This window comes from Myotis yumanensis, unplaced genomic scaffold, assembly GCF_028538775.1.
Source record: "Myotis yumanensis isolate MYYU_CA2020_CCGP unplaced genomic scaffold, mMyoYum1.0.hap1 SCAF_16, whole genome shotgun sequence".
NCBI lineage: Eukaryota > Metazoa > Chordata > Mammalia > Chiroptera > Vespertilionidae > Myotis > Myotis yumanensis.
In genome coordinates this window covers 5648217-5720305 of record NW_027223767.1, presented here as the reverse complement: position 1 = coordinate 5720305, position 72089 = coordinate 5648217, and the positions used below count along the sequence as shown (strand labels likewise).

Genomic DNA, 72089 nt, shown 5'->3' with positions numbered 1-72089 from the left:
TGGCAATACCCATTTGGCTGAGAGCCAAAAGGCATGATTCACTGTATCCTTCGTGCTGTCTAATCTCTAGATAAAGCTCACAGCCTGGATCACGTGGCCAAAGAATCACCCTCTGACGGCAGCACAGCCACATCACAAGTCCATATGCACAGGGAGTGAATAAACTGCTTTCTAAGGTTAAACTTGCAAACTGAGTTGTACAGAGAAAAAGGTGTGACTATTGCGTGGTACGTGATTAATAACACTGTATCTCATCACAAGAAAAAATTTATAATTATGAAATGTGTGGCAAGAGAGCAGTTGAGAAGATATAGGAAAAAATAGGAATGCCATCATGAATGGTAATTTCGAATGCAACTAGTAAAAATTCACCATGTTAATTTTAACTGTACTTTAATACAGAAAACAGGATTGTTGAAAGTATCAAAACCGTGATGATTAGCATCACCATCTTTGGTGACATCTGAGCTGACCCTGAGGAAGGAAGACAGCATGGCAGCTGGACCACGGCATGAGGTTTCAGCGGAAGTTTGCTTCAGCACAAGGATGTGAGACGGCCGTGTGCAGCCAGAGCTGCCATTTGTGTTGTTTGAAATGACAGCCTCAGAATATCTGGAAAACGACAGCACAGGGGTAGTAGCTCTCTGTGAATCTGCCCTGTGGGCTCTGGTTTACCAGGGTGGTCCCTTGGGGCCCTGTTGGGGAAGGGTTCTGCAATGGGGCTCAGTAGGAAACATGCCAAAACATGCAAAAAACATATGCACACATATAACTAAACCATGACTTCATTGGGTTTGGTGGCTGGCACTTCTCATGCACTAGCTCATGGATGTCTCACAATGTGCACCATGGATATTGCTGTTTTATTGACAAAAACTTGGCACAAGATCACGCCGACAACCAGCACTGGCTGCGAGTAATGTTCTTGGGTATTGCCAAAGTGTTTCGCTGGTCAGAGCTCTCTGGCTGGAAGACAATACATTTGAATATAGTAGGTCATGGTTACAGCACTTCGTAGCCAGGAGACCGCTGGCATTTTTTAAACCTCTCCAAAACTCCGTTTCCTAATTCACATAGTAAAGGTAATATTAGTTCCATATTTTAGGGTTGTTATGATAGGGACATGCATGGAAAGTGCTTAGCACTGTGTCTGACAGAGATAATGGTGCCCAATAAATTGTTGGTATTATTATAGCCAGTATTGACCTCCAGGGCACACCATGGTGGTGACTCAATGCTGTGTTCCTAGCCCTGCCCAAGCGGTTAGTATCCAAAGTCCCCTATGGGAAAATAATGTAGATTCATCCAAAAGGAGAGGAGCTCTTATCAGATAAACTTTGGTCATATTAAATAGAACTGCCCATCAAGCACCACATCTTTATGGAAAACAATCAAGCTGTACCAAACAGTGCAAAAATCCTTTGCAAATACCCTAGAAATTATACCTTATACCAGCTGTGGGCAAACTACGGCCCGCGGAGCCGAAAGAGCGAGGGTTCTCTTGCTCTCCCCTCCGCTCCTTCACCAGCAGCAGTGTTAACATGGCAACGTCAAGAAACACAGCCACAGCTCCTTCTTCTGAGTGGGTGGATTTATATCCGCCCATTCAGTAGAAGGAACAACCTCTCAATCTTCCAGAGGCTCCTTGTAATGGCCTCAGACGGGTCTCCCAACATCATCCTGGGAATGCGTAGACACGTTATCGTGGTGATGTAGGGAGATACGCCCCTGGAGAGCACAGTATCAGAGCCTTTGCCATCTTCAATATAAGGTATGTTATTGTGCTATGATTCCTCCATTTTTTGAAGTTTCAAATTATAATAATTAGTGTTTACATTCTTCTTGTTAAAATGTTTGAAATGAATAAAACTATTGAAATTAAAAAAAAAAGACCGTACCCTTTTATGTAATGATGTTTACGTTGAATTTATATTAGTTCACACAAACACTCCATCCATGCTTTTGTTCCGGCCCTCCGGTCCAGTTTAAGAACCCATTGTGGCCCTCGAGTCAAAAAGTTTGCCCACCCCTGCCTTATACATATAATTTGAATGGGTTTTCACTGCAGAAATGATCATATTCCACAATAGAAAACAGAAATGCAGATAAACCAAGAGAATCTAAAAGCCATCCACACTGCCCCTGAGGTAGCCACTGTCCATGCGTGTGATGTATCCTTTCAGACGCTGCGCATGCCTACCCAGATGTGTATTTATTTTCCACAAAAATGTGAACCGATGGTGTTTCAGTCTACATTATTTCATGTGGTGTACTCCATACTTTCGTGTGCATTTATCATGCCTGCTTTTGGGAGCCCTTGGGGGCCTTCCAGCAGCTGTCCTGAACACTTGTCAGATTTCTCCTCACTCAAAGAGGTTAGCATCATTTCGACCTTTACAAATGGGAAAATTAATGTCCTGAGAGCTTCAGTAAACATGCCAAAGTCCACAGAACCAGCAGCGGAGCCAGAATCACTGGCAGCTAGGCCGCTCTCTAAACCTAGTGTCACATGTATGTCCAGCATTGGCAGTGGCTCCGCGTAGCCACTGGGACGGAACCCTTTTTTATGGGACCAACCCCCCATTACTGTGCATTTAGAATGTTGTCGGGTTTTTCACTGTTATAAACACGGTGGCACCACATATCTTGATGCATTCTTTGTCTGGTTATTTTCTTAGGGAAAAAAAATGCTAGATTAAAAACGTTGCTCATTTTAAGGCTATTGGTCGGCCTCCAAAAATACTTTACATGAACAATCAATGAGAGCGCTCATTTCCCTCTCAACATCTTATATTCCTTTAATCAACAAATATTCATTCCAATGCCAGGCGTTGGTTAAGCATAGTGCATTTATGTTGATCAGATTTTTAGTATCATAATAGGTGGAAAAGTCTATGTTTGTTTGCTATTGACTCTCACAATACTCCAGGAGAAAGGCAGACAGGAAATTCTATGGAAAGGACAGGGACCCCCAGCGAGTTCCAAGAGCCCATCCAAGGTCATGCAGCTGGTGAGGGACAGAGCTGGGATCAGGGCCAGGCCCGTCAGGCCCCCAAAGCAGCGCTCTTGCCTTTCTGCCGCCCGGCCAGCACCAGCCACCAAGGATCATCTGAGGGCTTTTGTGCAATTTCCTGTCCCTTCCCCACAAGCTGCATGTTGTGAGCAAAGACCATTTAAGGGAAATGCACAGACGAGCTGACTGAGGAGAAAGTTGGAAATGGGGTGATACTTCCCAAGTGTCAGGCTGACTTGAGTGTCAGGGAGATCTCGATGCTGTCTGAGGAGACCCAGTCGCAGACCCAGGTCAAGGTAACGGTGGTATAGTGCAGCTGTAAATAACTGGAAGAGGCTCTGGGAACCATCTGGACCACATCCTTTATCCTAACACCATCAAAGCAGAGACCTGCAAGAATGGCTGCCTGGTCTCAGGTCAGGGTGCTGAGTGAGGCAGCATGGGGGCTCGAACCCTGGGCTCCTTACCTGGTAGGCTTGTTCTCTGTACAGAAATCTTTTCTGAACAATTCCAGATGGTTCTTGGTCCTTCTCCTTAATATCCAGAACCCTCTTCACATCTCACCAGCCCACCAGGGCCAAAGGAAAAGTGTGGTCTCTGACAGGTACCTGAAATTTTTATCTCCATCTCTCACCCTTCATAATCCTGCTCATAAGATTGAAAATTCGTATATGAAAAAATTACCAACAACAACAACAAAAAAATAAAGAACTGGCAAAGAAATAGGTGCAAGTCATAGGCAAATATGTGTGCAAAAATAAATTAATATACAGATCATACAAATCAGCAACAACAAAAGACAAACAATCCCATAGACAAATGGTCAGTGGGGATGAACAGGCACTTCAGAGACAAAGAAACACAAATGGTCAATTCATTTCAAAGATGTTAAATCTCAGTTATAATTAAAGTCAAGCAAGGATAAGAGCATTATTCAAAGATTAACTAATAAAAACTAATAAAATAATGATAGATATAGCATTTCAAATAAAATTAGCAAATGTATAAAAAACATGTCTCAATCTTGGACTTCTCCTTACATCCTTTCTCTGTCATTCCAGTAATATGGAAGAAAATGCTCCATTATTTGCTATATTTATTGAAAAATTTAATCTCCCTAGTTGTAATTCTAGTCAAATGAATAGAATACTAGTATATATTTAATTTTTCCCTGAGAAATAAAATTAAATCTAGTTTTCTCATAGGAAAAAAAAATTTTCCCCAAAACAGTTTGCTTCACCACAGATGAGGAGAAAATATTTACAAAACATTTATCTAACAAATGAATTATATCAAGATGTATAAAAGGGTCTCGCTGGTGTGGCTCAGTTGGTTGAATATCATCCCATGCACTAGGAGGCTACTGGTTCGATACCTGGTCAGGACACATGTCTGGGTTGCAGGCTTGATCGCCAGTAGGGAATGTGCAGGAGGCAGCTGATCAATGTTTCTATCTCCTTCTCTCTCTGAAATCAATAAAGACATATTTAAAATATATATATATATATAAAGGACTCATACAACCTAATAATAAGACAACCCCCTCCCAATAAAACTGGAAAAATATTTGGACAAAATTGACAAAAGAAGGTATACAGATAGCAAATAAACACATGAAAAGATGTTCAACATCACTAGCCATTATGGAAATGCTAAAATTAAAACCATGACTATCCTCTGTCCATTTTTAATTGGGTTGTTTGGTGTTAGGTTGCCTCAAATAGGGGTAGTGTGACAAAAACTGCTGGTTGACCTTATGAACAACCATGTTCCCTTCCCTCCTTGGTAAATAGAATCCCAACTTTTTAAAAAATATATTTTATTAATTTTTTACAGAGAGGAAGGGATATAGAGTTAAAAACATCGATGAGAGAGAAACATCGATCAGCTGCCTTCTGCACACATTTTACTAGGGATGTGTCCGCAACCAAAGTACATGCCCTTGACAGGAATTGAACCTGGGAACTTTCAGTCTGAAGGCCAACGCTTTATCCACTGAGCCAAACTGGTTAGGGCTAGAACCCCAACTTTTAATTGAGAACATGGTTGAATGAAAAAAAAATGGCAGCCAGCCTTATAGTTAGGTCCTGCCAGGAAACTAGGCTCTGGCCACTGAGCCATGAGCAGGAATGCCATGTGACATTTCCTGGAAGGAAAACTGCTTAAAAGAGTTGCCTGAGGGGTGGGGCATGTCTTTCTCTTGGAATGCAGATTCTTGCTGATGCTCCATTAGCCATGAGGACTAGACAATGAGGGAGCAACATGCTGAAGACACCACTCAGCAGAGGTTCAGCCTAAGGAAGATGCTGGCCCTTCATTTCCACTGCCCATCCTGACCTCTGCCCCTCCCAGCCTTATGCTGACCCATATTGATCTCCATGACCCTTAACTCTCATGCCTTTGGTGCCCACACCATCTTAATCTCTAACCCCCAGTAACTCTTATTCTTGGATGAGAATACATGGCAGACAACGTGTTGTCTCCATCATATGAGCCCCTCTGATGCAGGGGAGGAGGTACTTACTTCTTTACTGAGAGATGGTCCAACATACACTGACCATCATCTTTTGAATAACAGAGAAGGTCCTTATTAGTTTGAACACCTGCCCATGGGAAGAAGTTACCTAGCCTAGGCCCATACTTCAAATACCCAATCTCTTCAGTCTCTTCCAACATGCCCAGTAGCGAGATGAATTAGTGGTACTATCTGGGGAAGAAAAGAGAATTTGGGGGCAAGTTGAGTTCTTCTTAGCAAAGAATAGAAGGAACACATTTTCATAGTAACGTCAGTTGGACAATTCATATCTTGCTTCATGAGGATGTGGCCAGGGGTCTAGGTGTAGAATGTCTAAGGCTGCTTTCAGCCTCTTTTTCCATCCACTTAAGGAAAATTCCAGTCAAAGGAGCCTGATCTGCAACCAGGGGCACCCTTCAAACTCAGCAAACTGCTTTGATTACCCAGAGTCAAGCTGAATAACAGTTTACAGGAAGGACTGCCATGGCTAAAACCCTGTAACAACTCCCACAAAATTGCCAAAGCAACAGCTGCCAAGGATGTTGCCCAGCTGCTGTGTCCCCAAGCTCCAGGGAGAAGGGGTGAGTTGGGCTTTGTGCTTTTTACTCTAATGTCCCCAAGGTTGTAAGATGCGCTCACAGCATCCTGGAGTGTTGAGTCTGGAGTTGACTTCATCATGGTGTGGCCAGGCCCTATACTTTATAGAGGAGGAAGCTACAGCCCACACAGGTGATGGGACTCTGAGCTAAGAACTATGCCCTGCCAAGTAATGCTGCCATGGCCAGAATGGGTAGTCAACATCTAGAAAGTGTCTATCCAGCCATGTACTGTGGAAGGAGGCAGGGAAAGACACATCTGACAAATGCAAGTGCCTCAAACTCTACACTGGTACAGCCCATGGAACAACCCCCCGGCCAATGCCAGGCAACCTCTAAGACTAAGTCCCATTGCTCCGAGTTCAGATTAACAAAACATTCTTTGCCAATAAATCCCAATAACAGCACCTAGATATTAGAACAAATGTACCTTGGAGAAAAATATGAATACCCAGGAATAAGTTTCCCATGATAACCTTGTATTCATTGGCACATTAGCACTTGTGAGTTTGGTAATATCACTTCCCCCAGGGTGTAATAATCCATTTCCATTTTTCTGCAAAGGCGACACCACAGGCCCTCCCTGGAGGAGCCAATTAGGTCTTCTCACTCTACTACTTCTTGATGACAACAAGCAGCAGCTCGCTTCTCTCACCTGAGGAAGGTTAGGTGATCACATTCAGTGCTGTCTCAAATTTTCTGAAGTATGAGTGGGTATTTTTGTCTCATGGACAAAATGAAGGTTGATCACATACAAGGAGTCTAATAAATAGAATCCATTTTTATACAGTAGGTAGTTTGTCTCCAGATGCCCCCAACTCCCCATTCTGGGCCCTGCCTTTTTCCAGTGCCCTCTCCTTTACTTCTTCTTGTTCTCAAGGTTCCAATATGTTTGCTTCATCTCACTTTCCTAATAAAGCGCCTCTCAGGAAGAATTTCCTGAAAAACATTTTGGGGCCATATCTGAGAACCTTACTGCTCCTCTCCATTCCTTCTTCCCCCACCATTATGCAAGCCCACCCTTCTCCTGCCCGGATACTATAACATCCCTGCAATTGGCTTCACAGCCTTTGCTGCTTTCTGATTCATCTTACTAAGAGTCTGTTCTTACCAGATCACTTTCTCGCCTCAAAACACTCAGTGGCTCCCGGTTACACACAGAAAAGTATCCAGTCTTCCTTGTCCATCATTCAAAATCTTACACAACCTGGATCCAGTGAGTTTTTCTAATTCTATCTCATCCTTCTCTCTTTCAGTGGCCTTAACTCACAGTTTTTTCCAGATTTTGCTAACATGCCTGGCAATTTATTATCTTCATGCCATTACTCTGCCTCAATATTTCTTCCCCAACCCCTATTTCCATTCATCTCAATCTTGCCCATGTTTATCAGTTAGAATTAGTTTGGAACAACAGAGGTCAAAAACATCAGCTTAAACAAGGTCAGAGTTCATTTCTCCTCATACAAAGTTTAGAGACCCAGCTCCTTCCAGCTCATTGCTCCATCATTCAAAGGGTCTGAGGTAGAGCCTGGAGCTCCACCCTTCATATTCATATCCCATGAGTCAGAGGAAAGAACAAAGACAAAAAGAGAAAAGGGTGCATGTCAGATGTCTTTCGGGGACTATTTCTGGAAACTGCCACATAACAGTATGGCTTACCTCTCTTTGAACTTAATCACATCCAGCCATAAAGAAAGCTGGGAAATGTCTTCATTGTGAGTGATAATATTCCCAATTAAGAATTGGGACCATGGACATGGAAAATAGGGTAGTGAAGACCTGGGGCATGGGGGAGGGGTTAGTAAAAAAGAGGTAAAGAGGGGTTGGGAAATGGGAGATATTTGTAATACTAAAATGATAAAAGTCTATTTAAAAAATAAAAATAGAACTACCATATAATCCAGCAATTCCACTTATGGGTGTTTACCCAAAGAAAATGAAAACACTAAGATATATTCAACCCCATGTTAACTGCAGCATTGTTTACATAGCCAAGACATGAAAACAACCTAAGTATCCACCAACAGATGAATGGATAAAGAAAATGTGGTATATATACACAATGGAATATTATTTAGCCACAAAAAGACAGAAATCCTGCCACTTGTGACAACATGAATGGACCTTGAGGACATTGAGAGATAAGTCAGACAAGGACAAATACCATGTAAATCTACAACCACCCCTCTCCCCCCAGCAAAAAAAAACACACCCAAAAAACAAAAAACAAACCCGCGCTTGTCAGATTGCCAGGGAGGGGGATGGAAGTGGGCAAAATAAGTGGAGGGGGTGTCAATAAATACTTCTACTTATAAAACAAGCAAGCTCAGGAGATGTGATGTACAGCATGGTGACTATAGTTAATACTGTACTGCCTATTTGAAGTGGCTAAGAGAGTAAATTTTAAAATTTTGCAATATATACTAATGTTGAATCATGTTGTACACCTGAAACCAATATAATGTAAATTATACCTCAATAAAAAAATCATGTGTGTGGAGAAAAAAAATAATTGGGAGTTTGATTATTATAGAGAGTGGGGAGAACTGATATGGAAGGACAAATATTGGAGGATAGCCATTGATCAGAGCTTCTTTCTAGTCAAGTCCCACCTCCTCCACAGCTATCTGTCCACTCCCTGAACCACTGGGAACCGTAGTTGATCTGACCTTCTCTCCTAACTCATAGTACTTCCTACCTCTCATGGTCACTTGTGTTCTTTTATTATAACCCCTGTTGAACTCAGTCATCCCTGGTGCAGTATTCTGTATTGAATTCATTTGAATTTCTCCCGTCTTCACCACCACCAGTAGACAGCCCCCCTGGTTCCTGGCCAACCCCCTTATCCTGAACCACTGTCTGAGCATTCCTAACAGCACAGCCCCCATTTTACTTTCAGATATTTCTTGAACCCTGATACATGCACGCATGTTCTACTGGAATAGATTTGAGTGACACCACACAGCATCGCCCTCCTTTGAATGATTGCAAAGAGCCTTATCCCACCTGGCCCTTTGTGCCTTGGGATGGACGCCCTCTCAGGATCCCCTTCAGCCTCTCATGAAAATATACTTGCCAAGGACTTGCCTCTTCCACAGACGTCTGGATTCCAGCTCAGACTCGTAAGCAGTTATGTAATCATAAGCTGTTACATAAATAATCATAGACTGTTATATAAACAATACCAAAAGCCTCTAGTTCTGTGTAAATACACAGTGTTATAAACATTTGATGGGTGGCTGATTAGTATTTACAAGCTCTCTGGATCATTTAGTCAGATTTCAAGGCAGACCAGTTTTTGAAATGCAAATGTATAACCATAGAATCTCAATTAGATGTACACGTAATGCCAGTGGAGGGGATCGATTGTAGATAAATAGAAACTTTGCCACATGAGGGGAAGTGGGAGCTATTGGTGATGTGCAGTCAGAGAGATATTTTCTGTCTTTTTTTTAAATCCTCACCTGAGCGTATTTGTCCGTTGATTTTCTTAGAAAGAGTGGAGAGAAAGGAGGAGAGGGACGAAGAGAGAAACATTGGTGTAAGAGACACATCGATTAGTTGCCTCCATTCTCACCTCAATTGTGGCTGGGGATTGAGCCTGCAACTGAGGTATGTGCCCTTGACCAGGAATCGAACCTGACACCCTTTGGTCCGAGGGTTGATGCTCTAACCACTGACCTAATCCAGCCAGAGCAATCTTATTTGCTTTTAAACAAAAATGATTTCCAATGGTATTAAGTGCTTCCTGGGTAGTATTTCTCAGCCACACAACTTGAGGGAAGAATCCCCATTTTCCAGAAGAGGAAGCAGGCTCAGAGGACATAACTGATTGTCCCTGGGGCACCAGCAGAGTTTAGATGTAAACTCAGATCTGACTGCAGGGCCAGTGGGGCTTCTGCTGCTGCAAGGCTTTTCAGATGTTTGATGAAGTCTCCTGCAGAACAGGGAAGAGCCCTGGGGATGTGTTCAAGTAGGCGAAGCAGGGGTCTGTGGGCAACAGCACAGAGGGGCCAGTGGGCTGGGCAGCATGAGAGTGGCTGGAGGGAATGGTGTAGCTCACTGAGTGGGGAACTTCCTGTCGGGCAGGTTTGAGTAAAAGCCCGGAGACCAGATGTGAGGAGGCCGCAGAGAGGGTTGCCTCTGGTTGGAGGTTGGAGCAGAGGATTTCTAAGTTGCTGCTGACTCCAAGACTGCAGCTGGAATGAGGGCTCTTCAGAGGGTGCAGGGGAGAGCAGGCTGCTCGTGAAGAATGTGGGCGGGAGATCGGGCTTAAAACATCAGAAGAAGGTTGCACAACAATGGGAATATGCTTAATGCCACTGAACTATACAAATGGTTAAAATGCTAAATTTTACATTGAGTATATTTAAATTTTTCTTAACTTAGCAGAAGAAAAAAGTAACAGATCCATGTCTAGATCAAACAAAATGCTCAAACACAGGAGATTTCCAACATTATTAAGAACGTTTTATTTCACCCTTTAGACTTCTGGCAAAAGACACATCTCTGCTATAAGGACACATCTTGGAATTTGAATAAAGAAGTTTGACATAAAATTAGTGAGTATCATTCTGTGCCCAATCATGAAGCCAGCTGTGTGATGTCAAACCACTGAGTCCCTTGTAGGTCAAAGACTAACCCAACAGAGCTGAGGGAAAGACCAATGTTATAATGATTGAAAGCAACAGCTGGTTTTACTGAGCACTTTCTACCTATGACACATGTGCTTACATTATTATGAGGTGCACAGGGCAGTATTAGAAAGGAGAGCGCTGGGCCCAGGAGGAAGGGATCATAGGAGAGGGCAGGACAGAGAGGACTGGGGAAGCTCAGGCCGATGGTCGATGAACAGAGCTCACTGCCTTCCTGGATGTCTCTGGGGGAGCAGTCCACCCAGGGCTCTGTGTGTGGCCAAAGACTGATACCAGAGAAATCCCTTCAGATCGTGTGTTTTTCTGTTTGAAGTCAAGTCATTTTTTTGGCGAGGACTCCTTCAAACAATTCAATGAACTGGGACTTTGCTTTCATAAACCTAGTCTTATCTACCAAAATGTTTGCATTTTTGAAGAGTAACAGTGTCCTAGGAAAGCAAATGAACAGGCTTACAGGAATGAACCGCATTTGCCTTGGCCATGAAAGGGTTTTGGTTTGTGATGTTTCCCCCTTTCATCTCATCCCCACCGTTGCCCCTGCTCTCCCACCCCAAGGGTGTAGTCAAAGGCTGTTTCCTGGGCTCCCTGCATCACCTTCACCAGACCCCAACCTAGACATTCAACTTGCAGAAAAGTCTTCCTGAAACCCTGTTCCATCCTTTCATGTCCTTGCCTACGAACTCAGTGAGTATTTGTCTTCCTGAATCTGAGTCCAGGTTGGCATCATCATGTCCTCAGAGACACTTCACCAGCCTTCTCATTCCTGTCTCCCTGATACTGTCCCCATTAGCTCCCGCCAAGCCTGTCTCCTTAAGGACTGGCCCCTCTTGCCTCTGTGATTTGTCATGAGTCATCCTCCCCTCATAAACCTTCTCCCTCCTCATCAAGTCAGGGCCATTACCGCGGTCTGTAGGCAGCACTCCAAAATGGCCATTTGATTATTGGTTCATTGTGCCAGTTTATACATCTTCAGAGGAAAAAGTCTGACTTTCTTCTCAGAATGTTGGCCATGGAGTCACCTGGCTGTTCAGGGCAGGAGAGGAATGGAGAGGGGTCTCACTTCTTTTTGAACAGCTTTCAGGGACACTGTCTCTTGGGCCTTCACTTCCGGTGGCCCGCGGCACTGCCGTTCCTGAGCCTTTGGGGTTCTTGGGGTATGAATGGTACTGCTTTTTATCTTCCCTCACTCGGGGTTAGTAATGAGCTTCCCACACCAGCTAGACCAGTTATTATTTGTTCATGATCTTTACACTTTGCTGCACCTGAGTCCTGCCTCACTTTCTATACCCTTATAGTCTTCTGCTTTTCTTTCAGTCCCTCTCTGTGATGTTGAGGGAGTTTCAGGAACATGTATCCGCCTGCCTTCTTTAACCAGAAGTCCCATGTGGCCACTTGTCCTTGTTGCTAAGTTCTTTCTGCCCCAAATGCATCTGGCCACCCAGCAACATTGCAGCCCCTGGTGTCTGTGCCTGCTGCTGGAAAGCACTACTCTAGACAGAAGCAAAATGGTTCTAACTGATGCCCTGAGTAACATTTGTTCACTTGGGATGTGGAGTTGGTCACTTCTCCATGAATCCCTGAGTCTCCTCTGGCATCTGACTCCAGGGGGTTGTGCTGGCCACAGTCCCATGGAGGCATAGTGCATCTCACCTTTGGCCAATTGGCAAGTTGTGGAGTTGGTCGGGTTGCATCCTCTGTCACGTCATGGGCTTCCCATTGGGTCGGAAGACCCCATTGGGAGCTTAAAACAGTATCTAAGGCAAATGCAGCCCTCACCTGCATGTCCTCATTTCTTCAGAGGGAAACAGAAGAATCCTCAGGCTGTAGCAAACACACAAGTTCATGCCCTGGACTTACCCTGATCGATAATACCCTGGTCCAGGAGATATTTCTGATCAGATGGCCTGCCAAGCTCCCCTTCTTCACATGCTCCAACCATCCTACATGCTCACACCCCACGTACCCAGGAGAGATAAGGAAGAGCCGACCCAGGCTGATGGGCTACCCTACCCTCCTGCGTGTATTGTTGGAGTCGTTTATACTGGTGGAGAGTTTGGGCCTCAATTCAAATAACCAGAACCTCAGAGCCCAAACCTTAATGAGGTACATCAGAGGGAGGACAACATCTCAGAAGTCAAACTTGTTAAAGCAGAACAGGGTGACTGGTCTCACACAGGAATACATGACCTGCTCACAAAGTGATAAACGTTGACTAGCCCCTCTCTGTGCGAGCCCTGCGTTAGGCTGGGTTCCAAGGCCAGCAGGATCCTAGGACCTGTGGGAGATGCAACCAGGCAGGCAGGTGCCCTCCATGTGGGGAGTGTGTCAGGGTGGTAGAGTAGTGTGTGATCTCAGGCCAGGAGTCAAAGATGACTCCCACGAGAGGTGGCCTTGGATGGGAACGAGGAGTGGGATTTAGGAAGCAGAGAAGCAGGGAGAGGCTCATGTGAGTGCAAGACTCTGTGTGGCTCCGAAGCAGCATTCTGTGTGGCCCCAGAGTGTGTGGGGGATCCGCGGGAGGTGAGAGGGGCCTGGGGCTGTACATGCTTGCAGGTCACATATGGAGTTTGGACTTAGCCCAAAGAGCACGGAGTGCCAATGGACAGCTCCAAGTGGGGCAGTGACTCACATGTTGGAACATGTCTGGTTGCTGACTGCAAAACGAATTGCAGGGGAGGGTCTGCCTGTGGCAGGAAGCCCAGACCCAGTGGTGGTCCAGGAGATGCTGGCGGTTTCCGCAGGGTCGTGCAGAGGAGGTAGAATCCCTGGGATTTGGACATGGATTCATTTAGGGGGTGAGGTTCAGGGAAGATCTGGGTGGAGTCATGTTTCTGGCTTGGGCATCTGTATGGTGACATTTACTAAGACAGGGAACCCTGGGGACAGTTCAGCAGGGTTTGCTGTATCTTTCTTACTTAAAAAAAAGCAACAATAAGGACTGAAAATGTCCCTTCTCACAAACTCCACAAACACTACAAGTGAGAGGAAGGGGCCAGGTACACCCTGAGCTCATCAGCCCTTTCTCAGCACCTCTCACTGCCAGTTCACTGCACAGCTTCACATCTTAACCCTGTCATTGGACTTCACGTGTAACTAAGAGCCAAAAAAAGCCACCCATTTCCTTGGGCTGACTTCCGTAGCACCCTCAGGCTAACCCAGCTGTACTTGGTGACCTCAGCTGCCACATGCTGGCCCCTCCCCCTCCACCCCGCACTTACACACAGTGTGTCCCAGGCACCCTAGCAGCCTGCACACCCATGCTGCCCCTTCGCTTCTGATGCATAAGTGCCTGCTGGCTCCTCCCCCTGGAGCTCAGCCTCCAGCCCACCCTCTCCTGAACCCTGAGGCTCACTCACAGCCCTCCATCCCAGGCCTTCTCAGACCCCTTTCTAGCTGGAGGCAGAGCAGATGACTGTTCCTCTGTTTCATCACACACACACACACACACACACACACACACACACACAACATTCGGAGAAGCAAAAACATATCACCCATCCTCCCATTGGTCACAGATGACCACCTGGCTATCTTGGCTCTTAAGGCCCAGATTTGCTCACCAGTGGGAGTGACTCCTTTAAAGTGCTGAGCTGGATTTAGCACTGAGGACAAAGGGCTGAGTCAGACCCAGGGGAAGCAGGCACTCACTGGACCCACCATAGACTGAAGTTGGCTGTGATCAGAGCCGCCATGGGCTGAGCTGTGTCTCCCAAAATCCATGTGTTGAAGGCCCAACCCCAGCACTTCAGAATATGTCTGTGTTTGGGGACAAGGTCTTTAAGGAGGTGATTAAGTTACAGTGAGGCCATTGGTATGGGCTCTAATCCCATCTGACTGGTGTCCCTATAAGAAGCGGAGATTAGCACACATACATGCAGAGGGAAAGCCACACGATGACAGAAGGCAGCCATCTACAAGCCAGAGAGAGAGGCCTCATGAGAGACCAATCCTGCTGACACTGTGTCCTTGGACTTCCAGCCTCCAGAATTGTGAGATAATACATTTCTGTTGTTAAGACACCCTCACCCCCAACCACAGTCTGTGGCACTCTTACGGCAACTGAGCATGCTCACACAAGTGCCATCATAGAGACAAGGAATTGCACTACAGAAATGCAGGGGAAACGTGATGGATCCTGAGACGAGGGAGGCAGCCTCAGGTTACTGGTGTGGGTTCTAGAGTGGACTGGCTGGGCTCAAACACCAACATCTGCCATCCCCCGTGTAACACTCCTGCCAGGCATGGGTGAAGGAGGATGAAATAAGGAAAAGCAAGCACAGCACGGGTCACAGACAAGCCCACAGTGGGGTAGCTTGTGCCGCATCAGCTATTATGGAGGGAGAGCCATCCTATAAACTGATGTTGAAGCACAAAGTGGTGTAAACATAACTGGAGAACAGGGCCTTCCCAGTACAGGGGACTGGGGACAGGGGAGTCACCTGCAGGACTGGGAGAGTGTGTGTGTGTGTTTTGGGGGGAGGGGGAGCCTGGGCTGGGGATGGGCAAGAGCAAGGGGAGCACTGGAATACCAGACTACTCTTTGTGCCAAGAAAGAGAGAAGCATTTAAGGCTTGTAAGGCAAGGGAGTAACAAGCCAGAAAGGGAGTGCGGGCCAGCTGATGGAAGGACTCGCACAGGGGAAGGGGACACAGGGAGGCCAGTTGCAGACTTATGTGAAGCTAAAGAACGCCAGTGAGTAATTTTGTCTCTTCTCTTTGCTGGTCTTAAATATTTATTTCAAAATTTGCATGCATAAACAATGCAGGAGCCCAGAGGCAGTCCTCCCTCCAGCTCTTAAAAGATTTCTGTAAAGTATTCCTGGAAGAGACCGTTAATGCCTCTGCTCCCTTGCCCTGAAATGGATTTCTGAGAAGGTCCTGCATTTGCACACTGGCTGCAAGGAGCTCTTCTCGGGCTCATAGTGCCTCCTGGGCAGGGCTGTACTGAGCCTCAGGAGCTCAGGTTTCCAAAGAGAGAAGAGTCCTTAGGGAATTCGACTGGGAGATGGCTAATGAATAAGTAAAGCCTGCCCACAGGCCTGTCCATTTACCAATACTCTGCTGTTTAACTTTTCATCAGAGCGGTGTGGCTGTGAGCCCTGTCTTTCTGGCTATGCCAAGCCAAGCCATCATCTCTTTCTCATTTATCCACATTATTTGGGCAGCAGAGAAGTTGGAAGTTGTAGGGGATTTGGATATTATCCAGTTCAACTCTCCTGTTCCCCTGATGAGGAAACTGGGAGCCAAAAAAAGTGTTCTGGCTCATCGGTGTGGTATACAGCACTGCACTGAGATGCCACGGTGCCCAGGGCCCCAGGGTCCAGCCCACCAGAGAGGAAGTGCTGCTCAAAAGAAATATAATGCAAACTATAGATGCAACTTTCAACTTTCAGGTAGCCACTTAAAAACATAAAATGAAAGAGGTGAAATTAACCTTACTAGTATATTTCATCCAGTGTGTGAAATATACAGATTCCCTTTGGACACACTTTTATTCCAGGAGCTAAACACATGTTATGTGAGATCTTGGGCTTGGAAGGGAAGAGGACAGGGAATGGGGTTCAGACTCTGAATAGCAGCCTTTCCAAGAAAAGCAATCAGTGTGCAAGTCCAGTAAACCACACATTTTGCAGAAAATCTGCACTTCTCCCAGGAGCATAGAGAAAACTCTCCATAATGAAAGAGTAGGCCGTGATAGGCATTGTCCCAGCCCACAGCACACAGAGGACTTTGTACCCAGCCACCCATCTCCATGGTGCTTTTAGCTGACAAAGGACGCCTGTAGGTGCTGGTATTCCAGCTATCTCCTGAGGTGGCTGGAAGTGGGTGGCAGTGGGGACTCCTGGGAAAAATGCAGGATAGAAGTGCCTCAGAGACAGAGGGACTGCCTGGTGCTGGAGCCCACGTGAGGTGGCCCGATGACTAACTCAGAATTCCCAACCCCTTGGGCCCAGGGCACTCCACCAACTTCAGAGGTCATTCTGGACTGAACCGAGTCCCAGAGTTCCTCTCCTTTCCAACAGCCTGGAATTCTGCTGCAAGTCCTTAAAAGCTACTGCTAGCCAGCTTGGCCTCCACCTTGTCCCAAGGTGGCAACGTGCCGGTCAGGACCAAGTCCTTCTCCTTTGGTCCTCTAGATAAGTCCTGGTGTTGAGGCCACTAAACAGGTGGATCAATTAAAGCTACTGATAAGTGACAGGTCCCCAATGTAACAAAATCCTAAGAGTATGTTCCCTGCTACCAGCTGGCCCGAGCCGGCTCACCTGAGTGCTGATCAAGGCGGATGCTCAGATAACAAGTAGTCACAGCGCTTGATTCCACTGAATTTGTTTCTGAATGTACACTGTCCAACACAGCTAGCCACTGAGCCCCTGAAATGTGGCTAGTCCAAATTGAGTTGCTCTTCAGATGCAAAATACTCACAAGATATCAAAGACTTGGTATGAGAAAAAGGATATAAAATACCTCATTGAAAATGTTTGCATTGATTTCATGTTTAAATGATAACATTTTGTATATCTGGGGTTAAATGCAATGTATTATTACAATTCATTTCAAGCATTTCTTTTTGCTTTCAGTGTACCACGTTAAAGTTTAAAATTACACATGTGGCCCGCATCATATCCCTGTTGGTCAGCGGTGTTATGGGAAGTGTTTGGTTCAAGAGGCCCCTCTCTGCGATTTAGTTCCAGGATTGTTGGCCAGGGTCTGACTGGCAGGGTGGTGACTGATGGCAGATGCACGGTGGTTGCTGACAGGACAGGGATAGGAAGTGAGAGCGCTGGCGCCGAGCTGTTGGGGGCCTCTGCCCTTTCCCTCTTCATCCTCATCCTGGAGGCCATGGCCTCCAGGTGCTCCACATACAGTGTCAGCAGGAAACCCAGAGCAACTGCAGATGAGGCATGAGCTATGTGACTGCCTACGGCCCCTCAGAAATGGAGCATGAAATCCCAAGCTGACTGCGGGCCTGTCCACACGGTGGCCCTCAGGATGATGGAACTTACTGTAGCTTGACTTAGGCGGCAGAACGATGACCCTTCACAAGCAGTAAAATTACATAGAACTAAATACATACAGACACATGCACCTGCATGATTTCTTACAACTGCATACGAATCTACAATTTTCCAAAGTGAAAATGTTTAATTAAAAAAATTAGAGCCATATTTGTATACTTGTGTTCATAGCAGCATTACTTGCAATAGTCAAAGATGGAAGAATCATGTGTCCATGGACAGATGAATGGATAAACAAAATATGGAATAAGTGGAATAATTCAGACACAGAAAGGAATTAAATTCTGACACGTGCTACAACATAGATGAACCTAGAAGACATTATGCCAAGTGAAATAAACCAGCCATAAAAGGACAAATATATGATTTCACTTACATGAGGTACCTGGAGTCATCAAATTTATAGAAAGAAGGTGGAACGGCGGTTGTCAGGGGTGGAAGATGGGGAGGAGGTGAGGTGTTTAATGGCTACATATTTGTAGTTATGCAAGATGAAGAGAGATCTGGAGATGGATGGTGGCAATAGCTGCAGAACAATGTGATTGTGTTTAATGCCACTGAACTGTACACTTTAGAATGGCTAAGATCAGTGGTTCTCAACCTTCCTAATGCCACGACCCTTTAATACAGCTCCTCATGTTGAGGTGAGCCCCAATCATAAAATTGTTTTCGTTGCTACTTCATAACTGTAATTCTGCTACTGTTATGAATCATAATGTAAATATCTGATATGCAGGATGTATTTTCATTGTTACAAATTGAACATAATTAAAGCATAGTGATTAATCACAAAAACAATATGTAATTATATATGTGTTTTTCCGATTGTCTTAGGCGACCCCTGTGAACGGGTCGTTCGACCCCCAAAGGGGTCGTGACCCACAGGTTGAGAACCGCTGGCTAAGATGATAATTTTTATATTGTGCACTTCATCACAATTTTAGAAAATTTAAAAATCCAGGACTTTTAACCTAAAGATCAATGACTCTTTCACTCTGTTCAAGGAGGCAGAACCAGCAGGCTACTGAGCATGTTAGTAGGAAACAGACTGCCAGCTTCTGGGTGCTGAACCTGCAGGAGGAGAAGGTGAGCATGTCCTTGACAAACATGTTGGGTGTTGGCAAAGGTGTGGGCCAGGGGAGCCACACCAGTTCCCACATCTCACCTCAAGCACATTGCACACCCAGACAAATCTCTCATATCATCCAAAGGTGGACCTAAACCTACTAGTCAAGTGCTAGCCTTGATCAAAGATATTAATAACTGCGGAGGTTAGAGAGGTGAAAATCTAGCGGGAAATGCTGATGCCTAGAGCTCAAAGGGCTTGGAAAGGCAAAGACTGGACCCAGGTTCAGCAAATGAAATCTAGTCCAATGTGAGCTGTGGAACTGGCATCTGAGGATGTACTCCTCCATACCACCTCACTAAACTTACGAGGTTTTTCCTGTACAAACTAAGAGGGGTTACTTTATGGGCAACCCCAATTATACAGTTGAAGCAGCCCTGAGTTTCCTAATTGACAGGAAGAATGTAAAAGAACCCACTGAGTGGGGTATGTCAGGGGGCCTCTCTGCACCCCCAAAAATCAGTCATCCAAGAGAGAGGACTTCAGTGTACCTTCACTGAGTCACTCAGAAACATGGATGGGTGGGGAGGAGGGAGCTGCCAGAATGGGAGTCATCAGAGAGCACAGATAACCAGGGTCCAATTTTAGTTACGGGGCACTCAAGAAGATAATTATGTCTTTCCCCCAAAATTTATGTCAGCTGCTCAGAAGCCCCTGAACTGCCTGGAATGTTTAAGAATGCAGATGTCTCAGCAACAGTGCTCAAACTCGGGGGCATTCATTATGACATGCAGTGCCTGTACCACCCCTGGTCACCTCACATGGCCATCACTCAGACCTGTGCCAGACAGAAGCTTCAGGGGGATGGGATCTGCCTCTGACCTTGACAGACATGCGGACATCTGTATGACTCCGCTCTGTTTATAAGGTTTCCTCAGCCACTGTCCCCTGAGCCAAGAGATCCGACTGTGTGTAAAAAACAGTATTGTTTTCCCTCTTGGGCATCTAACTCAAGGGAAATTTTTGTGTGGTGATGCATAAATCCCAGAAATTTGGGTTGAAAAGGTCCCAAAAGTGTGGGTGTGTCCATAAAACAAGCCTGAAGATTTCACTGGAACAGCTCCCAGGAGGCCCTCGGGACTGCCCGATGCCCTCATTAGTAAGTCCTAGCAGCTGACTGTTGGATGTAGAACTTTTAAACTCAAAATGACAGTCAGTCCACAAGCTGGAAGTATCAGAGTTGCTGGGGAATGGTGTGTTTCAGCTCACTCAAGGACAACCCTCTCATGAGCCCAAACCCCTCTGATAAAGCCATTGTAATGTGTCACAAATAAGTTAGCTGTTCTCTTTGAGAAGTTTTTCTTAGATGTTTTACTCAATCCATCAATAATTATCCATGAGCACCTGTATATCAGAGTGTGGCTCTGATTCCTCCTCATGAAGAAAATTAACTTGCCTAGGACCCTCCCACAATAATCAGAGTGGCCACTGAAAGTGATGCTACAATTATCGCATTGTCTGAAAAGGTGGGAGGGCTCACAAAATAGTATGCGCTTAATACTATTTTTGTAAAGACAAATAATACACGTTAATTCCACTTTTGTAAATGTGTATTTATAGATAGATAAATATATAGATAGATAAATTTCAATACAACAAATCTGAAAAGATATATTCAAAAATGTTCATAGTGATCTCTAAGTAGTAGGATTCATTTTCTTTCTTTTAACTTTTCTAACTTTTCAGGTAAATGTATTATACATGAAATAAAAACAAAACAAAAATATGTCTTAAAAGAAACATTGGCACTGAGAGTAATGGCAGTAGATGTTGTGTGTATGTATGTGTGTATGGTTTGGGAAATTCAGGGTCCTGGCTGAAATTGAGGATCTCTGCACAAACAGTTTAGGCCTACACAAATAAAAGTGTAAATTTTGTATTTTCCTAAGTGACTGGGATTAAAAGTATATACAGTTGACCCTTCAACAACATGGATCTGAACTGTGTGGCTCCACTTCATATATAGATGTTTTCCAATCCTAATATATAAAAACCCAGGGTCCGTAACAACCGACCCAAGGCTCCACCGAACACCGGAAGTCAGTCCTGCAGTCAGTGCTGGGTTGCTGTGGCGACCCAGCACTGACTGCCTCTGGTATGGGCACAGCGACCCAGCACTGACTGCCTAGGGGGCTGTGGATCAGGCCCAGAGAGAGAGGCAGGGTCTGATCTGCAGCCTCTGTGGCAGCTGTTGATCAACTGTTGCCTCTCTCTTTTTCTCTGGGCTTCTCCAGCAGCTGCACCTCTGTTTCTCTCTGGGCCTCTGCTGGGGCTGCTGATCAGCCCCACCTCTCTGATCAGGCCCTGACTAGGCCCGGAGACACTGACTGGCACAGAAACCGACCAATCAGAATCAAATTGGCCAGCAGGGGAGGGCCATTGGGGGAGAGATCAGGCTGTCAGGGGAGGGCAGTAAGGAGGCGATCAGGCAGACAGGCAGGCAAGCGGTTAGGAGCCAGCAGTCCCAGATTGCGAGAGGAATGTCTGACTGCCAGTTTAGGCCCAATCCCTGTGGGCCTAAACTGGCAGTCAGACGTCCCTCAAGGGGTCCCTGATTAGAGAGGGTGCAGGTTGGGCTGAGGGAACCCCCCTCCATGCACAAAATGCATGCACCAGGCCACTAGTAAATAAGATAAATGTATTTTCTCTTCCTTATAATTTTCTTAATAACATTTTATTTTCTCTAGCTTACTTTATTATAAGACAATATACACTACATGTAACATACAAAATATGTTAATCAACAGTAGGCTATTAGTAGTTAAGTTTTGAAGGAGTAAAAATTATATGTGGATTTTCAACTGCATGGGAGAGGGGGGTCAGTGCCCCTGAACCCAATGTTGTTCCAGGGTCAGCTGTATATCTATGTATGTGTGTGTGTGTGTGTGTGTGTGTGTGTGTGCATACTTATTAGACAATTGTTTATTTAGCATCCTTTATGACTGCAAGCATTATCAATGCTTATGCTTATTAGTACACCAATCTTAGCCCTTATGCTGGCCTTAACAATAGGAATTCCATTGCGTATACCATATCCACTAATCAACATAAATTTAGATGTATTATTTATACTAGCCACATAAAACCTAGCAGTTTATTCTATTTTCTGATCAGGATGAGCTTCAAATTTAAAATATACCTTAGCCTGGCCAGCATGGCTCTGTGACTGACTGTCAACCTATGAGCCAGGAGATCAGAATTTTATTCTTGCTCAGGGCACATACCTGGGTTGCTGCTCAGTCCCCAGTGGGGGCTCTGCAGGAGGCAGGCAATCATAGTGTGTCACTGTGCCCTGTGTGTGGGCGCTGTCCCCTGTGTGTGTCACTGTGCCCAATGATTCTCTCTCATCATTGATATTTCTATCTCTCTCCCTCTTCTCTCTGAAATCAATAAAAATATATTTAAAAGAATAAAATATACCTTAATTGGTGCATTCTGAGCAGTAGCACAAGTAATTTCATATGAAGTAGCTTTGGTAACTTTAGTAATTATTCTATTGTCAGCACTATCAATCATATGTATTAAATGACATCTTTGCAACCTTCTCTTCGAAAGTGAGAATGAAATTTTGTCTGGCCTTTGTTGTTCTGTTTGGGTCACAGACTGGAGAAGAGAATAGGAAAATAGCTAAGAGAAGCTAATTTGATCTACATAAGAAAAAGCATGACTTTACCAAAATTGGAGGGTGGGGGTGAGGCACAAAATGGGGAAGGAAGTTGAAAGAGCATGAAGAGAGCCCGGCCAGCGTGGCTCAGTGGTTGAGCATCGACCTCTGAACCAGGAGGTCATGGTTTGATTCTAGGTCAGGCACATGCCCAGATTGTGGACTCAATGCCCAGTAGGAGGCGTGCAGGAGGCAGCCGATCAATTATTTTCTCTCATCATTGATGTTTCTATCTCTCTCTCCCCCTCCCTTCCTCTCTGAAATCAAATAGATAGATAGATAGATAGATAGATAGATAGATAGATAGATAGATATGAACAGAGAAGGGAGGGAGATGCAGGGAAGAACCAGTGAAGCTGGGATTGTTTAGAAGAAAAATGAAAGGAGAGAGAAAGAGAAGAGTGGAGCAGCTGCTCTGTCATGTGGGACTTTGGAGAGAGGGAAGTGGAGAGAAGGGCAGGCAACGTTAATTACAAGAAGCTGAATCGGACACATTTTGCTTCCTCTCACAGTTGTCCTCAGGAGGGCTGGTAAGTGGGCTGTGTTGGCTGTCAGATCAGGAACCTGTTGGTCCCACAAGCTGAGCAAATAAAGGGAGGCCCTGAGAAGCAGGGGACACCGGCCTCCCTATCCCTGCTGAGCAGTCTGACCCAGGCCCCATTGTTCCTCCGCCCCCACCATGGCTGGCATCATGGACTGCTGGGGCCAAGTGCCATGTACCGGGAGGAGGGGGGCTTTAAAAGAGAAATTCACCATCTCTGTTCTGGAGGCTGGAAGTCCAGAATAAAGGCATCAGCAGGGTTGGTCCCTCCTGAGGGCAGTGAGGGCAGCATCTGCCATGGAGACTCCCCTCCAGTGAAGACAGGCACTGTGCCCTGTGTGTGGGTGTTGTCCCCTGTGTGTGTCCGCTGTCCCCTGTGTGTTTCACTGTCCCCTGTGTGTGGGTGCTGTGCCCTATGTGTGGGCGGTGTCCCCTGTGTGTGGGTGCTGTCCCCTGTGTGTGGGTGCTGTGCCCTGTGTGTGGGCGCTGTCCCTGTGTGTTACTGTGCCCTGTGTGTGTCACTGTGCCCTGTGTGTGAGCACTGTCCCCTGTGTATGTCACTATGCCCTGTGTGTGGGCGCTGTGCCCTGTGTGTGGGTGCTGTCCCCTGTGTGTGGGCGCTGTGCCCTGTGTGTGGGTGCTGTCCCCTGTGTGTGGGTGCTGTGCCCTATGTGTGTGTCACTGTGCCCTGTGTGTGAGCACTGTCCCCTGTGTGTGTCACTGTGCCCTGTGTGTGGGCGCTGTGCCCTGTGTGTGGGTGCTGTCCCCTGTGTGTGGGTGCTGTGCCCTGTGTGTGGGCGCTGTCCCTGTGTGTTACTGTGCCCTGTGTGTGTCACTGTGCCCTGTGTGTGGGTGCTGTCCCCTGTGTGTGTCACTGTTCCCTATGTGTGGGCGCTGTCCCCTGTGTATGTCACTATGCCCTGTGTGTGGGCGCTGTGCCCTGTGTGTGGGCGCTGTCCCCTGTGTGTGGGCGCTGTCCCTGTGTGTTACTGTCCCCTGTGTGTGTCACTGTTCCCTGTGTGTGGGCTCTGTCCCCTGTGTGTCACTGTCCCCTGTGTGTGGGCGCTGTCCCCTGTGGGTGTCCCTGTGCCCTGTGTGTGTCACTGTGCCCTGTATGTGGGTGCTGTCCCCTGTGGGTGTCCCTGTGCCCTGTGTGTGTCACTGTGCCCTGTATGTGGGTGCTGTCCCCTGTGGGTGTCCCTGTGCCCAAATCTTCCCTTTTCATAATGGGTCTGTCATATTGGTTTAAGGCCCACCCTAACAACCTTATTTTAATTTGGTCGCCTCTATAAAGATTCTATATACAAATAAGGTTCCATTCTGAGGTGCCAGGGCTTAGGACTTCAATGTTGAAGTCTGTGACACAGTGTTGAAGTGGGGACACGATTCTACCTCTAACACCCACTGACACCCATGGCCCATGCAGCCCCCAATCTGGGAGGCCATGCTGGGGGAACCCCCTCTTTTTCTGCACACCTGCTCACTCCCCTATGCCCGTGCCTTCCAACCTCCTGGTGTTGCAGAAAGTCCTCATGCTGTGGTTCCGCCTCTCCCCGCCGCCCCAGCCAGGTGCTAGGGTTTTCCAGGTGCTGTCTCTCTGAGGACTCAGTGGCGACCCTCAGAATCCCACTCCAATCCCCTCACTGAGAAGCTGCTCCCAGGATTTGTGGCTCACTGGTCACAGCTTCATCCAGGCGGGTGAGGTGGGTCCTGGGAAAGGGCTGACACCTCCCTGCTCCTGCCCACCCACTGCCTGGGGCACACCTGGGCCAGCCTTGTTTCTAGGGCCTCCTCCAGCCCCTGTGGGGATGGATCTGGTCCTGGGAGCCTGGGTTCTCCACTGTAGACTCAGGAGGGTCTAGAGCAGGGGGATGGGAGCAAAGGGCATGTTCAATCACTTGGGAAAGACTGGGTCTTGCTGGACTATGGACAAAGGGCACAGCGGTATTGCCCTGGAAGCTGAAGCAGGAGGAAGGGCTGGGCTGCGGGGAGGAGCTGCTGCTTGGGGAGGCACAGGAGCCCCCTTTCTGGTGGTGTAGTGGAGTAGAAGTTTCTCACCAAACCCAAATTCCTGGCCTGAAATACTGGGGAAGCGCAGCTCACAAGAGGAGCAACTGACATTTGAAAATGATTTTAAATCCTGTCTTAAAGATTCATAACTGTAGGGCTTCTTAAAACCAGTGGTTTTTCTACTGAGGTCCCAGGCATGTAAAATTTCATGCACAGGCTCTTGTGGGCTGTTCCAGGGGAGGAGCAACCCAAGACTTCAGAGCCCCCCTCAACCTCCATCCTGGCTCCCAGCAGGCTCCCTCCTACACACCATTTCACTGGGAGAAAGGACTCAATGATCACACAGGTGGATATATATATATATATATATATATATATATATACTCATGAATTTTGCGTGCATATAAAATTATCCAATATATAAATACTAGAGGCCCAGTGCATGAATTCATGCACATTGAAAGAAAATTAATTAGAAGAAATGAATTCATGCACATTGAAAGAAAATTAATTAGAAGAAATATTTTAATATCGCTATTCACCCTTTCTCTATAATAGAAGTGTCAACCAAATTTACGATCGACAATGACAGATGGAAACACACACGTGTGATTGGCACCAGCAGGAGCTTTATATGTATCACGCGTGCGCGAGTCAACTTGGCTTTTATATATAGAGAGAATAAACTTGCTTTCTGATTTAGCTAAACTTTTTCCAGCCCAGTGAAGCACCCCCAACTTCTCTTTTAGTTAATTGTCAGCAACACAGCAGTAAATATCAACATGAAGCAGATTATTATTGTAGATCACACAGGGAAAACAAAAGGTAAAATATTTAACTGCAGCAGTGTTTGACTATATTCTGCGCAGTGAGAAACCTGAAGTCATTATCAAGGTCCACCATTTCTTACGTCTTTTCAGTCAGGTCAAGTTTCTAAGCTTTCTAAATCTCCATTTTCCGGCTAATGGAAAGAAAATAGGATTCCACCAAGTCTCCTATCTACCCACTCTAGGAACTTCAATGAGGATCAAATGAGATGAGGCACAGGAAAACACTTCACAGGCATTTGGTTAAAGTGTGAAATGTTTCCACCTGGCTATAAAGCAAGTCGTGTTCCTGGGCTGAAGAAACTGCAAGGAGGCTAGTCACTAGGGAGAGGAAGCCCGGCATTGCTACATGACATCATTACCCCGTGCCCACAGAAACCATTTCAGGGCTGGGCTAGACTGTGGGCTGCATTTTGTGCCATGGGGTCTCAGCAGTGTCAGCTGCAATTTGGTGGGGTGTTGCTCTGGGGTGGTGGTAGGGCCTGTGTCCCACTTGGGAAAATCCAAGAGTTGTTTTGTGGGCACAAGATCCATGGTGCCATTTCTCTGTGTGTGTCATGGCAGGTCCTGTGTTGAGCGTCTTCCCCCTGTCAGTGCGCATCATAGCGACCGGTCAGATGGTTAGACACTTAGCATACTAGCCTTTTATATATATAGATTCAGTTTCCCTGTGATCTCTTTTCAGTATTGTATCTTCTATAAGAAGTTGGCATAGATGTCTATAATTTATTTCTAATGAGAAAGATCACCTTCAGTACAAGAAACAAACTCTAACTCTAGAGGAGCTCCCTTTCCAGGGAAGACATTCCAGCATTAAAACAAGACATTTTCAGGAGCAGATCCACCCTGGCTTGGATGCTCTTGGGGGTCCTGTGTGTTCCAAATCAGCATTTCAAAATGCAGCCAACTGAGAGGACCAGTTCTCCTTTTGCAAAGAGGCCACAAAAGCTGACATGCTCTGCAGATCTGGCTGCCTGCTGGGAGCTGCCTGGGAGAGACAGACCTCCTTAGAGAGACAGAGCCACCCTGGCCCTAGCAGGGCTGCAGGTCAACCCAGAGTTGCATGTTCCTGTTTCAAAGGAAGCAGGTCATGGGGCCACTATCCTGACATTCCTGTCTTGGGGACTAATAATTCTAACATTTAGACACAGGGTGCAGTAAGCAAGGTGAGTGGGAGGAGAGCTATCAGGTGACTGCCCGCTCTAGGCTCCACTTTAATTCTGTTCCCAAATATCAGTGGGGCTCCTTCTGCATGGGAAGCACTGTGCTGGGTGCTGGGGGCTCAAAGAAGAGAAAGGAGGGTCCTTGCCTTCAAGGGGCTTCCAGTGCAGTTGGGGAAAGAGAATCTTAAGCCCAGATGATCGCATGTCCTGTGGAAAGTGCCATGCAAAAGGGGTACCATTCTCTTCCCAAGGGTTTCAAGGTGATGGAGGGTGCAGGCTGGAAGGGGAGGCCTCCTGGGGCACCTGACAAAGCCACCTGCACTCCGTGGCAGGGCTCTCTGTATGGACTCCTGGTCTGTGAATTCCTTCAGGCATCACAAATGCACTTTGCAAGAGGTTAGAAACAACCTGCAGATCCATTAATCTGAGCACTGGTCTGAGGCTGGAGCCCTAAATGACACACCATGGGATGGCATGTTCGATTACCAAAGTACAGGGGACTCACTGTACCTGGGCGGGGGTTGGGACTACCTGAGCACCCCCTGAGAGGGCCAGGATTTAGAGCCTGCTCCCAGCATTAGGGAGCATAAAGGCTGTGAAACAATGTTCCCTGTGTGTCTGCTCAGCATCTCCAAGGCCCCATGTACAGGGATTTGGGGGGCCTCAGGTGCAACTCAAGTGGTGAACCCAAACCCCTGCTGCTCCTCCAGTAGGGCGTTTGCCCTTCAAGGCAGCCAGCCCGCCCCAGAGGGCCGGGGAGAAGCGCACCGTGCCCTCCACAGTCCGGTCCAGGCTCAGCCATGGGCCTGCGGTGACCTGCGCTCTGAGAGGGCTCTGGCCGCAGCTCAGCTCAGCAGGTGCACTGAGCTTTGATTAGCCTTGCTGCTCGCCTTGCTTTGGAGAGTTCTGAGCTCACTCGTCTTTTGATGTGAGCGCTTCTGGCTCACATTTCCAAAAGCATCCAAAGTTCTTGTGAGCATAGGAGCATGTTTCCATTGAGCTTCTCCAGGTAAAGTCCCATTATCCACACACTGTCACCTACAGTTCAAGTCACTCAGAGTGTGCTTTCCAGCCCCTGGCCCCCTACTGGCCCCACCTTTTCTCAGCCACAATGGCACGTTCAGCCTGCACCTCACCAGGGAACAGCCTCCACCGCATCCTGTCTCCTATGATGTTGGGGTCCTGCCCCAGCAGGTTCAGGGGTTCCCAAAGGTGTAGATGGAGTCGGTGAAGAAGGAATGACATGGAGACAGTGTTCAGTTGATCAGCATAGCGAGGTTCTCTCTTTTTTTATTCTTCTGTTACATCTGTATTTATACCAGTTGATATTAATCCTATCCATTCTATTCCAAAGGTTAGGGTGTTTGTTATCTCCATTCCAAGGTTGTTCGTAGTTAAAGTGATTAACTACCTGCCTGGCACTTAGTTAAGGGGTTTTACTGGTTCCCTTGCTTAGTCCTGTTAATCCCTAACTCCAGGGAAAAATCCCCACCTGGGGAAACAACCTTTCCCGGAGAGGTGACCTTGGTTAAAACACATATCGCTAAGAAGGGGAGCAAACATATTAAGAACAGTATGCCATATACCCCAGGTCCCTTGAAACATATGCTGTGAAAATGTTTCTTCCCTGTAGCGACTGTGTCAAACAGCAAGGATGGACCGGCTTCTGGCAAATTACCCTTTTTTTATTTTTTAAATGATAGTGCGTGTAAATCAGTGGCCACCTCTCGGATTGGGTTGTTTAAGACTCAGAAGACCTGTTTGTGACTTTGCCAACAGGTCAGTCCGAGGCTTAACCCTATATCAGCTCCCCACACTATGAGTTGCCACACTTGCCTCTCGGCCATCCTCCTCCCAGTAAGCACCCATCTGAAGAATTTTGTCTCATCTGCCTCTTATCTTCTTTGAAGCACATAGAAGTCAGTAAAGAAATGAATACAATTTGAGCCCTGCCTTCAAAAAATCTCACAATTTATTGGGGGTGGGGGGTGATTAGAAATCATTGCCAACAAGCAGGCATGTGTGCAAGAGACAGAGGCGGCCCCGGGTGCTCAGCAAGCATGCGTCGCTTGATGAACAAGACATGCACACAGCCGGCTTCTTCTTTCCCTGAGTGTTAGCCATTACATCTACACACCAAGCCAGCTCTCTTTCCTTTCAACACTGCATTTGGTTTTACACGAATGTAAGGAGAAATGTGATCATGAAATCATGATTGCATCGGTGTGATGATTTGCATCCTGTGAACAAACCGTCTGCATATGCCTGTGATGGGCTGGTGGCTGCTGCAGCTCCTTCTAGATTCAATCTCATATTTTACGGAAATGATCAGAGGTGGCAAGTGACGTTCCTGAGTTCCTGCGGGAAGGTGAGCGGACCTGGAGCTGCACGTGACCCATGCCAAATCCACTGCCCACGGTGTCTCCTTCTCTCGCCTCTCCTGGAGTGACCCTCTCTTTACAGCCCCTTCAAATGACCTATTGGGCAGCATCTTTGCTTTCAGAAAAATGCTGTGGTGGAGCACAATGAGACTCAACTTGCCCAGTGCTGACAAATTACTCATCACCAAGCCCTATGGCCGCCAACATTCTTTCCAGTCTGCACCTGGAGGTTCTCTCAACCATTTGCCTTGATCATAAGCCCTTGTGAGTTTTCTCCTGCTCCCACAGTGAAGCCCACAGAAGTTAAACTCTTCCTGAATTAGATTTTATTATCATTCTGGTAAAGATGTTTCCTCCATTTAAGAAATCTGGGAAGGCCTATTTTTGGGGGTGTTTTGCTTTTTGTAGGAGCCAAAGCTAAGATTATTTCTATGTCAATAGGAGTATGTTAGTATTCATGCTGGTGATATGGGCTCTTCAGAAAAACCACAACAAAACCAAACCCCGATCTGTAGTGTTTGCTGATTCCTGTGGTGTAAATACTCCCACCATGGTCAGTTTCAAGCTGCCAACATAATGTCATGGAACTGGCCAGCGTCCAGTTGCACATGGTGTTGCAAATAGATGTGCACACTTGGCTCCTAACAAGCTAATACAAGAGGTGGCTACAGCTACCACATTTACTGAAAATTTTCTATGAGGTAGGCACCTTCTTAGGCTCACGAAATCCTAGCACTTCACTGTGATTTATCTAAAAAAAATACTAGTAGAAATAATGGAAATACGTACCTCACAGGTTTTGTGAGGTTTGAATGAATACACGTAAAATGATTTTGAGTAAGCAGTGTGTGGCACATAGTAAACACTCAATAAATACACAGAATCATATTAATCTTTTCAATAGCCAAATGGTGCAGATGTCCATTGGACTGCTGATGGGAGCCCCTACTTGGTGAGTACACATGTGGTTAGAGCTAAGAATATTATGTACAACCTACTGGTCTACTGGGAAGGCAATGTAGCACATTCTTCTTTCAACTCCAACTCCCAATTTACAAGACCTCCTGAGGATGACTGTGATGGCTAATTTTGTGTGTCAACTTGACTGGGCGAGGGGATGCCAGACAGCTGGTGAAACATTTTTCTGGGTGTGTCTGTGAGGGTGTTTCTGGATGAAATTAGCATTTGAATCCATAGACTGAGTAGAGGAAGTAGCCCTCACTAGTGTGGGAGGGCCTCATTTAACACATTGAGGGCCTGAACAGAACAAAAAGGCCAGGCAGGGCTAATTTTCTCTCCCTGATTGAACTGAGATATGTACCTTCTCCTGTTCTCCAACATTAGTGCTCCTGGTTCTCGGATTTGGGGACTCAGACCAGGATGTGTACCATCCCTGATTCTCATCTGAATTGCACCTCCAGCTTTCCTGATTCCTCAGCGAGGGCAGATTGTGTGTCTTCTTGGTCTCTATAACCGCGTGAGCCAGTTCCCATAATAAATAGCCACTGGTTCTGTTTCTCTGGAAACCCTAATACAATGACGAAGTGGGGAGCTCTGGGAAGAGAGAAGAGGCACATATGGGGAACTTTTGCAACAGAGAAGAGCATTTTAACTGAAAAGAACAGCACAAACTGAGCGAGAGAATAGGAAGACGTCTCCTCAGATGGCTAGCAAGAGCCAGCCAGGGGCGGCCTTAGCACCCGCAACCATTCTGATCACCTAAGAGAAAAGGGTGCAAGTTTACTACCTAAAGTCACTTTCATTCTTGCCAAGAGGTTCCACAAGTCAAGCCACTTACAGGTGTGTTAGCCCATCTTATCCCACCACTGGGGCAGGTCCTGCGAAACACCTAGCAAGTGAGCTGGACACTGAACTGCCTGGGAGGGCCCTGAGGTTGTGCTGAAAGCAGGTGGCTTCCTTCTCACCTGGCGTGTACTCATACATAGCTTATTCATCCCAATCAAAACATCCCGTTCTCTTCCCCTCCCCTTGGCCATTCAGACACATATCAACATGGTCTTCAAGAAAGGGATGAGAAGGTGCCCGAGTTGAAATTGTGTTCCTTGGCAAATGTGTAAAGATGAGCTTGCTAGACTCATCTTGGCTTGTAAGTGCCAAGTTCTGGGCACCTTCCTTTCCTGTCCGTGAGGTTTGAGTGATTCTGCAGCAATAAGCGCTTGAGGGAGGGAGGGGACCTGAAGGCATCCAGCTGAGTACTCCCCACTGCTTCCCCCTCCCCTCTGTCAGGCTGAGGCTGGATTGGGGTAAGCCTGGGGCTGTCTTCTAGCTGCTTCTCTGAGGAACTGAGCTCTGCAACCTGGGCTCCCCACACACTCAAAGATGGATGAGGCTGTAGACAGCACCCTTCCCAAGCTGCCCAGGGCAGGGCTGCACAATGGGGCCTTTTCCTGTAGAAGCCAGGAATAGTCCATGCGAGAGAAACCGAGAAGAAAAAAAGTCTAAATATCTGCTTTTGCTTCCTACGCCTCACCCACTCAAAACATTAACTTCATACCAAGCTCCCACTAAGGAAGTGTCCAGGGACTTGAGGCGCCCTGGGGCGGGGGGAGGGCGGGTAGAGGGGGGAAGGCTGGGGTGGAGGGAGGTTCCACACTAGCTCTGGCTGCATGGCTTACCCCAGGCTCCAGGCTTTTGGTTTTTCTTAAACATTTGATGGAATCATTTGCACAGTCATTTTCAGGGTTCCAAGGATGGAAATATGTTTCTGACTTGTATTTCTTTTCCATTGTGGTGTTTTTAAGTAGAAAGAGTACACCTTCAGACTGTTACATTAATTGGTAAATTCAAGTGTCTACCCTTCTTATCACACCTGCTGGAGGTAACCAGGCCACAGCACAATTTCAGCAGTTGGGGTTGCAGGCAGGCTTGTAACTTTGGGGAAGTGAAGGAATATGACCAGCTTGTATCTGACTCCCTTATTACAATATTTGACCTTTCAGCAGGCAGCAAGGTCATGGGGCCTCCATTCCACTAACCTTTCTGATCACCCCACAGATTGGCCCTGATCACCAGCCAGGCCTAGGGACCCTACCCGTGCATGAATTTCCTGCAATAAGCCTCTAGTATATTTATAAAAAAGAAAGAAGCTCAAATATGGTTCCCACTTGGTACTAAGGAAAACCTGGTCCAACCTGAATGTCCCCCAGGGAGGAGCACATGGCACAACAATCCAAAAACAAGGAGACAATTTATACACATCCACGGGGAGGGATGTTAAGTGACAAAAGCGAGTTGCAGAATATCTATCCCATTAAAAATAGCTGTGAATATTCTGATGTGTATGTAGGATGTGTACATCCATTAAATACATCTACATTTGCATTGAAAAAAGCAGGTCTGGGAGGATATAGTGTAAACTGTAAAACTGTAAAAAAATGGTTGCATCCTGATGGACGTCCAGGGAGAGTGGCTTCCATGGTTTGCTTAGCTGCTCAGTAGAAGCAAGATGTGAAAGGTGTTGAAGTCATAACAACTGACCTTAGGCCCAGTTCTCACTATTTTCAAATTAAAGTGCATAGGACTAAAAAAGAAAACCAATTATTTTAAAACTAAGTAATCAAAGTATTTTTATAAGAGAAGTTGGCTAATTGTGCTGTGGATTTTTAAATGCATTAAATAACAAGATGTAACAGTCGGTCTCTGGGTGACACCCTCCTTTTCTCCCAAGAGGGAGTGCTCTGGAGAGTTTACCGGTGCAGAGATGTAGAGCTTCTTAGGGTGTCCAGACTGTGAAATAACCCAAATGCAAATGCCTCTGATGGAGATATTACATGATCTGTTAGCTGATGTAAAATGTAAAATAGGTCTTATATTTCCAGCTTTATTAAGACATGAATGACACATAACATTGAGTAAATTCGTATACATTTATGAATTGCAAATTGATTGTTACTCTACCATTAGTGGTCATCTCCATGTCACATAATTACCATTTCTTGTTTGTGGTCAGAATATTTAAGATCTGTTATCTTAACAACTTTCAAGTAAATGATTAGCTATAATCATCATGCTGTGCATTAGATTTCCAAACTTGTTAATCATAGCAGGACATTTGCAGCTTAGATCAACAGCTCCCATTTCTGTATTCCCTGGCAACCTCCACTCTAGTCTCTGTTTCTCTGAGTTTGTCTTTTTTAGATTCCACATATCATATAAGTGAGATCATACAGTTATTTGTCTTTCTCTGGCATATAACATTGGTCTTTTATTGAGACTGTCTTTTTGATGGTTTAGAGAATAATTTTTCAATGAAGACTGGACTTTCCTAAATTTATTCAGTGGTGATGTAGTGGTACTGGTGGTAATGATGGAGTTGCAGATGGAGCAGGTAAAGGAGGTGGTGTGATCATGGTGATGGTGTTGGTGGTAATGATGGAGTTACAGATGGAGGAGGTGAAGGAGGTGGTGTGGTCATGGAGATGGTGTTGGTGGAAATGATTGAGTTGCAGTTGGAGATGGTGATGGTGCTGCTGCTGCTGTGTGTATTTCATTCAAGAGCTAGCCACTCTTGGACATCAGAAGGCATTATTTCCCCCACATACTGGCAATGGGACCCTAAAGAGGATAAAACAAAAGCTCTCAGTCTGCTAAACTTTCCTGAAGCCCCAAGTACATGATGTTGAGTACTGTGACTATCATTTCCAGGCCAGGAGAACTAAACCACATTATATGGGTGAGGCAGTGGCAATTTTGGCTGTGACCAAGAAAAGAGGGAGGCTATTTACAGAAGAGAGTAGGGCAAAGGTATGACTCCAATATCTCCAGGATTAAGGGGGAATTGGACCTGGATTCTGAGATCATGGAGATGCACTGAAACTCATGTTGGAGGCAGAACTGGCCATCACCAGGGAACAGAATTCAGATTTAGGTGTGTGGGCCTCCCAAAACAGACACTTCTGGTAGCAATTGTAGTTTACTCTGTTATGCTTCTGCTGCCCCCAAGCCTTTGGGGAGGACTTGACTGCCACAACACTGGCAGAGCTATGCTTTGGGAAGCTTCAGGGGAACCCAATGGTTAGGTTGAGAAGTGAGACAGCAGTGACCTAAGTCCTTGAAGCAACTGTTTTTGGAGTGAGACAATGGTGGGATTGCCAGGTGACCATGAGGATGATTTTGTGGAATATGCAAGCATTCCTTAGAGATTTCCAGAAAGTTCCTGGGAACTTCCATTGTCCTCAGAATAGAGGCTCAGACTCCTGATATCTGAGCATTAGAGGGACATGCCTATCCTCCAGTTTGTGTGGTCAGGGTCATTCTAGTCTCTTACATTTTAGGGAGCCTGAGTCTCTTTAAAAAAGCATTTAAGTTTGCGATGACAAAAAATAAATACCAATAAAGATAAAAAGGAAAGGAAGGAGGAAAGAGGGAGGGAAGAAGGATGGAGGGAGGGAGGAGCTATGATATAATCAGATGGAGGAGGGAGATGGAGCAAGGGCAATGCCTAGCCAAGAGATCATGCAGTGCTTTCTCCCTGTGTTAACATGCACCCCCACCCTAGTCTACAGGGGGGCCTACAAACACCTGGAGCAGCTGGCAGGAAGCAGGGACTCTGTCATGGAGAGGAAATGGAAAGCCAGAACTAGTCTTTTGCTCTGGAGACCTGGGCAAGTTGAGGTGAGGCTCAGTGAGACTCAGATTTGCCCAAAGTCTTGTGGGAACAGTAGAAGGCTGGCGTCTCCTCTGAAGCAGCCCAGCCCGCTCCTCCAGAACAGAAAGGTGGGCAGAAGAGGAGTGTCCTGCCTCTGTGTTGTTGCCAAGGGTCAAGAGGAGGAGGCCCTTCTCTAAGCACAGCCAAGCTAGGTGACAGCTCCATGGTGCTGCAGAAACAAACATGAAAGCCAGGGCCAAGTATAAACTGAAGGCAGCTTTGCAAAGTTTGACAAATTTACCAGGCCACTAAAATTCAACTTGGCCAAGAAGTCACGGTGACCTCATTCCTTTTTATGAGCAGCTGTCCTGATACTAATCCTGCCTCCCTCATAATCCCTCTTTCATGAGACTGGAGAGAACGTGCCATGAGCTCAAAGCAAATACCCTCTCACAGAACCCTGTGCCTCTTTGTATCTTGCATCACATTTGCAATTGGATAATGTGACTGTCCAACGTCTCCATTTCCAGCTCTAAACCTGAGCATGTCTGCCACATTCGCGGCTGGGCCCCAGGTGCGGTGCCAGGCACCAGCAAGCACCCAGTGTCTGTCTGTGCCCATCGGCATGGCTGTGAACATGGGAATTGAGGGAACACGATGAGTCTGTGAAGTTGTATCCCTTCTGACAAAGACCAGGGGAGAAAAGATAACTGACATTGAATTTCATCAGGTAGGCATGGATTGGTGATTCAAAGGAACAGAACTAGATGTTAAGTTTTAAAAGACAAACTCCTCTTCCTTCTATCCCTCCAGCACCCCCTAAGGAAGGGCACATCAGAAGCACCTAATGATCCTTTATTTGAATCATCCTGTCAGGACTAGAATGAACTTTATAGCAAAGTTGCCTACTAAGCGCCTCCCACTTTCTACAAAACCTGGCCATGAGGTTTTTGCAGCCTCTGGTTATTATGAAAGAAACCACCTCTTCCCAATCCATTTTGGTTTAGAGGTTAAGACTTACTGTTGTAAATAATCTCAATAAATAGTTAAGCACCAACTACATGCCAGACCATGGTGGACAGGGCTCTGGGACCATGACAGTGAACATGACTGACCTCGTCGAGGTCTCGTGGCACTTTCTAACTCACCTTCCTTGCTCTGCTGATCCGGCAGCACATGATAAATCATCTCTGGGTCACTGTGCCTCTCAAAGCCATTTCACAGCCAAAGGCACCACAACTGAGCCTGTGGGTCAGTGGCCACAGGCTGAACACACCTGGCAGACTCGGGTGGGTGCCACTGCTGAATCAGGGAGGTGGGAGGAGGGGACCTGGGTGTAGTGGGCAGCTTGCCTTTGAGTGGAGAGCCTGGTTCCAGTCCCAAGAGGCTTGCTTGTTTCAGTGTTGGCGTGTCCACCAGGGAAGCCAGGATGTAAGCCTGTGGGACACGGACGAGCTCCGAAGTGCCGAAGGATGGCAGGCAGACTGGTGTCCCCAGGTGAGCTTCCTCCCAGCGGCGACTCTGGCACTGACTTTGATCTCCATAAAAGCACCCCCACTGGCTGACACACAGAAATGGTTCCACAGAGGGAGGTTTCAAACTTGCCTGAAATTTGTGAAGTCTCACATCATTTGCCCAACAAAAATAATGGAATGTTCCAGGAAACTGAACAACTGAGTCTGGAGCACAGGTGACTGGTGCCCTGAGCCTGGCTGGGCTCTAGTGCTGTCACCTGGGAAGGCCTCAGGTGGGGTGACAGTTTCTACTGCCCTGGGAGAAGCGACGGAAGTCTTTACACCAAGTCCAATGTCCTTTTATGACACGGTTTATCCTGCCCTGTCCCATATGGAATCCAGATCATGGTCAAGGTCAAGGGGTGGCAATGGACCCCACTTACCCTTGAGGTATTCCTGCATTCCCTGTGGCTCCTCGTCCCTGGTGCCCTGAGGAAGCCTATGTATGTACCCAGTGCCATGAGCAGCCGGGCCCAACCACGTACTTGGGATTTCCATGTACCTAAGGAGCTGGCTGAGGCTTTGGAAGAGTGAGAGTTTTCTGACTACTCAACAAACAAACCCAGGTCTAAACTCCAGCTTGGACTCAGGATGTCAGATCAATAAATCTCAGGTCCCATTGATTTCCCTCCCCAGTCTCTCCTTCAGCCTCATCTACACTATAAAGCACAGCTGTGACAGCTTGCAGGCCACGGGAGAAGGGTGGGGACTCCTAAGGCTTCTAGGGCTGAGTTTGCGTGCTGAAGAGCACCACCCTGTGGAGATGAGGCCGTCTGCCTGCACCCATCTCCCAAAGCACCCCCACTGTCTATTTATGGCATCCCTGCTCCTGGTCTTGTCTCCATGGACACACCTCAGGTCCCTGGTTGGGAGTCCTGTGCAGTACCCCTGTTCCTTGAGATTTCTGGGCTACCTCTGAGGATTCCCATCAGGCCTCAGGGTCAAAATCCCCCTACATCCAGGCCCCCTCCTCCACCTTCCCAATTCAGGGAGGTACCCATGTTGTCTGTCTGTTCTGAAGGAAGAGACTAAGGGGTCTGTAAATCAGTCTGTTCCTAGATGATGACCTAGGCCTGTGGTCGGCAAACTGCAGCTCGCGAGCCACATGCGGATCTTTGGCCCCTTGAGTGTGGCTCTTCCTAAGCCTTAGGTGTACCCTAATTAAGTTAATAACAATGTACCTACCTATATAGTTTAAGTTAAAAAAGTTGTTGCTCAAAAGAAATTTCAATCGTTGTACTGTTGATATTTGGCTCTGTTGACTAATGAGTTTGCCGATCACTGACCTAGGCAAACAGTGGCAAGAACAGGTCTTCTGGCCGCACCACACGGGCCACTGGTGCTGCTGATCAAGTCCGGTGCTCACAGGCCTGCCAGTTAGGTCCCACCCCAGCTTCCTATTCCTGGTAGGGATCCCAGGCCACCCTGGCAGGAACCTGCGCCAGCGCATTTGTTTATGTGGTATGTCCTTGAAGACTCTCCTGCAGCCCCTTATCTGTCAGGCAGCCTTATCTCCTTCAAGATGTGCCCCAGGCCCTGGCTGGGCTGCCTGTGGAGCTGTCTGATGTCCTGACAGCCCGGCCAGAGCAAAAATGGCCAGCAGGCTGTCACGTCTGAGGATTTCAACACCAACTGTGGAATTTGCAAATGGGTGAGTGCCATACTGTGCACGAGAGCCAGAGAATGTGTTCAAAAACAGCTCCGCGGTATATGTCACATGGAGCCTTAGTGACACAGCTCCTGGGCATGTGTCAGACAGGGCCTTAGTTACGGCCACACAGCAGCCAACAGAGAAGCCTGCTGCTGCGTGAACCACACCAGCAGGGAGGCTAACTGCAGCAGCTCTCATGACAAACAGAAAATTCCAGGTGCTGAGGAGATGAGAGGAGGCAGCTGTGGGCTGTGGGACATCCAAGAAAGCCAATTCCCTCTTAGAGATGGAAGCTCAGTATGTCCAGCGTAACCTGAGCTGCCCCAGCCTGGGTTTGGAGGGCAGATGCCGCCACACTAGGAATAGTCTGCATTCCTGCCTGCTCCGGCCTGCAAGAGTCGGCTGGGCTCAGGCCCTGGAAGGGCCCCAGGCCTGCTCTGGGAGCACCCGGGGTGCCTGTCCTGGGCCGAGCCCAGGATGCCTGGCAGGTTCTTATGAACAAAGCTGGCGCTGCCAGGTGTCCGCTGGGCTCCACCAGACCTGGCTGCTGCTTGCACAGGCCCAGGCAGTGGGCCCCGTGTGCTGGTACTTGTGAAAGCAAGAGGTTCTCTTCCTAACACTCCACTTGTACTGCAGGGCCTTCCAAGATTTTAGCCAAAGAGCCCTTTAAACATTGACTCACGGGACCCCCATCCATGGAGCTCACAGAAATCTGCACCAGGAGATAAACTTCAGCAGCAGCCACCAGTTACACAGGATGCCCCTCTGCCCCGGCCAAGGCATGGCTGCTGGCTCAGCTGGCCTCACCCAGCTGCTTCTTCCCTGGAGGAGGGTTTCCCAACAGCCTCCTCAGCCTCATGCACGTGTGGCCAGACCCGTGAGCCCAGCATGGGCTTGAGCAGAGTCCACATTTCAAATAGAATCAGACGTTTTTGGTGTTAAAATTGCCTCAGGAGACAGTCTGAAATGCCACAGATGCAACCCATTCTCATCACACATGGAGCTCGTGGTGTTGTGGTTATAATAGACCTAGAATTAAATTCATCTAAACGCTATTTATAGACACTCATTTAAATTGAGAGAGTATATCTTTTCATAAGAACTATTAAACACCTAGAAATTTAATTTAAAAAAGAACTGTAAGTTCTCTGCTCTCAAAAGGATCAGAAAAAATAATTCCAAATTCCTGCAAACTCTAACCATAGCTTTCTAAATCGATTCTGGCAATAAACTTCCATGAAAGAACAGATAAAAATTCTTGTTGGAGGAATTTATCCTCCATGTCTATAAGTGCTCAGTGCTCACAAAGCATAGCCGCTTGGATGAGCTGGGACCCACTTATGTTCTTTCCCGAACTCGTTCTGGCCAGAGCTGAGATGCAGGATGGGCGGCCACTCCAGCCCAGCGCACAGCAACCAGAGCTGAGCACCCTCTCCCCAGACTCTGGGGTGGAGAGGACACATTTGTAGGGCAAATTCAACTTTTTCAAATGGCATTTATAGCAACAGAGAAGCATGATAGGTATTAGCTGCTGTAGAAATAGAAACACAGAAACTCAGGGGAGGTTGAAAGGAAGAAAAGCCCCTGGAGGAGCTGTGCTCAGAGATGAACCCACACCTGAGACCAGCTGGGGCTGCCAGGAGGCCCGGTCCCTCGTGTGTGAAGACAGAGCCTGTTTGCTGGGGCGGTGGTTTAGCAACCCGTGCTTTGGCCCCACACAGGAGCCGCTCAGAGCCTGAGTGGCCCCGGTCTAGCTGTGCTTTGACAGACAACAGCTGAGGTCCTGCTGCGGGCTTCCCACCAGCTCTGCTCAGCAAGGCAAGCCTTAAAGAGGTACAGGGAGAAAGCCCTCCATTTCTTAGCAGGGGGCAGCCGAGCTTCCCTGCACTCTGTAAACCCTCCAAGGCAAAACATCTCAATGCCAGGTTCAGATGCCAAGTGGGGCAGTGAGGCGGGACCACAGGAACCCCACCGTGCTGGGTCAAGCTAATTTCCTCCTGGCTTCAAGTTCATCCTTTTATACTACTCTTTGAGATGCTGGGTTTGGGATTCTGCAACCCACATTCCTGCTTTCCCGCCCTGATAGGCTCTGCCCACAGTGGGTGCTAGAGGGAGCCTAGAGGCTGGAGGCAGAGGAAGTAGCTCATGTTTGGTTTACTTCCTGTTTATCTCTGTGGGGCTTCCTGTCCCTGTATGTTTTTCCTAGCAATGCTTCTTGTTCACTCAGGTAGTGTCAATTCCTTCAGAAGCATTTGAGGACAGCTTTTTGGTTTTCCCAACACTCACAGAATCAACCTCAGCCAAAACAGCCCCCTCCTCACTGCAGGAGTGCCATCCCCACAGGGGCTCTCTGCTGAGCTCAGGCACCAGCACCAGCTAAGGAGCACCCCACTTCCTCACCTGGGGAACCTGGGATTCAGCCCACACTCCCTCCAACTGTCTCACTTTTAGGTAGTCCAATAGCTTCCCTTTGTCCCCTCCACCCCCAGCCTTGGAGGTGGTACCTGCTTCCTGTATCTTCAGTTACCTATTTAATAATTCTTTCTATTCAATTATCTCTAATAAAATAACTGGTGTGACTTCAGTTTCCTATCTGGACCCAGCCTAATTTACCCACAGTTAGGTCCCAAGCATTGATAGTGAAAGCTAGAGCTTGGCTTCCCAGCCTGAGCAGGGACAAGTTCAGCCTTGAAGGACATAGTGAAACTTGTGGCAAATGAAGCTTAATTGCTGTACAGTCTTGGAGAGTTGCAGGGACTGCTTGCTAAACATTTAAATGTTTCTCCTTGATGGCCAGAAGTGAGCTGATGGAAGCATCCTCATCAGAGGTTTTTGAGAGAAGATGATCTTGTTAAAGTTTGCAGTGGGACTTTCTCTGGAATCCATGTGAAAGGGTATGGTCTCTGGGGTGATGGTGGGACCTGCAGCCGATGCCGAAAAATCACTCCACACTGACAACATGGTCTCGGACTTCATGTCCTTCAACACCATTTTGCCAGAAGTCTTGGATGACCTTTTTCTTTTCAGCTGGACGATGCTGGGCGTCCTGCTCTGCCTGTGAGTCCATCGGCTTTCCTCCAGAGTCTGCGTGTATTCCAGTTCTCTAGCTTTGCTTTTCTCAATGAGTCTTCTCACCATCGGGGAGGTATATGTAACACAGGCCGGCCAGGGGTCTGGTTTTTCCAGCAGTTCCAGGGGAAGCCCAATGTTTTCGGTGAGTTCTACCAACAACAACAAAAAAAATTTAGGTAATTTAGAGGCTCTCACAGACAATAATTCAATTCTTCAAAGAAGGGGAGGGTATAGGAAGTACATTTTGAATGTCTCTCGATCCTATAATAGCTGTCCCACACCTCTGTTGGGGGGAATAAAATCTAATCCAAAATTGGGAAACAGAATGACATTCCATAGAGCATACCAAGTAAAGAACAGCATGGTAGTGGAGAGTAGGGAGCTTGGATCACCCAGGCTGGGTTTCAGATCTTTATATAGTATCAACTTACTTAGCTCTGAACTTCTATTGTTCGACAATAAAAATGGTTACCATAGGCTACTGTAAGGATTAAATAACATGATGTATTTAAGGGCTTGGAACAGTGCAGTTCAGGATATGAACATACGGGCTTCTCACTTCAACTACTTCTCTGCCACCTTAACAGCTGTGAACCTCCAACAAGTGTCTTTATTTTGTCTCTTTTTGAAAAAGTATATTTTAAAATATATTTTAATTTTAAAAAATCTTTATTGTTGAGAGTATTACAAATGCCCCCCTCCTTTTCCCCCCATTGGCCCCTCTACCCAGTTCCCTCCCCACCCCAGGCCTTCACCACCCTATTGTTTGTGTTCATAGGTAGTACATATATGCATGTAAGTTATTTGGTTAATCTCTTCCCACCCATCACCCCCCTTCCCTCTGAGATTCATCAGTATTTTCCATGTTTCCATGCCTCTGGTTCTATTTTATTCATCAGTTTATTTTGTTCATTAGATTCTTTGTTCATTTATTTTGATTTTTAGGTTCAATTGTTGCTAGATATGTATTTATTGCCATTTCATTGTTCATATTTTTAAAATCTTTTTCTTCTTTCTAATTGCTTTTCTTTTTCTGCTTTTAATATTCTCTCTTTATCTTAACCTTTGGAATTTTAAGAATGATGTGTCTTGGTGTAGGCCTCTTTGGGTTCCTCTTGTTTGGGATTTTCTGTGAAAGAAATGGACTTGTAAATCCATTTCTTTCACCAAGTAGGGGACATTTTCTGTCATTATTTCTTCAAATAGGTTTTCCATATCTTGCACTCTCTCTTTTCCTTCTGGCACCCCCATAATGCTATTGTTGGTATGCTTGAAGTTGTCCCAGAGGCTCCTTATACTATCTTCATATTTTTTTTAATTCTTTTTTGTTTTTGCTCTTATGATTGAGGTGTTTTTTGCTTCCTCATATATCAAATTGTTGATTTGATTCTCAGAATCCTTTACTGTTGAATCCCTATAAAGTATCCTTTATTTCTGTTAGTGCATGCTTAATTTCTGACTGGTCCTTTTTCATGTCTTTGAAATTCTCACTAAGATCCTTGAAAGTCTCACTAAGTCCCTTGAAGCTCTCATTAAAATCCGTGAGCAAACTTATAACAATTGTTTTAAACTTTGTCTAGTAATTTGCTTGCTTCCATTTCATTTAGTTCTTTTTCTGGAGATTTCTTCTGTTCTTTCATTTGTGACATTTTTTTGTGTCTGCATTTTGTATGCTTCCCTGTATTCAGTTCTATGTATTAGGTAGAGCTGTTATGTTTCCTGGAATTGGTAGAGTGGCCTTATGTAGTAGGTGTCCTGTAGGGCCCAGTGGCTCAGCCTCCTCAGTCACCTGAGCTGAGAACTCCAGGTGCACCCCTGTGTGGGCTGTGTGCACAGTTTTGCTGTAGTTGAGCCTTGATTGCTGTTTGCGTCACTGGAAGGAATTGACTTCTAGGCCAAATGTCTGGGAGGACCAGCTTCAAATACAGTAGAAGATCTTCTTTGCAGGAGACACCCCTATGGAGTAGGACTTGTTTGAGTGGGGCTTTTATTTCAGAGATGAAGGGGGAGGGACAGAGAGACAGAAACATCAATGATGAGAGAGAACCACTGATCATCTGCCTCCCGCACATCCTCCACCAGTGACCCAGCCTGCAACCCCGGGCATGTGCCCTGACCAGGAATCGAATCTGAACCTCCCAGTTCATAAGTCAATGCTCAACCACTAATCCATGCTGGTTTGGTTCAAACAAGTGTTTTAAACCTTTCTAAACCTTAGTTGCTGCATGTAAAATGATGATTAGCATAAGATCAACTTAGGGCTTTCTGTGGATTAAAAGAAAGAATTTATGTAAAGCTTTAGCACCATACCTGTCCAGAGAACTTCTGGTTATCTAGAATTCATTAGTTTACATGTTCAGTTTTGCCACCTCTGTGGCCTCTGAACAGTTAAAAGTACCATGGAGTATTTTTGTTCCCACCTGCCAATGCCCATTGAACAAGTCTCAGGTGACTTATAAGAAGTTTCCCAGGAGATGCTGATGATGTTGGTCAGGAGACCACACTTTGAGAATCAACACTCTGGGGAAATGCTCAAACTTTCATGAGCACTAGAATTACCCAGAAAACTAGCTAAAGCATAGAAGGCTGGGCCCCACCCCAGTGGATCTGATTCGTTAGGTCTGCTTTGGGGATCTGAGAATTTGCATTTCTGACTAACTCCCAGGTAATTTAGCTGGTCTGAGGGCCATAATCTAAGAATCCCTAATTTAGACTGAATAATGATTCTAAACTTTCTTTAGCTGACTTGCTCATGTGTGAAACACTCCCCTGAAATAAGCAATTCCCTGGTGTTCCACCCTTTATCCTTCTACTCAAGGAAGCTTTGTGGAATACAAGTAAGTGTGTTGTAGACAGGAGCAGGCTAAAATTTCACTATCTTTATAAAGTGAATTATTTACAAATGTTAGCATGTTATTATAACAAAAGATAGCATCTTGGATATTCATTCATACTCTTTTTTTTTTTTTAAGCTAGCCTTTGTCAAACCTCTGATCCAGGCCTGACAGAGTCCCTTTTATTGTCTTAGTGAAAATCTTTCATGACAATACATTCTTAGGAGAATTCAGTGTCATTTTTCTGAGGCTAGGGAAGAAGTAATGCTCAAATAGTCCTCTAACCTTGAGAGTTTCACATAGTAATTTAAAAAAAAAAAATTGGAAGTGAAAGCATCTTACTTCTTCTAAGACCTACCATGGGATCTCAGAATTTCAGTGCATTATTCCAAGTTCCCAGGAGTATAGAGTATGACCTCCAGGGTCCCCCAGCCCACACTTGTCTACCTACAATGGAAGAGAATGCTTGGCTTATTTTCCATATTTGTAGAGCTGGTAGGAATGTGTTTTTACTTCATCTCATATGTTCAGTAGGATTACTCAATCATGCCAGATGGTCAAAAGAAAACTGTCTTGAGTTGGTGGTATTTGGGGAATTTTGGATAATTCCTTTTATACTTCCCTCTAAGTTTCTAGTTAATGAACCCTGAAGCCTCAAAGAAGTCCAGTTATTAGTAAACTATTTGTTTCCATGGTAATCTACAATTGTATAAGTCATCATCTTGCTCAAAACCCTTCACCATATATTTCTGGACCCTACAGTAGCCCTCTGGCCAGTAGAACAATTCTAGAAAATGGCAAGTTTGTCTCCTACCTGCTGATCCAGGAACGAGGAAAATAGAAAACCAAAGGAGGGAATTTTGAGACAGCCTTAGAACACATGGGGAGGACTTGTTTGAAAATAAGAGGAGACAAATAATTGATATTAAGTCTGAAGACAAGCTTTAGGCTGTGACAAAGATTCCATTCTCTCTGTAAATGAAATGCAGACCAGCAGTCTTCAGATAGAAACAACCCTGATTGGAGGGCAGGAGACACAACACTGATGTGGTTTCCGTGTTTCTCTCTCAGACACAAGGCCCATGATCCATCCACTAGGTTTTCAATCCCAGCTTCTCCCTATCCCTACCCCATCCAATCTCTTATCCCACCATTTCCAGCATCCAGTCTGATATGCTGGGTGTGACCTAAATAAATTCAAAGGAGTGGCACTTGCCTGGAACCTAACATGAATGTGTGACCTTGATTATGATCCTTAACTTCTTGGGACTTCTGTTATCAAAAAAGGTGAGGATGAGGAGAAATTCCTGTCCTGCTTCTCTCACAGAGGCACTGCTGTTATAATTAAATATATGGAAATAAAAGTGCTCTAAACCAGTGATTCCTCAACTTTGCTGCACATTGGAATTACTAGGGAACCTTTAAAAATTCAAATGCTTGATTCCCACCCACAATATTGTGATTTCACTGGAATGGGATGCAACACAGGCATCAGAATTAAATTCTTAATGCTAATGTGCAACACAACTTGGGAACTGCTGTTTAGAATCTAAACCAAAAAAACACTGAAGATTTATAGGATATTTGCTATTTAAGAAATGGGAAGCAGATCCAGGTCATTCCAATCCTCTGGCAATTTTAAAACACATTTTCATTCAAGAATGCTTTGTTATATATAGTCAGTACTGCATATCAGTGACCTTTAAATATTTAAGGACCATGGAGCATTTCTATCACCACCTGCCTATTCTGAAATTGACTTAGATTTTTAAAAAAGCCAGTACCTTAAGGAACTAAGCTAAGAAAATTGTGGCTGTGAATGATATTCTCATGCAAAGCTCATCTCACCCTCTGTGGCCACAAGCTGCCTCCTTATCTCAGGAACCATCTTACAAAAGGACTTTGTGGTTTCTAAGCTGGACTGATGGATGAATGCACCAGCATAAGTCAACCCCACTCAAACAGTTAGCCCCAATAATACTATGGAAGTAGTGTCATTTGCAATCTCATGATAGGCAAGACATTATCTTGACCCAGTGTTTTCTAAGCTTGCCCCATAGAATGCAAGAATATCTCAGGATACTAATAGGTGTTAGATAAAGGGGAAAAACTATTCATGGTGGGGATTACCCTATATTACTGCATTAGTTATTTAATCCGGGGCACTATCGACATAGTCTATGGTGTGGTGGGCTATAAGTTTAACAGACCTGTCCTCAGTCAGGTAAGTTTAAAAACTGACATGTTAAACAAATTCCTTTAGTGCAGGGTTTCTCAGAGCTGGTACTATGTTGACTTGCTCTGTAATTTCCAAAGGTAGATTGATTTGTAGCAGATGAAATGTAGCATCCCTAATCTCATTTGACCAGAGGATCCTTCATTCAGTCAAGCACTCATTCATGGAACAAGTAACTGGAAAAACGTTTGTGTGGATTCTGAAGTCTTTCTCCAGCCCTTGTTTCCAAACTGTGAGCATCAGAAAATGTTATGATATAGGAGGATGGAAGGATGAACTTATTCAGGGAATAGCTGAGTCTTTGATGGCTCACTTCTTCTGAAACCAGTCTCAGAAGGTTGGTCCCTCAAAAGTGTCTATACCCAGAAGAACAAGCCAGCATGAGGGCCTAGTGCTCCATCAGAAACCAGACTTATTTCCCTCTGTTGGCCTCTCTCCTCTCTTCTCTACTCCTGTCTTCAGCTGCCTTGTCTTTCTGTGTCTTAGCTCTCACTTTTTCCTCAGCCATACCTAAGAGTCTTGTCTTGTCCCAGAAGGACAACCACATTATCTGAAACAGGAAGCTGATGCAGTTTTGTTTCACCCCGACACGTCCCTTCAACCTCTCATTTCTTCCCCTTTCCTATTTCTTTGTCTGACCTCTGGCTGCTCCTCATTTATTTTTGGCTGAAGAGGAAGCTGCCACTTAGGCCAGAAGACTTTTCTCTATGATGCAGAGCAATGTTCCAGGTATGAACCAGCCTGGCGCAGGGCTAGTGTGTTCTTCCTGGGGGTCTTCATCCCCAGTGCCCCGCACCTTACAGGCTACCCATAGGCTGTGACCCCTGCAATTAGACCTAAGAAAGCACAGTGATCACCACAGACTCCCCATTAGCCCCATTGTATCACAGTTGTCTTCACCTCTTTACCTTGCCCCCAAACCCATGGCAGCTATGGAAACTCTTGCCACGGTCCCACCTCCACCTGGAGGCTCTGAGGGTGCCCACAGACAATGGTTTGATGTGCATTAGCAGCACTGATGTTGGGAAGCACTGGGGACCTTAGAACTGTTTAGACAGAGGGAAATGGGGATGGAGAGGGGTAAGTTGGTCTTTCAGAAAAGAAGAGTTCTCTGGCCCTCCTTAGGCTGCCCTCTTCTCATCCGCATTGCTGCCCTTCCTTAAAAGCACACACACTCCAAGGAGAGGAGGAACAAGCCCATTCTTGTACTCTGTGAAAAAGTCAAGTCAAGTTGCACATGAAGGGCATCTTTAGTAGTTGTGAGCATGTTCTAATATAGACCACGTCTCTTTCTGGGGGAGCAATTGTCTCTAACCACATCTGGGGCAGGGAAGTGGGAATCTAGTCAGAAGTGCCATCTTCTTTCTCATAGAGATCTGGCCTCATCAATTCACCACTTATGGTGGGTGGGAGGGGCACACCCTCCTTGTGGAAATGCTTCTGTATGCTATGTATTTTCTTGGAGAATTATGTGTATACCTTGAGAAACACAACAGTGGAGAGAGAGTTCAAGTGTCTATGACCATGCAGCATCAATCCATTCATCCATCCATGCATGCATTCAACAAATCTATATTGGTGGGGGCCCTGCTCCCACACAAAACACATCATGAATTCTCCACACTAACCTCTTGCTTTGACCCCAAGCAAGAGGTTCTTCTCAATGTCAAGATTCCACAAAGCAGGTTTGTTTCCCATACCAATTCAAATAAGAATAATCCGTGTCTTCTTTGTCATCAGAAAAAAGGAGACACATCCTTGTACATAGGTCAAAACCAGTCATATTAGTCACTCTTCAGACTGGTGTTGGTGTTCCCATGTGCTAGGCAATGCAGCAGGTTCTGGGAACATAGAGCAGGAGGAGGCAGAGCCTTGGTTCAAGGAGCTGCAGCCCCAGTAAGGGATAGACTCAGCCTGCATGGGGAGGATGTCAGGAAACAGGTTCAAGAAGAGAAAGTGGTGCTGGTGAATCTTGAAGCACAAGGAGCATGATGGACAGTGGGTGTTAAATGTCAGCCAGCCTCAGTGTTTTCAGATCCTGAGTGAAGTCCTTCTTTGCTCAGTGGCCACATTTTCATCCAGTATGCAATTCACATGGGCTGTTTCCCAACGGTATATTTCTGCATCTGAACTATAATGTTGAGTGGGCTGAACAAATGCTTTACAAATTCACCACAGGAAAAAGTACTGAGCATTGTATACCTATCAAGTACAAATATAAATTTAATTTTATACTGATCCAAGAAATATTACATCATAAATATTAAAATTCCCATTTTAAGATGTAATATGAAGATCCATTAGGCACAAAGCATATGGCCAGATGATCTATAGACCAAGTTCAAAGTTTAAAATGAACATTTCAGAACAAGCCAAACAGGCACAATTGGAGGAGAGCCCCTCAGCCTGTCCTCCTGCAGACAGTTTGGGAGGCAGTTTGCTCTAATGGCCAACAAGTAGGAAATATACAGAGAAACAGGCATTGAGAAGTGGCCCTGCAGCCCCACGTTCAGAAAACTGGACATGAGAGATGTTAGGCGACGGCTGCTCAGAGGCCTTCCTTCTGTCGACAGCTGGCTCCTGAGCAATGAGCCCATGAAAGTGCGTGTCTTCTCGTGTCTAATCCATCAGGAAAAGGAAGTCCTGCTCCCTGGAACAATGAGGGCATTGTGCACCTAGAGAAGCATGGGCAGACCGACAGGCATTTCCCAGGACTTGCCTCAGCCAATGGACCAGGCCACCCTCTTCTTTAAAATGCTCAAAGAACTAGCAACTCAGGCCAGTGTCTGTTTTGAAGAAGGTGATTTGCATTTGAGACTTTGCCCAGAAGCAAAGAACTAAATAGCTGCCTTCTACAGAATTCAGTCATTCCATTAGCATATTGACACCATGTCCTCAGTGTCATACAGTTACCCAAGTTGATGCCCAACTGTGAGAAAATCCATGCATTGCACATTGCACCCAACTCTTGGCTAACAGATATCCTCCAAATATCTATAATAATCTATAATAATAAAAGCATAATATGCTAATTAGACCAGACAGCTGAAGTCTTTCTGGACAAAGCTGCAGCGGCTGCCAGGGCCAAGGGCAGACAGCTGCAGTGGCCGGCAGTGGCAGCAACAGTGGGGTGATGGGGGCAGCGCCTTCCCCTGATCGGCCCAGTTGCCTCCCTCAGAGGGAGGCCAGACTGCAGCTTAGGCCTACTCCCCACATCTAAGCCATCAGTAGGACATCCCCTGAGGGCTCCCAGACTGTGAGAAGGGGCAGGCTGGGCTGAGGAACCCCTAACCCCACCCAGTGCATGAATTTTGGGCTTCTAGTGATTAAATAAAAACTCCTACTGGTTAGAGATGAGTGTTTCTGAGAAGAACCACAATCCAAATAAATCACCTCCTGAAAATCAAGAGTTTGCACTTTGCCCTTAATCTTTTTTAAACAAAAGTACATCATTTGGGGATGAAGCAAAGCAGGGAAAGCTCTGAAGATGGTACTCAACCTGTTGAAATGGAAAACGGAGTGAAGGAGATGATCTCAATGCTGTGCATAGACAACTCTCTCCAATGAGCGGAGCCCTACCCTCCTCCACCTGTGCCCCTGGCAGACCAGGGTGAGGAGCCAGAAGAAATCATCTTCCCTCCTAGAAGAGCAGTTCCTGTGAGTGCCATGTCAGTGAGGACCAGGTACATTTTGCTGTATTTATTTGTACATGTTCTCATAACTGAAGTTATATGTCAGTGTGGTAGAAAGTTTGGAAAAGGTTGTTTTTTTATCTTGTAACCTTGTTAAGTATTGCTCAGTCGGTACCTGTGTACTCTCCTGGCTCTTACACAGCCATGGTCACCAAATGCACATATCCTTTTGAATCCATCATTTCTGCCCTAGCATTATATTGTATTTTCTCATGTTCCTAAAGATTTTTCATAATTATTCTAGATAATTAATAACCTAGTATTCTAGATACTTAATAACCCATCCAGTGAAGAACCAACATTAATTGTGTCTCCATTGGGGAATTTTACAGTGTTTCCAATTTTAGCTGCTATAAGTAATAAGCTGTGTCTTTTAAAATGAAAATTGACCAGCACTCTTCCCCTATTTATAAACCTCTGTATAGCAAGGTGCTTGGCAAAAGTTGGCCACCGATGGTTGCTAGTCTCCCACAAAATTCAGTATTGCCAAAGCCACTGCCCCTCTCCGCCCCCAGAGGTGGGTAGTGTCCTCAGTGTTCCCCTGTCTTCATGAACAAGAAGCAGCGAGGGTATTTGCTGCATTGGTCCCTAGGGGTCCTCCCAGCTCCAAGGCCTACCATTCACTAGAGCACAGCCTGTAGTGATGAGGCCAGACACTAAAATGAAATCTGTAAACAAATGCTCTCAGCACCAGTGTGAGGTAGACTTCAGGCAGGCAAGCCAGAGCAATAGCCCTATAGCACTCCAGTCATAGGAGGACCAGGGAAGAAGTGAAAAAGAATCAGCTCCCTGTGGCCAAGACCAGCTATGCACAGGAAATTGCCCCCAAAAGTATCTTACACACTTGGATGCTTTGTTAAAATTGTATGTGCCAGCAAAGAACTAACAATGGGATCAATGAAAAATACTATCTGAACTTCAAGGTTTGGTGCCTAGAACTCATGCTGTAGGAGCCAAGTGAAGGTCACCCAACAACCCCTCCAAACAGGAGATGCAAAATTATCCAGCCAATCGTCAAGACATGGTATGTGACGCTTGAGGGGATCAAAGAACCATGAGGAGCAAACCAATTTCCTAACAGAAGCATGAGCCACTTAGTGAAGGGGCCACTGGTCTCAATTCCCCACCCCAGTCCCCAACTCTAATGAAGCCATTCCCATAGCATTGCTCCCAATAAAAATCATCGGTGCTCTTAATGAAATCCCCGAGCCATCAAGAAATTGTCAAATTGTGTCTCATATTTTCTACCGAGAAAGCAAGAAAGTGTGGAAAAGATCCTTCTAATGTTTGCAAGTTTCCTGCCACACAGTGCAAGGGACAGGGTGCCATGGGCTTGGGAATGTCCATATTTGTTCTCTGAGAAGTGAATGGATAAAAAGGGGGGCTCATTGGCTATATAACTCAATGAGAGTGGCCCCTTTTGTTCCTGTTCACTCAGCAGTCTTCTGAAAATTGATATATCAAATAGCACATAGGTATATGTCCCATTTTAAATGATTACATTGGCATCCTAAATTATTAATCATTTTTTTTTTTAGTTTGGTCAAAATTAATCACTTCCCAAAAGCTTTATCTCTGTGCCTTCAGTACCACTGAGATCTGGATAATTAACCAAAGTATATTCCTTGGAACCATCTCTCTCCTAAGAGATTCTTATTTCCAACTGCTTATTAAATAAGTGTTGCCTTTTCATCAAATTTAAATCTGTTCAAAATGAAGCTCAGTATTGTCACACACACTTCTACAAACATCTCTGCCTTCACACCTGCTTCTGTCAATGGCATCACCACCCTTCCTGACCCTCAAAGTAGAAACTTAACTCCTCCTTCCCTCTTGTACCCCGAGTTCAGAGTCCATTCCCCAAATGGATCTTCTGACTCCTCTAGTCTCTTTCCCCATAGTTTATCTTCCACACGACTACTGCAAGAATTATCATTTATAAATATATCATCCATTCATTCAATAAATACTTACTGAATGATTATACTGTGCCAAGCACTACACCAGGCATACATTCTAAGGAGAGAAAACCAACTGAGGAAAATCTGATCATGTCACACTTCTGTTCAAAACTTTCTTACTCTCTATTGCCTGTAAAATAAAATGCACATTCCTTAGCAAGACCCTTCAAAGTGTAGTCCTAGGAAACCTTCCCAATCTTGGCCCCTATCACCACACCTCATACACACACACACACACACAGCCACACATGTACACTCGACAACCCAGTGACTCTGACACCCCATCACCCCACCCTCACCAAGCTTTCAGGTCTTTACTTCTTGGCATGTCCTGTTGCCTTTGTCCTCAATTCTCTTCTGTCTCCCCACTTCTAAGGAACTGCATGTCCTCCAAAACCCAGAGTGCAGCTCAACCACTTGGAAACCTTTCCTAAACCTCCCCCCAAAAGGTGCCGTTCTTCCCTGTGCTCTCAGAGGAAGACAAAAATAACTCTGGTATAAGTATCATTCCACATTATGTTAGAAAATTGTCAGGGAACAAAAAGTGTGGGATTTGCTTGGAGTTTTGAGTAAACTGTTAAACTGAATCCAAAATCTGAAAAGCTAAGGATAAAAAGCTGCAATTTGGAGACACCACTACCTCCGTACAACCCTGAGACTTTCTGCCAAGAATGCTTTGTCAGATCATCACCAAAGGGACTCTCTCCCCCTGGTCCCCACAGGTCTATCAAGGGAGTGCTATTTGCCCCCTCACAGCCTCCAGGTTTCTGGACCCCAGATGGGTACTTATCCCCTGTCTTCTCACTGCCATTCTCAAACCATTTTTCTTCCTGCTTCTTTGAAGCTCATGCCACCCCCTCATCCACCTGTTTGCTGCCAGCTTCTGCCCTCTGGTTCTTACCCTTAGTCACTGATAATTTTACCACCTGGACACGGCCTTCCTTGGCACTTTTACTTCAACTAGCATCGGTGGTTTCGTCACCATCTCATAAATGATTCATACAAATCCTTAGCCCAACCTTTCTTGACCTACTCACTTCCATTAAAATGGGGACAATATAGCAACTAATACACATCTTCCTCTCAGTCTCTGCTTCCCATTCCTGTAGTTAGTCCATTTTTGTCATCATTACCAATACCTGCATATATCCACAGTCTCAGCTGTGAGCACCCCATTCTGTTACCGCCTCTATCCTTCCAGCTCACTCCCTCAAGCAGCTCCCAGTCTAGCAATTCCTATTTCAACCCACTAATTCTACCTTCCTCTCTCAGTCACTCCGTCATGCCCTCATTTCCTGCTTTATCCTGTTTAAATTCCATGGTCTCTCCTTATAATCTCTTGCAAATGACCTTAAACCCACATATCCTGCCCCTACCATATTTGCATGACCAAGCCCAGTACTAGTGAAACCCAACTGTTGGGCTCTCCTGAGTGTGAGACCTCAGCAGCTGAGCATGCTGGGAGAAAAATGCACCCGCTCTATCGTCTCACAGAGAATGATAATAACTACAGTTCCTGTGGCATGTTCCTGTGGGTGCAGCCTAAGCACCTCACCTATATTAACTAACTTAATCCTCACCAAAACCTTATGTATTAGATGCTCTATTATCCTAATTTTATAAGAAAGGAGACTAAAGTCTATAGGGATGTTCAATAGCTCATCCAACATCACTCAAGGTTTTCACTCAGGTTGTCTGCCTACAACATCCTTTAGTTTCCTGCTTCTCTAAAAGTCAGTCAACACAACTAGCCCTGCCTACTATCTCCCTTTCCAAGTCTTTTCATTTTCCCACTCCCCAAATAACTATTCCAAACCACCTCAGCACCTCCTTCTCCCTCTCACTCTCAGCTGATATCCTTGCCTCACCCACCTTGGGGAAAAACTGAAGAATTCATCAGGAACTCCGGTATCTCTCCCCACCACCACACTGTACACTCGACAACCCAGTGACTCTGACACCCCATCACCCCACCCTCACCTTCCCACTATGATGTGCTTATTCTTATCAAAGAATGTTTCTCCATTGCAACTCAGGCCCCTCCAAGATGCAATGGCCCTGGATATAGTCAATCACTCTCATGTTCTTCAAACATTTTTCTACTTGTTTCCAGACACCACTTACACCTTTGTTCCTCCCACGTCACTCACCGCCCTTCTTCTCAGTCTCTATTGATGATTTTTTTTTTTAATTTCCACCTGCCCCCAGGCTGACATCCATCAGTTCTGTGGCTTTATATCTCATCTATTTGGCAAATCTTAATTCTAGCCTGATCCTTTCCCCAAAGTTCAAACTTACATATCGAACCGCCATCCATACATCTTCATTTGTATAGTATCTAGTAGGATTTCAAACTTTTCATGGTTTAAACTCTTGACCTTACTTCCTAATATGTTCCTTTCTAGTCTTTTCCATTTCAGAGAGAGATGCCATCATTCAGCAAATTGCCTCATTCAAAAATCTGAGTTGTCTTTGATTTCTCTTGCTTCTTCACTTAGTATAGTCAATCCATTATTCTCCTCCCACCTCCCTCTACCATTATTTAACTTCTCTACATCGCCAGTCTTATCCAAGACATCAACATCTGCTCATTGGACTACCAAAGACCTGCTAGGTGGTCTTACTTCCACTTTTTTCCCTTTCAATGCCTTCTCTGCAGAACATTCAGAGTGACAACTTTTAAACATAAATCAAATTAAATCCTCCTGCTGCCAACACTCCACAGGCTTCCCATTCCATTTAGAACACAATGCAAATTCCTTACTTTGGCCTACAAAGCCAGCCAATGAGTTGAGTGGCTCCTTTCTGTCCTTGTAGCCTCAGTTGGTGCCATTCCCATCATTCACCACACCAGCCTCCTTGGTCTTTCTTGCCTTCTCACACACACCAAGTTTGTTCCCATGTTAGGGACCTTCTCCAGCAGGTCCCTCTGCCTGGATGTGTTTTTCCCTTATCTTTGCATGGATGGTTCCTTCTTATAAGTCATCCTGAATGTGAACTCTTCAGTGAGGCCTTTCGTGACTGCCTAAAGCAGCCGCCAGTTGCTACCACATCTTTTATTTTCATTCTCTGCATAGCATTATTCCTGCTGGCATTCCTTACGATTTTCTCATTTGTTTATTTCCTCTTAACCAACTAGAAGGTAAGAACAGGGATCTCATTGATCACATTCACCGCTCTGTCCTCAGGCACTTGAATCAGAACCATTAGATGAACAGGTGTTACTGCAATTGCCAGAGCAACTTCCCCTGGGATTGCCAAGGGTTGCTGGGAATCCAAACTTCAGGCAGCCACACACTTGCACAGGGAACCTTAGACTAGCTGGCTGACAGTAACTGCTAGTGATGAAGGTCAACTGGCAGAAGTGGGTGTTACCCTAATAAACATGAAAAATAAATATAACTAATGGGATGGCCTGGATTCAAATCCTAGCACTGCCACTTACTGCTTCTAAGTGGGCAAATCTCTCTCTCTTTCTCTCTTTCCCTCCCTCCCTCTAGGATTTAGCTTTCCCATCTGTAACATGGGAACAACATGCCTCCTTTGCAGGGAGACTGTAAAGACTGAATGACTGAATAAGACCCTGCCTGTGAAGTGCCCAGAAGAGCAACAGATAGGGACTTAGAGCCACAATAGTCGATCGCAAGTGAAGTGGAGACCTATCTGATACGGAAAGTTCCTGGGGCCTAAATGTACTGAATTCAAACTTCACTTTTCTTCTGAACCTCCATGTCCATCCTCACTGGTCCAGTCTGTGCTCCATTCCCACCAGACATGGCCAGGTCTTACCACCATCAGATGCAGCACCCGGGGTACCTGCCACTTGCTGTTAGTGGGCGTGCTTGCCTCTTCAGAAACGTGTTTTCTTCCCCCAGAATGACTGTAAATGTGCTCGTGTGGCCCCTGCTCTCCAGTCCCTTTCTCTCTCCTTCCAGAACTGCTCCTATGACTGTCCTTAGGGGAGACCGGCCAGCCCTCTAGGTAGGCTTATCCATAGCCAACATTCCTCCCCCTCCCCCATGTGTCATCTACTTAGAACTGCCCATCTCTCTCTCTCTCTCTCTAACTGTTTCTTAAGGATTGAAGTAAGATAATTAAATTCTAGCCACAAGTTGTCTACTTTGAGGACTAATTATGGTCCAAATCAAGGCCAGACTGACTTGCCTGGTTCTGATCTCCTCTAGGGCTCACTTCTGGCTGGAAGCTTTGGTAGGTCCCTGGTGAAGCTCATTTCACTATGTTTCTGAGAAACAGAATGAAGGGGGTAAACTGGAAAACTATAAATATAATGTCACTATTATGGATTGTTTTGTGGGAAATGGACAATTAAATATATAGGAAACTATTGCCTATGGTTTCAAGAGAAAATAACAATTATCAATTCCCCTGGAGGCCAAGAAAGAGGCCTTTTGAAATTGAGGAGCAATATTCAGTATATTCTAGGCACAAATATACTCAGGTGGTATACAGTGAAACATAACTGCTAACCATGTAGGAAATAGGTGTGGGTAGCATGCCAGGAGATTTTGAAGTCCTGACAAAAAGAGTTTTTGTTGAGTCAGAAGTCCAATCAAACAACAAGGGCTGTGATGTGTCTCACTGGCACAGCCGTGAGATGCACAGAATCCTTGTAAATCTGGGAAGGGCCCTTCACAGAGTGTGTCCTATCGCATGGCTGCCCTCACCCCAGCGAAAGCCTGGCCTTTAGCATCTACCTATGTGTAGCATGGCAGAAACCTAGCTTGCTCCTTGCTGCTCTTGTGGTGTTTGTGATGTTATTACATATGTAGCTCAATATCTCAAGAGGGCAACTAGTAAGAGAACTAGCCAAAGTTCCTGATAAGGAAAAGCTGCAAATTAAATAATTGTTTGGACTTTGGAGGAAAGTGTAGTGTAAAATTAAGAGCGTGTGTTCAGTACAGGCCAACTGCTTCTTAGCTGTGTGAGTGGAGATGAGATGCTTAAACTTTTGAAGTCTTATTGTTCCCATCTGTAAAATAGGGACAATAACAAGAACTATCCGTGGGTTGCTCTGAGGATTTTTGTCATGAGATAATTTACATAAGGCATTGAGCACAGGGCCTGGGTGTGTGGTGAGAGCCCATCGGTTAACTGCTGTCAACATTAGTATGTAGGACTGTGGTATCCTACACAATGCCAAACAGCCGGTCCAACTTTCAGGCTGGAGCAATTAGTAACAGAATGCATCCCACCAAAAACAGGTCAAAAAGTGAAGATCAGGAAAGAGACTGGAACAGCAGGCAGTCAAAAGATGGACTTGGGGGATCCTGAAACAAAAATACTACCACACTGCTGCCCCCACATCTCACTACCCCATCCCGTCCGCCCCACTTTGCAGATCCAAACAGCCCTCTTTATACCACTTATACCCTCTGTTCACAAAGCAGACCCTCTGCAGAGCATTCTTGACCTTGAGCAGTTTGAGGCATCTGTGTTCCCTTGTAGACATGTGTCCACATGCACATGTAACACAGAGCCCTGAGTGGGACATATGAATGTTCTCTGGGATGAACCACACACTCAGCATGCACAGACATGTGCACACACACACACACACACACACACCCTGTGTGACTAACTCGAGTCAGCAGCCATGTCTCCCATGCAGCCTCCAGCATTGACACCCCCCGCCCTAGCTGAGTTCTATGTCCCTTCTCAGGTCTCTGCAGCCTGCACTAAAATGACTTAATGAGTGACACTAGGCCAAGAAGTCTCGCCAAATTCCTACTGGGAATAATCTGGAGACTGAGGAATGCAGGCAGTGTTAAAGGGGATGTGGGATGGAGCATGGGACTTAGAGTCAGGAGAATTGCTTTTGAAATCCAACTTCACCTTTTTATGTCTATTCTTGAGCCAATTCTTAAACTTTCTGAACTTCCGTTTTCTCATATCCAGGATGAGAAACACCCTGCCTCAATAAATGTTTTGATAATCCTATTAATTCATATAAAAGCACTTCATGACTGCCTTGGTTGGGGGGTTCAGTTGGTTGGAGCATCATTCCCTGCACCAAAGTTTGCAGGTTCAATTCCCGGTCAGGGCACATACCTAGGTTGCAGGTTCAATTTCAAGTGATCGATGTTTCTCTGAGAAGTCTTCTGGATGCTAGGACAACAAAGCTCCAAGGAGTGGACATGGAACTCGCTCCCTCTGCCCATCATGGCCACTGGCAGATCAGAACTGCTGGGCAGCCAGCCCGCAGGCTGCACAGGCTCCACAGCAGCTGGGCTCATGGCGCCTCAAGGAGGCAGGCTCCAAGATGGCCCTATTGGTACACCTCCTGGTGCTCACATGCTGATGAAACGCCCCCTTGAGCAGCAGCTCACTTCTAACAAATACAATATGCAAAAGTGACAGGATGCTACTTCTGAGATTAGGTTACAGAAGTTTGACTCCCATCTTGAACTCTCTCTCTCCTCCATTTCATTCATTCTGTGGGAAGCTATACGATGAGCTTCCCTCTGGAGAAGCCGGCATACCAGGGGACTGAGGGAGGGTTCCAGACAACAGCCAGGAACGGAGGCCCTTCATGGAGCAGGCTGTGAGGACTTGATCTCACCAATAATTATGTGCGTGTGGAGTGGAGCCTCCCACAGCTGAGCCTCCAGGTGGGACCACAGCCCCAGCCAGAACCATGCCCATCTCTCCTGCAGACAGAGGCACAGAGCAAGTCACACCCAAATTCCAGGCACAGAGAAACTAGGACAAATGTTTGCTTCAAGCAACTAGTGTGGGGTAATTCATTACACCAGACCCTTACCTGACATTCAGAGGAAACTCCTGCCACGAGGCTGCACAGCAAAGGGCTTTGCACTCTGACAGCCGTGGGAGCCACTCCACTGAGTAACCACTCCTCTCACTCACCCCTGACTCCCCACTCCTCTCACCCCATCTCTACAGGACAAAACCGTTGCTATTGAGAGGAGAACACAGAGTTATAAAATAGCAAAAAATGAAGCCGTCGTCAATTTTGAAGCAGCCATCTTGAAACGGCAGACTTACTCACTCTGCCAGAGGGGTCAGGACTGGAGGGAGAGATGGGATAAAGTGTGAAGGGGATGCAGAGATGGTGCTAGGGTGCCTGCTTTGCACATTACCTGAGGGGCACAGGAAGCTGAAATTTTAATGGTTTGTTTTAAAACCAAGTAAACATATCCTTGGCATCAGAATGACTTTGTGAAAGCAGCCAGATCAAATGACAAGTTCTCTCGGGGAACTGTTTTAGCCAACCCCACTATGTAAATACTAGAGGCCTGTTGCATGAAAAGATTCGTGCAATAGGCCTTCCTTTCCCCTGGCTTCCGGCACCAGTTTTCCTCCGGCACCCGGGACCCAGGCCTTCGCTCTGGCCGGAGCCGCCTTCAGTCTTTGCTCCACTTCACGCCTATATATGCAAATTAACCGCCATCTTTGTTGGCGGTTAATTTGCATATCTCACTGATTAGCCGATGGGAAGTGTAGCGAAGGTACGGTCAATTACCATGTTTGTCTATTATTAGATAGGACTATATGGGCTCCACCCAGAGCCTGAGGTCAGGGTTGCCACTGACCTTCCCTTCCTGCTGTGCCTGCACAAGCTCACACATGCATACACACACACACACACACACACACACACCATAAAAGGGGCCTGGGGTCTGAGAGCACAGGGGAATGATGTGAGTTTCAAGGCCACTGTCAACCCCATGCCATACTCGCATTTGGTTGAATGGTGTTGGCTGGTGTGGCTCAGTGGGTTGGAGTGTCATGCCATACATTGAAAAGTCGTGGGTTTGATCCCAGTCAGGGCACATACCTGTGTTTCAGGTTTAAGCCCTGGTTGGGGCATGTATGAAAAGGCAACTGATCGATGTTTCTCTCTCTTCCTCTCTCTCTCAAATCAATAAAAACATGTCTTTTGGTGAAAAAAAGACGCTGAACAGCACCTGTGCAGAGGCTGGAGCTTCACCAAAGACTCCACAGATGCAAATCATTGTGGGTCCCACTGTGTCCCCGAATGGTCCTCAGCCCAGAACATTGGATGAAGAAGCTGTTTGCTATGCGAAGTGGAAGAAAAGAGCACCATTCTCTTTGAAATGATTCTATTGGTTTCCTGAAGTTCGCAGTGTCTTTATAGCCATTGATTTCTCAACACTTACAGGGAAGACTGTCTCTCATGGGTTTTGCCATCATTGGTCATCTTGCTCAGCAATAAACCATAGCAGTAGGTATAGGCGACCACAGTCTCCAACCACCATGGTTCTGAGAGTTTTAATCAGCCATCCTGGGGACAGGTCTTTCCAGCCTGACTTTCTATCCCTCGTGTCATTAGACCATCCTGGGCCACAGTTTCCTCCTGGGTAGCAATGAGGATTCGGGTTTGCCACCCTCAGCTCCATCCGGCTCTGCCCTCCTGGCACAGCAGGCCCCGCCCTCCTGGCAACAGCAGGCCCCAGAAACCAGATGCACTCACATTGCCAGGACCCACCAAACGAATTTCTCAGGAGCCCAGCTCCTGGGTTTATACTGCAGAGAAAACACTGCAAGCCCGACTGCCAGAACTGGGCTGGCTTTCGGTCCCCCCGCATTTCAAGAGGAAAGCTGACTTTTGCTCTGAAGGGTGGAAATGCGAAAGCACAGTGAGAGTTCTGAGCGGGGCCCACGGAGCCAGGCTCACAGTCTCTCCATCCACCACATGGAATTCCAGACACTGAAGGCGCCCAGCGGGCCTGCTTCCACTGCCTGCCAGCTGCCATAGACCCGGGTCTGTCCGTGCAGCTGCAGCGTGGAGCCAGAAATCTGGAAGAATTTAACACCCGCCGGTTCAGACACAGGAAAACATTGTTCCAAGTAAACACTGGAATCCTCCTCATCACCCAGGAATGTGCAGCCAGCAGGGCTGAGATCAGCAGCAGCTCTGCCTGGGCTTCGGCCTGGGAGGGCCGGGGACTCCAGAGCTGCTTTCTGGATGAGCCACGGTCAAGGCTGGGAGGTCAGCACATGGGCTTTTCCCCTTACAGCCACAAGCCCACAGGAGCCCACAGGTCCCAGCCTGCATGCAGCAGGCGCAGGGTCCTTAACCCTGGGAAAACAGCAGGCACCTCCCAGTAGAGCTGAGCGGGTCAGGATGTCTGGGACTCTGGGCTCCTTGGCCTGCTGCAGGCTGCGAAGGAAGCACTTTTCCTGCAGAAAGAAAGGGGTTCTGTGTGCAGGGAGGGTGCAGGGAGGGCGCAGGGCCTGCACCAGAAGACGTGTGCGTGATGGGCTGTGGCCACCAGCCGCCATAGTGCCTTGAGGGAGACCTAACACACTCCACCTCTCAGAAGCCAGGAGCCAGGCCCCAGCGGTTTCCTCCACCTGGAGAGCAGAGAGCAGCACTTGAGTCATCAGGGGCCACACTATGGGTCCCAGAAAAATGTTACCCCTCAAATCGCTGTGTCATTGTGTTCCTCTGCCTAAACCCCGCACAAAAAGCTGCAGGCATGAGCTGAATTGTTAAAGGACTCCTACAGTCAAAACAAAACCCTGCAGGTTAGAAAGGGCTCCCCAAGAATGCAGAGTCCACAGGAGCTCCAAGCAGAGCCCTTGCAGGGCTGCCCAGGAGCAAATCCAGGGACAGCCTTTCTCTGACTCAGCACAGCTCTCACCTCAGCATCAGCCCTTAGGGGTTCACAGAGGTGCATTTAATTCACTCATTTTTATGCAAATTTATCAAGTGCCTTCTAAGAACCAGGAAAGCCAGAGGGACAGCATCCCTTCTCTCAGGGAGCATGGGTTCTGGACAGGGGTCCTCAGGGTGGTCTGAGGGCCAGCAGAAGCAGCATCATGGAAGCATGTTAGAAATGCATTTTCTCTGGTTCCACCCTGGCCTACATCATACACTCTGGGGTGGGGCCCAGAGACTGTATTTCAACATGCCCTCTTGGTGATGCTGATGCCTTTGAAAGTTTGAGAAGGAAGTTTAAGAATCACCCAACCTAATCTGTGGTCTCCTCACTGGAGAACAGAAAAGCAGAAAGGTTAATGGTTTGCTTCAGGCACGTCATAGAAATGGTGCGTTAATATGCCCCTAGATTCAGAACAGCTGTGCCAAACTGTGATGTCACTGGAAATGTTGATTCAAGTTTCAAAAACACTTCTTCACGTTGGCCACCTTTTATTGGTGGTTTCTGAGCAATCAAACAAGTGGGATGCCTTTCAGCTTGTGCCTCGTGGCTTCATTTGAAGGCTACTTTGAGAAGATTGTTGTCTTTGGGGTGTCCTCCTCACCTAATTCTTGGTGGGCATCAAGGAGATTATACCACCAGATTTTCTAAGTTGATTTTTAAATGAAAGTACCAACTGATAAAGTAAAATCTCAGCTGTCCATTCAGCAAATGTCTTTGATGTTGCCAAACCCAGTTACCTACTTTGCATTTACCACCCAGCTTGTCTGGCCTACTGCAGCGATGGAACCTCCAGCCACTATCCAAACCCCTCTTCCCCCAGATCCATCCCTCCCCCTCTGCCTGGGGTCACCACCTCACTGCCTGTTCTTTCAGGCTCTTTGCTGGTTCCTTCTCCTCTGCTCCACTTCAGTCTGGGTGCCCATCTCTTCCCCAGGGCACCCCCTCTCAGGGTGACCTTATTACTGTGCCATGCTCCCACACGTGTCTCCAGCCATAGACTCATATCTGAACTCCAGGATTACGTAACAAATCCCCAATGGGATAGCTCTCCTTGGATGTTGACAGTGCCTCAGAACTACTCTATTACACACACACACACACACACACACACTTCACACCTGCTTCTTCATTGGTCTCCCACGTTTTATTAAACAGCACAACCAACACACCATTTGACAAAATAGGAGTCTTTTTCAACTTTCCTTCATCCTCAAAATCCAATTTATCATCAAGCCATGTCAACTCAGCCTGCAGAAATACAGTATCTTAAATTTATCATCTTCTCTACATTCTCCTCTGATGACAACTGCTACTACTACTACTACTACTACTACTACTAATGGCTTACAGCATGGGTGCCCATGTTCTACATGTATTAACTTGTTGAACTTTCCCAATACACACATGAGTTAAGTATTACTTTGAGCCCCTCTTACAGAGGGTAAAATTGAGGCAAATAAAGTCTCAGTGACTTGTTTGTTAAAAGCCACACATCTCTTGTAGTGAAGCCAGGGTTGGTAGTGGGCAGTTGGCACCAGGACCCATGTGACTAGACTCCATGGCCAACACATAGGGTTCACACAGGAGGAGGGAGAGGACTGCAGGGAGAAATTAGTTTGTAAACAAAGGTGGAAGTCAAACCATGAAGGTCCCACCTTTGTGTGCTGTGCTCCCTGTTTCCTCACCTGGAGCATTCATGCTGAAGAGTTACTTCAGCTAGGGCACTGTGGTGACTGTTGAATGGTTTTAAGCAGGGAGCAGCATTGTCAGCTTTGGCTTTTAGAAAGCAGAGACCTATAGCTATCCACCAAGGACTTGTACAACTTGATGCTGGAAATCAATTGCCCAGCCAAAAATTCTATTCCCCCCACTTTGTATCTAGGAAGTCTTGTGTCTGAGTTCTGGCTACCTGCAGACCTTGCTCCAATGTGACCCTTCATTCTCTTTCTTTCTCTGTTCATAAACTTGAAGTAAAGGAATCCAAGTTCCCAGGAGATTACAGAACCACACAATGGAAGGAACCTGGATCCCTGAACCACCACATGGCAGTTGACCACAAAACACCCAATTGAATTATACTTCTATTGTGTGAAGTCCCTGATATGTGGGTGGTTATTTGTTACAGCATCTAAGGATACCTTAATAACTCCTATGGCCTTGCTATAATAATGGACTGGAGGCCAACAAGGTTGGAGGATAAAAGTCAGTAAATAAGCTCCTTGCCAACTGGGGAAAAGTATATGAGAAACTGAACCAAATGAATGACAGTGAAAATGAACATAGGGGAATAGAATGCAATCACAACTAACTATAGGGATGGAGGAGAGACAGGGGTCTAGGGTGATACTCAGGTCTCTGAGATGGGTGATGGAGAAGAGCAACAGAGAAGATCCAGTGTGGGAAAAGAGTGCTTAGCTTCACTTGGGGCATTGTAGAAAATCCAGGAAGTGTGCCCAATGAGCAATTGGTCATATGAATTTGTTATCCAAGGAAATGCCATGGTTATAGGAATAGAATTGGTTAATAGTGAGGACAAAGATCGTCATATACCTCATTTGCTTAAAATGAGTTGATAAAGGACTGATACTTGAACCAGGACTGGGTGGAATCCACCAGAGAGAAGGATATAGTATAATAAAATTATTTTAAAAAATTGTTTTGTCTTTGCTCTCTTCCTGGCACAGAGCTCCTAAAACCTTTGAGACGTATGTCTTTTGTATGCTAATGATATAGCCATGGAGGACCACTGGATAGCTTCAAATGAGGCCCGTGGCCAGAAAGACCAACTGTGTGATTCAAGGGCCTGAACTTTTGGCCCCATCTCAACCACCATGGAGGGGAGGGGATGGAGATTGAGTCACTCACCTGTGGTCAGTGATCTGATCCATCGTGGCTACATAATGAACCTCCATAAAATTCCTGTAAACTGGGGTTCAGGGAGCTCCCTGGCTTGTGGACACATGGCTGTGCTGGGAAGGTGACATGCCTAAAGGGGCATGGAAGTTCTGTGCCACCCTGTCTCTTTCATGTGGCTGTTTCTGACTTGTAGCATTTATAACAAATTGGTGAACCTAAGCAAAGCATTGTCCTGAGTTCTGTGAGTCATTCTACCAAATGATCAAACCAGAGGAAGGGGTCTTGGGAACCCCTGACTTTATAGCCAGTTAGAAGAACAGAGGCCTCTGGAACTTTAAACTAGTGTCTGAAGTGAGGGCAGTCTTATGGGACAAAGTCCCTAACCTTTGTGGGGTCTATGCTAACTTTGCATTGTTAGTGTCATATTTGAATTGAATCCTAGGACACCCCATTGGTGTTTGAGAATCAAAGACTTGGTTGGTGTGTGAAACATCACACATTTGATGTCAGAAAAAACAAACATCACAGGGATGGACATGTCAATGGCCACAGGAATGTCAAGAGACTCAAGGATTAAATGAGCCCATTAGAGGTGACACTAGAAATGCATTTAGGAGGGTAATTCCATTCAATGAGAGGATAAACACCAGCCTTTGGCACGCTGCGGAGATCATGGGGAGGGAGGAAATGAGGGCCGAGTCTGTAACAACAGATCCTAATGGAGGCCTTGCCAGCCCTGTTCAAGGAACAGACGCTCCAACTCATTCATTCCTTACTGGAACCTATGAGAGTGCCACCATTCTGTTAGAGGGAAACAGCCTCAAAAAAAATCAAGCAATGTTTTCAAAGTCCTACATTTATCAGGTGGTGAGGTCAAAATTCAAAACCAAGTCAGTGTGATTCTAAAACCTCTGTCCTTCACTGGTACTCTATGATTGTATGTGTAGATACCCAAACAAATATACACACAAGCCATAAGAAATAGTGAGTTTAGTAAGGTTGCTGACATAAGAACAGCATACAAAAATAATTTGCATTTCTAAATATCAGACATAAACATAACATAAAATGTCTAAAATGATACAATTGCTTCAAAAATATCAACGTTAAGAGTGAGTCTAACAAAAGATGTACACACCCACCCTACAGAGAATTATACATTATTGAAAAAATCTTTACCACCTAAATAAATGGAGGAATGTACCGTGTTTATTGTAAAAATGTCAATTCTCCTAAAATTGAGACATAGATTTGATATAATCTTAAGCAAAATTCCAACAGCATTGTTTGTAGAAACTGACAAGCTGATTTTAAGTTTTATATGGATATAAAAAGAGGTAAGAATAGAGAAGGCAATCTTGAAGATGAACAAACTTGAAGAACATATTATGTTAGTTTTCAAAATGCATAAACTCATTCAAAACAGTGCAGAACTGGTATAACCACAGATAAACAGACACATAGCATAGACCAGAAAGCTCAGAAGTTTCCTTATGGCTCAGCAGAGTGGTGAGGGAAGGACAGTATTGAAAATACTGGATCACGTGAATACCCATATGGAAAAATAATTACACCTAATTCCTACCCTCTCACAAGATCCAAGAAATCAAGTCCAGGTGGGTTGTACATGTAAATGTTTGCAATGTTAGAACCAAACAACAAAGCCTCTAGGAGACAGCAAAGGGAAATATCTCCCTGCCAGCAGGGCAGAAAGAAATTTCTTAAAGTTAAGAATTTCTGTTCACTGAGAGATACCACTAAGAAACTGAAAAGGCAAGCCTCAGTAAGGGAGAAGGTTTTTGTACTCTAATAACCAAAAAAGGCTTATATACGGAATATATTTAATTTTAAAAAAACTTAAATCAATTTTTAAAAGACCAAAAAATAGAAAAAATGGTCGAGATGTGAATAGGTTCATTGCAAAAGATAATATCAAAATGGTAAAATAAACAAAGAAAAAGATACTCAACCTCTAGGGAATCTGCATTATAACCACAATGAGATACTGCCATTAGAATGGCTAATTTTTTTAAGCTAACAATGTCAAGTGGAAAGAAGATATACAGCGATGATAAGATGATAATGCCCATGAGACTGCCAGTGGGAACATGAACTGAAAATTTTGACATCATCTACTAAAGATAAACATGTAAACTCTCTGTGTACAAGCAGTTCCACACCCAGGTCAGAAATGTGTGACATGAAAATGCAGAGTCAAGAATGTCTATAACCGCACTACTTATAATAGCCCCAAACTGGAAATAACCCAAATATCTACACAGAGTGAACTGGACAGTGGGATGGAATAGAATGTACAGTGGTATATTCATTCAATGGAACACTATATAGCAATGAATATAAATAAGCTATACCTATGTGTAACCACAATGAACCTCACAAACAATCTTGAGTGAAAGAGGTCAGGCAAACTATAGTATTTGGGGCTACATTTCCTCAGTGTGAATACCACAAATTTGGGAGCGTAGTTACCTCTGAGCATTAGAGAAGAGGTAAGTAATGGGAGGACATGGAGGAACTAGAGGGCTAGCAGTGCCCTATTCCCTGACATGAGGGATTATTACCCGGTGGCCACTTTTGCTAAATCACAAAGATGTAAGCTGTATGTCTTTGTGCACTTGATGTAATTTCACATTTTAAAAATCTTTTTTAAGATGTAAGGATGGTAGAGCTGGGAAAGGGGGTGGAAAAGGTGGAAAGGCATAAAGCAAAAAGTGCTAAAAGGATGGAAATGGAAGACTGTGTAGAATTGTTTGGCTGTTACTTCTAAGCCAACCACTGTTACCATGATTTTAGGGTGACCAGTGGCAAGGAGGGGGCAGTGAGTGTGGTGTGTGTGTGTATGTGTTGTTATGCATGAGTGTGGATGTATGTGTGTGAGAGAATGAGGGTATGTATATGAGAGAGTGTGGGTATGCATACAATGCATGGGAGTATGTGGGAATAGATGGGTAGATGTGGGTGTGAATATGTTTATGTGTGGGTATGTATGTGTGGGTGTGTGGTGTATGTGTTTGGGTGGGTATGTGGGTATGTATGGGTGTATTGGGTATGGGTGTGAGTGTGTGGGTGTTGGGTGAGTGTGTGTAGATGTGTATGAGTGTGTGTGTTTAGGTGGGTGTGCGGGGATGGGTGTATGTGTGAGAGAGAAAGGGAGATTCTCTTTAGCATCAGTGAGGAGACTTGGATTGAGATGGGGGAAAAGAGACAAAAGTTCGGGTGTAGTGGAAAAACAAGGGGCAATGGGGTGGGGAGGCTTGGAGCCTTCCAGTGTGAGTGGAACAGTGGGCCACAGGGCCTGGCTGGAGATGAACGCAGTGTCTGAGATGCACTGCAGACAGCCTGCACCTCTCAGGGGCCTGGCCATCAGCCCGTGGCTTTAGGATGTAATTAGCTAATTAGCAATTGGCCCTTGTCTCTCTAAGGCCAAAAGCAAGTCTCTAAACCCAGAACAAAATCATTCTTTCCCATGTTCCTAAAAACCTTAAGAATTACAAAGGTAAAAGGAACATTTGTTTTAGAAAGAAACAATGGAAATTGAAAATCAAAGTAGGCCAAGTATTTCCCAGGCAGCCGGCCTGACCTCCTAGCCCACATTCTAGAGTCTGGTTTCAACTCACTGTAACTTGACAAACCTTTCTTCCTTTCTCATTGATTCCCTAGCACATTCCAAACAGCTGCACCCATGGTGAGCCGTGGATTCACTGCCCACCTTCTCCCTCCACAGCAGACTCCCCTCCAGGCCACATACTGGGCATGAGGTTGGCCCATTCAACTTAAAATACCTCCTCAACACCTTCCTACGAGCCTATCTTCCTGCCTGCCTACCTGTAGGTCCTGTCATCAGAGATGTGGTGGTCTGAGGGAAACTGGGGCTGGGGAAGTCCCTTGATATCATGGGAAGAAGTAGGGCAAGTGTCAAGTGTGTGGCCGGTAGCTGGTGGAGAAGTCTGAGCTGAGATGCATAAGCTGACTGAAGTTTGAACAGTAAAGGACCAAGTCAGGAGCAGACAAATCAATATTGAAGGTCAAACACTCAATAAGGTCAGAACTCAGACGGGGCCCGGGACCATCTGAGAATATGTCATGGGAGTTCAAGCATGGACCTTGGTATCAGATGATGCTAGGTTCAAGTCCTGGTTCTGGCATTAGCCAGCTGTGTAACTCTGGGCTAGTTACTGACCTCTCCTCACCTCATTTTTCTCTGGTAAAGTGGGGATAGGATGGGCAGGGGGATAGGCATGGGGATTGGCATAGGAAAGGGGATGAACATGGGAATGGGGATGGGAATAGACGTGGGGTTGGACATGAGCATGGGGATGGGCATAGGAATGGGGACAGGAAGGGGGGATGGGCACAAGGATGCAGATGGAGATGGGGATGGGCTTGGGGAAGGTGAGGAAACGGATTTGGGAATAAGAATGGGCATGAATATGGGCATGGGCAGGGGTGAAGACTCATGTGCTAGGAAAGCTTTCAAGTACAACAGATACATCCATATCCCAATGGATCCTGAGCCTGTAAAAGGCAGAGACTTAGCCCTGGCATGAGTCCCATGAGGAAGTGAACATACACGGGTGCATGAACAATAATACTAAGCTCACCCGGGTGTCCGCCTTTTCTAAGCTTGCTTATTCTGTCGGCTCCTTTGCTGGTGGAGTCCATTCCCGACTGTGACAGCCCCGGGTGCTGGGGTCTCAGCTCTCTCCAAGCCTGGTACCAATCCTGATGAGAGCGGTTGGGCTGATGCCCATTTTCCTCTCCTGACCCCACACTCCTCCAGCTTCTCCCATCTAGCCTTGCTCCCGGCCTCCTCTCCAGCATTGCCAAGTGTCCCTCTCCACTGTCCCCTCCCTTTCTGCTTTCAAATATTCCCAAGTCTCCTGCCCCTCTGAAAAATTCTTTCCTTGACCCCAAGCTTCCTGACTTCTATTTTTCTCCTTTTCTACCAAAACTCCCAGGGAGTGGCCTGGGCCAGCTGCTGCTCTTTCCACACTCCCCAGGGCCTCGCAGCCTTGCATCCATCCTTGACTCTGATAGTCACTGCAAGAGGAACAGAAGGCATAGCCAGCAGGGGCCTCTGGAAAGTGTGGGCGGGCAGGCACACACAAACAGAGACACACACAAACACACAAACACAAAGGCACACACACAAATACACATAAACACATGTGAACACACAGACACACATGCACAGAGACACACAGATACACACAGAAATATACATAGACACAAACACACATATACACTAAGGCACACATAGAAATACACAAATACACACAGGAACATACACACAAACATGCACACACAGACACAGACATTTACAGAAACACAGGTTCACATGTGCACACGAACATACATGTACAGGGACACACATGGAAATACACACAGAGACACAATCACATATACACAGAGACAAACAGAGGAACAGACATACACATGCACCGACATACAAGCACATAAGCACATACAGACACATCAGAAACACACACAGACACCCACACTCACCCACCTGATATGGCAGCCAGGGGGCCCTCAGTTCAATTAGAGGAGATGAGGAGGAAGCTGCAGGCCACCACACCCCAGCCTGAGGACTCCAGACCCCCGATGTTGGCAGCAGAGGGTGAAGTGAGGGTGCTAGAGCTGCCCCACAGGGCAGATTGCGTTTCTGGAGCCTGAAAGTTCTACAACTAGAGCACTTGGAAGACGTCAAGAGAGTGAAGTGTTTGTCAGGAGGCTTAGAGGGAGACTGTGACCCTGAAATCCAGAAGGTCAACAAAAGACACACACACACACACACAGGCCAGCACAGAGTGGCCTCTGGGTCTCTGGATGCCAGGAACACCACCTTGAGTGGTACCTGGGGCTGGGCAGAGCGGAGAGGGGAGCACCTCCTCACCCATAAATAAGTCTCCTGCCCTATCCTCACTCCACAGGGCCTGCATGGATCATAAAGTTTATGAATTGTTCTTATTTACTGACACTTTTTAAAATATATATATTTATTGATTTCAGAGAGGAAGGGTGGGGGAGAGAGAGAGAGAGAGAGAAATACCAATGATGAGAGAGAATCATTGGAGAGAATCATTGATCAGCTGTTCACATGTGCACACAAACATACATGCCCCCTACTGGGGATTGAGCCTGCAACCCAGGCATGTGCCCTTGACCGGAATGGAACCCAGGACCGCCCAGTCCTCACACCGATGCTCTATGCACTGAGCCAAAACAGCTAGTGCTACTGACACTTTTTATTCTCTGTTCTTAGATATTTTTAAATAAGCAACTTGAATATTCATTATTACTTTTTAAACTCTGCTGTCCGTGTGACTGTTGACCATCCTCCCAAGAGCTGCCTCACAGAACAGAAAAGTCACTTACCTGCTCGCTCACTTCTCCCTGGTGCTCAGCTCTCTCTGGACACCAGGCATCACAGGGGGGACTCGACTAGCCCCCTCACCCCCACCATCCAGGAGGAAGCGTGAGTTTGTTACGTGTGTGTTTGTTCCTGTTTAAGTAGAGTTGTCACTCTGACTGCACTGTGGGGTCACCTGACTGTTCCTAAAAGCCAAGCCTTCTGCAGACAGCTCATCAGAATTGGGGAGCTGAAGCCTGGCCGTGGGATGTTTTGGGGCCCCAGGGGCTGTGCCAGCAGAATGCTGGGCTCCGCAATCCTCCACCAGCAGAAGGCTCCTATGAAGGGCGCGGCCCTGGGTTCCTGCATTTTTACCTTCACCTTTGTTCCCACCCGGACCACTACTTGACAGCTTCTGAGTTTCCAATGCTTCCCTTACCTGAGAGTTTTCTAAGGTTCCCCATGCTTCCTTCAGTGTCTTGATGGTTCCTCCAGGTGCTTGATCCCACTTCCCCGTTGGTCAGTTTCTTTGCTGCTGCCAGCCATGCTCTCTCTGCCACCACAGGTGGTCCAGGAGCCTGAGTCTGCGGTAAATGGGGGCATTGTGACATCAGCAGTTGCCATGCGCCCACCCTTGAACCTTCTGTCCTGTTCTCTTCCTCCCCCGAGCCCAGCCTGACCCAAAAACGCCGTCCTCACCTTTCGTGCCGGGCCTTAGACCAGCTGCATGAGCATGACTCACTTGACATCTCTAACACTGACGGGGAGTGAGATCATTGAGGTCACTTCATTCTAACAAACATTTACGGTGCATCCGGCCTGGCTGGGTACAGAGGTGGAGGAGACTGGTAGTCGACTCAGTGCCAGAATCATGTATAATTAATTAAGACCCACTGTGCGGGGTCCCACCTCACAGTTTCTGACTCAGTAGATCAGGGGTGTGGCTCAAGAATTTGTCTTTCTAACAAGCTCCTCTCAGCATTCTCCTGACGCAAGGAGCTCAGAATCAACAGCAGAAAATCCCTGCCACCAAGAAGCTGTTTGAAATCAGCCCCTCAGCCTCCAGCGGCCTGTCCCTGTTCGCCACGGGGCTCGTGTGCAGCTAACCTCACCGCAGC

At 46.2% G+C, this 72089-nt stretch overlaps 1 protein-coding gene across 1 annotated transcript; it reads right to left on the bottom strand.

The window, feature by feature from the left end:
• Positions 1–41051: 41051 nt before the first annotated feature.
• CDRT4 (CMT1A duplicated region transcript 4) lies at positions 41052–64630 on the bottom strand. Its single transcript, XM_070394648.1, has 3 exons — positions 64608–64630; positions 61176–61276; positions 41052–41500 (listed from the first exon to the last, which is right to left on the bottom strand). Exons 1-3 carry the CDS (start codon positions 64628–64630, stop codon positions 41052–41054), a joined length of 573 nt encoding a protein of 190 aa, XP_070250749.1.
• Positions 64631–72089: the final 7459 nt, after the last annotated feature.

Bases quoted from the DNA above. Each gene is read 5' to 3' on its own strand.
- CDRT4 (XM_070394648.1), bottom strand. From the start codon at position 64,630: ATGGATCAGATCACTGACCACAG. The intron at 61,277-64,607 runs GTGAGTGACTCA...CCCTGCACACAG, and splicing joins GATCAGATCACTGACCACAG to AACCCCTTTCTTTCTGCAGG. The intron at 41,501-61,175 runs GTGCCTGCTGTT...TGTTGTTGGTAG, and splicing joins CCGCTCAGCTCTACTGGGAG to AACTCACCGAAAACATTGGG.